The following is a 72,089-nucleotide window of genomic DNA, read 5'->3' as shown; positions in this document are numbered from 1 at the left end:
TTCATCTCGATTCCCCCACTCATGTCTAGCATAGGTTTTCCATTTCGAATTCTTATATGTTTCATGTGTTTAGTTCACCTTTATTCCATTAATAAAATGAGAAATTTCCTATACATCTTGATCATAGAATTTTTCATTCCCTCATTCTAAAAAAAATCAATTACCGAACTAAACACAAGGTACACCAATGACTTGAGACACCTTTGCAACCCTGTCATTCCCTGTTAACCGTTCAATCACATATCCATTTCTTCATCAACCACTTTGAGCCTCGTCTAACGTTTGACCTTTTTTATTCAACCCACATTCACTTAACCCTAGGATGGGAAGGTGTGTAATTGTATAATATTCAAAAAGCAAGTAAAAAAAAAGTAGAAAAACAACAATAAAACAATGTCTAAGGGCAAGTGTTCCAATGTCTTTGATATGAACACGTCTCAAATTGCGTCTCTCATTGAGTGCTTGGTACCGTGCCTGAGAAACATGAATGCTAAGTGAGTGATGGACCGCATGATCTGAGATTTCCCACATTGATTCAAAAAAAAATGAAAATAAACTTGCAAAATTCAAAAATTTCAAATTCACAATTACACATCTTGGGGATTCTCTCGGGTCTTGAGCCTTTTACCCCTTTCTTCCTTAAACCATCAACTTAACCACCTTACAACCCTTGAAAGACCTCTTTGAGGTGTACACACACTTGTGCAAAGTTCGGTTAGAGCTACGTTGGCCTGATTCCTAACGGATACGTAGACAACCTCACATCGAGGTGCGGCCACATTCATATTCATATCCATACATGATCAAGTCAAAGAATATCCAATGCTTACCCTTACCCATCTAGAGCTAGACTTGGGGGCTTGAACCCACATCACGTTAGCTTACCCAGCCTAGAGAGTCATCATATTTGACTCTTCACGCATATATTTCCATCACCATAACCTTTGCAGCCTCACCTTAGTATCACTTTCACACACTTCTTTCACACATACATATCCATATCATCTTTCCCTTAGGAACCCTTTATCATGAAATCTTGTTTTCCTACCGCGAATGCTTCATCATCTTTTAAGACAACATTCATAAGAAGAAACGTTGTATACTTGCTTAGCTTCTTGACCTGAACAATGTTCATTGTTTCGTGCATCGCATAATGTGCTGAGTAACATTTCTATATCAATGATTTGTAATAATACAAAGCATATCGTTCTTAGATCCTTGACCTAAGCAACATTCATAATCACTTCATCTATATACGTGCTTAGCTTCCAAACCTAAGTGACGTTCAAGATCGCTTCTTTACACCATATATGATGCTTAGCTCCATGACTTCAGTTCATTCATCTATCGTGTCACATGATGTAATTGTCTTTAGCCTCCTGGCCTAAGAACATGCATCATGCATACATTATTTTCAGGATAAGCAATTTAATCCATACAATTCATTTCGTCTTGCTCAAGGGGGAAGTTCAAAAATTCTTCCCTTTTTCGTTATTTTATTTTGGGGAAGTTCAAAAAAATTTTCAAAATTTTTATGGAGGGAAGTTCAAAAATAAAACTTCATTTTTCACGTCTTTCTTTTTCGGGAGAAAGTCGGTACCCTCCACTAGTATCATGACAAAAATGATGGAAAATTTTTGCTTTTGCATTTTCGGTTGCTTATGTCTGCACACACACACTCAAACTATACACACACAATCACAAGTCATACTCATGTCATGTCATGTCGTGTCAAGTCAAACTTGGTCAAGTCAGTTGGTCAAGTCAATCACAGTATATATGAGTCCCTTGGCAAATTTTATTTTCCAGGTCTTATCAACAGCCCATGTCCGGGGATAAGCGGACCATTTACAGCCCACGTCTGGGGACAAGCGGACTATCTACAGCCCACGTCCGGGGACAAGCGGACCATCTACAGCCCACGTCTGGGGACAAGCGAACCATCTACAGCCCACGTCCGGGGACAAGCGGACCATCTACACCCCACGTCCGGGGATAAACGGACCATCTACAGCCCATGTCCGCGGACAAGCGGACCATCTACAGCCCACGTTCGGGGACAAGCGAACCAACTACAGCCCACGTCCGGGGACAACCGGACCATCTAGAGCCCACGTTCGGGGACAATCGAACCACCATCATTTCACGATGCAAGGTTCTCGATACACAGAGACTTGCAATCTCATCATTTGTCGACTTTCCTCAAGCATGGAAAGTATTATCCGGTGGATTTCTTTAAGTATATAAAGCTGCCAAAATCATCAGTCGACTTTCCTCAAGCATGGAAAGCATTATCGGTGGATTCTTCAAGCATAGAAAAACGCCAAAATCATATGTCGACTTTCCTTAAGCATGGAAAGTGTCATCCGCTAGGTTTCTTCAGGCTTAGAAAGCTACCAAACTCATCTGTCGGCTTTCCTCCAGCATGGAAAGCATATCAACAAACGTCATCCGGTGGATTCCTTCAAGCATAGGAAAATACCAAACTCATTTGTCACCGATACACTGGTGTTAAATAAGCATTCTATCCATTTACTCTTTTATCTGTAGAACTAACTTTTTTCTGCAGGTATCGGCGTATAAAGAGTGGTTTAGGATCGCAGAACGTCTTAAATCATTCTCCATCCCTATCGACTAATTTGACTATCGTTTTCAAAACTAACATTTCTACAAACTCAATCAAAGTGGGGGCTTCTGTAGACACCTAAAAATGTCTCCCCAAAACCAAACCTGATGATGAACAACCTTTCACTGCCATTATTGGTCGGATTGAGTATTTAATCTTGGAGTGCTTAAATCCATATTTCCATTTCATAAAACCAACCCAATTCCTAGCCCATTTCCCCAAACCCATAACTTATTTTCCTCTTTTCGTGCCTTTAAACCCAAAATAATTCATTTCGTGTCCTTTAAAATCATTCATTTCGTGTCCTTTTTATAAAAACGTTTGATACAGTTTATTTTGGTCCATAATCTGGGTCCAATGATTTAATATTTGGATGGAGCTTTAAAGAGCTTTCCAACGATATATTATAAGCTCAAATCCGAGTTATAACGAATAAGTTATGGCCAAAATATTAAACTGAGCCCAAACCGAACCTAATCCCACCTTACCTACGACCCAATGATCATGTGGAGGGTCCAAATGATTTAATACAATTTCTAAACCAATTAGGATTAGTTGGAAGCTTCTATAAGCTTCTAAAAGATCCTAATTATCCTTTTTGAAAAGATAAGATTAAAGAGTTTGAAATTGAATAAAACTCCTTTTTTTAAAGTCCTAATTGTATTCGAATTGAAAGACGTTCAAAGATAGACAGATATTATTTTCGTGCCGCATAGTTTTTATCCAAATTTTATATGGTTGGATAGCCCTTGAAATTATCTTTCCAATGATATATTATAATATCAATTCCGAGCTATAACGGAAAAGATATGAAATTATCTTTCCAATGATATATTATAATACCAATGATGACATCTTTTGTGGACTCGGCCTCATGCCTACTCAACACATTCATTTTCCCTGTAGCTCCACCTTTCTGTTGATTATTCCCACTGTTGTTGTTGTTCTTTGCTCCGTTCTGCTGCACTCTCTTATTCCAAGTAAAGTTATTATTGTTTCCCTGAAAGTTCCTTTGGGTCCTTCTTGAATTGTTATTCTACTTATTCCCATTAGAAACTTTGGAGAAACACTCATACTCTCAATGCCCCAGCTTGTTACAAGCACGACAGGTAACCAAGTTACCCTCACTATCCTTTCCAGGGTGGTTAAATTTGTACCTCTTGTAAAAATAACGCCTCTCATTTTTGTTATTTCCTTGGTTATTGTTTTTGGCCCCTCCATTCAAGTTATGTCCTCCTTGACGATTGTTACCTTGGGAATTATTGTTGTTATGGAAGTTATTGTTGTTATGGTGGTACTTTTGCTTCTTGAAATTGTTTTGGTTACCTTGTTGGTTCCCAGAATTTTTCCCCCCCTTTTTTTCTTTTCTTTCACTTCTACTTCAGCCAATTCCTTCTTTTTCTTTAACTCCAAAGCATACAAGTGTGCAGCTCTCCCATACACCTCATCCAAAGTTTCAACACTTGTCCACACAACTTCAAGTGCAAATCAGTAGTCAAACCACTCTCAAACTTTCTAGCCTTTGCCTTCTCTGTAGCAACAGACTCTTCAGCAAAACGAGACAACTCAGTAAACTTTGTATAGTATTCAGTAACCAACATCTCCTCCATCTTGAGGTTTGAGAATTCCTCAGGCTTTTGCTTCTGTAAGAAGCTAGGGTAAAACTTATCTCTCACTTTCTCTTGGAACTTAGTCCAATTGAATCCAAGTAATGCTCTAATAGTTGCTTAATTTTGTTGACACCAAAGACCAGTTTCACCTCTCAAGTAATAAGTAGCACAACCCACCTTAGAATTCTCTGGCATCCAACTGCCCCAAACAATTTCTCAAATTCTCTTAACCAATTTTTCAGTATGGTAACGTAGGGTCAAGATCTCCTTGATAGGTTGGTGGTTTGCTTTGGGCCACCTTCTTGAAAAGTTCTCCCTGAGCATCCCCATTGTGGGTTGAATTCCTTGCCAACTGTTGGGCCACAACTGCTAATCGCCTCACAACCTCACTCAAATCACCCCCGTCATTACCAGAATTACTTCTCCCGACCATTATGCTTCTCCTGAATTAAGAACAAGGGTCTACATTAGAAATGGCTTTGGTTAGCTCTCAAGGCATGCACTCATCTATTACTCAACACCCTTGAAACATTCACTATAAAATTTGAAGCTAACAAATTGAGATAGCAAAAGCTAAAAATTCCCTAAATTTATAGCTTTGTCAATCAATATTGATTGCTAACTAACCATACATTTAATAAAGCATCACATAGATAAATAAAATAATTTCCCATAGATTCCCATAGCTTAGAAATAATTTATTGGAATGATTTTGCTTGAAATTTGGCTATTGGAATGGTGATGTGAAATGAATAATTTTGGAAAGTAAAGTGAATTATTTATAAATAATATAAATAAATTGATAAAGAAAATGGATTTTTATTAATTAAAATAAAATAGAATTACTGAAATAAAAATTGAGTTCTAAGAACTTATGTACTACATAAGCTCACTGACTGTGGTTATGCCACTTTTTACTTCAAAACTGAAAGAATAATAAAATGAAATTAAAACTATGAATCCCTAATGAAGGAATTTATAAAAATCTAATCTTTTCGATTGTTGTTTCTCTTGTACGCAGACTGTTTGTAGCTACAAGGGTCGAACTCAGGATCATCTGTCTCCTCCATGGGTTCAGGCGACTCTGGTTCAGGTTCTACTAGGGGTGAAAGTTTGGTTTTCGGTTTGGTTTATTGGCCAAACCGAAACAGTAGGGAATATTTCAAGTATCCCACAATTGAGCCCCACTGTGATTATACACTTAAGCATGATGGCGTCCAAAGGGAAGGAAGCTAGAGTAAAAGAGTCGCCAACAAGTTTTAGGAACTTGTAAACCGTTCACAGGGTGAATGTTACACCTCTTAACGATCTAAGAGATCGTTAACTCCAATAGGTATGGAACCATGACTGGAAGTTCGGGGATGAAGGTACAAATTCAACCTAAAAGAGATTGAACTTGCCCTAATAATAGGCCTCTACTTAATTCTTCTCATATTCATTTGTGCTTTTTGACTAACATGCAATCATTAGATTAACCCTAAACATGTTTATCTATGTTGGTTGAGTATTAATGAACAAACAAATCTATTATTGGCGATCACCTGAATTATAATCATATTAACCTAAACAAGATTATTAATTATCTTATTAAGCGTAATTACAAGTACGAATTCCCCCTTCAAATATGCGTAAAAGGCGTGATCAAGCAACGACAATAATAAACAACATCAAGCAACATGATAACAATAATCATCATAATAATATTCTCAATAAAGCATAATAATATTATTAGCAAGATCCCAGAAATGTTACTAACAAGATTAATAATAACCCTAGCAAGTCACTAAACAATAAAAATCAAAGCTTTAACCCTAAATGTTAGGAATATTTCAAGCATTACCCCAAACTTGAACCCCACTGTGATCATACACTTAAGCATAGTGGCGTCCAAAGGAAAGGAAGCTAGAACAAAAGAGTCGCCAACAAATTTGAGGAACTTGTAAACCGTTCACAGGGTGAAGTTTACACCCCTTAACGATCCAGGTGATCGTTAACTCCAATAGGTCTGGAACCAAGACTGGAAGTTCGAGGATGAAGGTATAAATCCAATCTAAAAGAGAAAGAATCTGCCCTAATAATAGGCCTCTACTTTATTCTGCTCATATTCATGTGCGCTTTCTAATTAACATGCAATCAATAAGTTTACCCTAAACCTGTTTATTTGTGTTGGTTGAATATTAATGCACAAATAAAAACTATTATTGGCGATCACTTGAATTATAATCAAATTAACCTAAACAAGATTATTAATTATCTTATTAAGCGTGATTACAAGTACCAAATTCCCTTTAAACATGCATAAAAGGCGTGATCAAACAATAACAATATATATAATCAAGCAACATGATATTAACAAATTATATATAAGTTATCCGTTAATTAACAAATAACATGAAATAATTCGTAAATTAACAAATTACATGAAATAATTCGTAAATTAACAAATTACATGAAATAATTCGTAAATTAACAAATTACATGAAATAATTCGTAAATTAACATATTACTTGAAATTCGGTGATTAACAAATTACGTTAAATATAATTCAACACACCAATAATCATAATCATAATCATAATTATCATAATCATGTTAAAACATAATATTAATAGCAAGATCCTAGGCATGATACTAACAAGATAATAACAAACCCTACCATGTCACTAAACATCAAAAATCAAAGCTTTTACCTTAACATGATACTAACATGTTATTAGGAAAGACAATAAGATGTATCATAAAAATCATAATTGATATTCTATTCTTTATCCTAAACATGATACTAGGAACTTATTGTTGTCATTCTAAACATCAAATTAAGGAAAAGTATCCTAACATGATATTCAGAATCAAAATAACAACCTAGACATGATTTCTATATCATAATAACAATAAATCAATTAAAGCACTTACTTGGATGCCTCGTATCTCTTTCTAATAACAAAATACACATGTTAGTAATTTCAAGGAAAATATAAAATAAAGAATAAATCAAATAATAAAATAGATATTTGGGACTGAACCCTCAGAAATTAAATCTTTCACGTCTAGAGCAAAGGCAAATTCAAACATGGCTAGGTATGTCTAGTGCTAATGTATGAGGAATTGTGTTTGTAAAAGGGTTGGCTAGAAAGAGGGAGAGAGAGAATAAACTTTAGCTTAGAGAGAGAAGAGAATTAGAGTGTTTTTGGTTGAGATTTGATGATTTGAAAAAGGGGAGATATGACCTCTATTTATAGAGAAAAAAGAGGGTCGAAGAATAAAAATAGAATCCAAATTTAAATCGAAATAAAACTCGATGGACAACAGTTTTTGAGGATTTTGTTTTTATCATATCTTTGATCAAAAAGTCCAAATAAGACATACAATTTGTAGTTGGAAAGCTCTTGAAGTCTACTTTCCAAGTTAATTGGAATCAGATTAAAATCTTTTTTAAATAAAAAGATATGGCCGAAATAGTGTCAATTTTGGATAGAATTTCATATGTCATTCATATCTTTTTCGTCATAGCTCGGAATTAATATTATAATATATAATTGGAAAGATAATTTGAAGATCTATCCAACCATATAATTTGGATAAAGTTTATGAGGTACGAAAATAATATCTAAATATATTCCACTCCGTACAAAACAAGGATTCTCAAAAGGAGTAATTTTATTCAATTTCAAATTCTTTGAAACATAATTATCAATCCTTACTCCATTAGGATTTAAGAGAACCTTCTAGAGTATTCTAGAAGACTATAATCAATCTTAATAGCTTTAGGAATGATAATTAATCATAGGCTCTGCTCTAGATCATTGGGCCGTATTTAAGAACCAAACCAGGCCCAGTTTAGTATTTTGGCCATAACATCCTCATTATTCATCGGAATTGGGCTCATACTATATCGTTGGAAAGGTTTTTTCAAGATCCATCCAAATACACTATATTGGACCCATATCATGGACCAAACTAAACTGGAATGCATGTTTTTTATAAATAGGGTAAGAAAAGAAATATTTTCAAAAACAGAAAGAATAGATACTTCAATAAAAACATCCTCATCACTAGACTTTTCACACTTTTGATTTGTTTGATAATCAAATGACGTGAAAGGTATTCATCACTGAGTTTGGTTTTGGGGAGACACATTTGGGTGTCTACAGAAGCCCCCATTTTTTACTGAGTTTGGAGAAATGCAAGTTTCGAAAATAAAAGTCAAAGTAGCGATAGGGACGGAGAATGATTCAAAACGTTCTACGATCCTAAATCATTCTTGTAACGCCGATACCTGCAAACTAGCGTTATATAATTTTTTTGATATGTTCACGCGTCTTTGAACAAAGAGCTTCTTTTTAATATGTCCACGCGTCTTTGAACAAAAGAGCTTTACTGATATGTCCACGCGTCTTTGAACAAAAGATCTTTGAATGATATGTCCACGCGTCTCTGAACAAAAGATCTTTGAATAATATGCCCATGCGTCTTTCAACAAAAGAGCTTTGATGATATGTCCACACGTCTCTGAACAAAGAGCTTTGAATAATGTGCCCACGCGTCTCTGAGCAAAAGAGCTTTTTTTTTTATATGTCCACGCGTCTCTGAACAAAGGAGCTTGAATAATGTGCCCATGCGTCTTTGAGAAAAAGAGCTTTGAATGATTGAGATCGTTCGGTTGGCTGCGAGCAGGAGCTTTGCTGAATGGTTGTATCCTGTAAAAATCAAAAGATTGCCAAAAGACTTTGCTAGTGCTTTTCTTAGGTTTGACCTAAGGCTTGATGTTTTTTTAGGGTTGACCTAAGGTGATTGACTGACTTGAGGTTGACTCAACGTCACTGACTGACTTGAGGTTGACTCAACGTGGCTGACTGCTTGAGGTTGACCCAAGGTGAATTGACACGTGTGACTCATGACTCGTGTGTGCATTGTATTGTGATCGTGCGAATCGAAAATGCAAAAAAAAAAAAAAAACAAAAATTTTCCGTCATTTTTGTGGAGGGTACCCACTGTCTCTCGAAAAAGAAATACGCGAAAAAAGAAAGAAGCGAAGTTTTTGAAGGTGCATGTTGAATGAGCTTAATCCGTTAACGTTGTCTCTCATAGTACAAGGATTGTAACATCTTAGACTATCCTAGTTGACTCGATAATGAAAGTATTTAGGTAACTTAGGCACGGAGGTTAAGTACTTCATACTTTGTGATGCAATGATGATTGATGTTGATATGATAAGGCATGCTTCAGAGTTGTGTTAAGATTTCATGACAAAGAGTTCCTAAGGGAAGTATATTTTTTCATGTGTCTGTGATGTATGTGATAGAGACACTAAAGTTAGGCCGCAAGGGCGTGTGGAAAAATATATTGAAAAAAGTCAAATGGTGGTGACTCTTAGGCTAATGATATAGGAATCAAGCCCCCAAGTTTAGCTCTAAATGAATAGGGATGAGCACAAGGTATCCCTTGATATGATCATGGTGTGAGTGTGTGAATGTGAATATGAATGCATTTTTATTATGGCCGCACCTCGATGTGAGGTTGCCTACATATCCGTTAGGAATCAGGCCGAACGTAGCTCTAGCCGAACCTCGCACAAGTGTGTGTATAGCTCAAAAAGGTATTTTTAAGGGTTGTAACGTGGTTAGGCTAAAGTTTGAAGAAGAAGGGGATAAAAGGCTCAAGACCCTAGATAAGCCCCCAAGGTGTGCAACCTTGCTTTTGAATCCTTGTATTTTCATGCTTGAGGTTTCTCACTCTTTTTTAGCTCTTTTTTTTGCTTTACTTATTTTATTTTTATAAGAGTGGGCAATCCCGATCATGCGGTCTATAACTCACTTGGCATTCATGTTTCTCAGGCACGGTACCAAGCACTCGATAAGAAACGGGTCCGAGACGTGTTCTTATCAAAGATATTTTCATATCAAAGACATTGAAACACTTGTCCTTTTGCACACTTTTAGTTATTTATTTTTGCTATTTTAATCTTTTGAAGTCACTAAATCTTTTTATGAAATTAATAATTGCATAAGTTTCACACCATCCCATCCCAAAGTTAGGTAGATATGGGTTGAAAAATGAAGGGTCTATCGTGAGACGAGGCTCAAAGTGGTTTACCAAAAAAGGATTGCATATTTTAAGGGTGAAAGGTGATATGATGTGGCTACAAGGGGTGCCTCAAATCATTGGTATACCTTGTGCTTAGTTCGACAATATTTTTTTTTTTTTTTTGTGCAATGCGATGCGATAATCATATGCAAGAAAAGAAATGCTCATTTTATTAAAAGGGGAAAAAGTGAAAAAAATCTACAAAGTAAATCTAAGAAAAAATAAGAGGTGCCTATGCTAGACTTATTGGGGAAAGGAAGAATAAAAAAGAAATAGAAAAAGAGGTTATGAAATCTTGTCGTTGAAGCTCGTCTCTTGTCTTGTGCTTATCATCACCTGGTCTTCTTACTAGCTAGAGGCAATGGGATCTTGTTATTATCAATTAGATATTGGATGACCTCTTTTAGCTTCCAACAGCTCTTAGTAGCATGACCCCCTACCTTGATGGTACTTGCAGTGTTCATCTGGATTCCAATTAGGTAACCTCTTCTTAGGTGCGGGATCTTGAATAGGTCCAATAGGAGTTATGAGACCTTTAGCATGAAGGCGATCGAATGCTGTGTCATAACTTATGCCAATAGGTGTAAAAGTTCTCTTTTGCTCTCGTTTGTTCATGGCAAGGACCTCATCTAAGCTAACATTGTTCGAGTAGGTAGTTTTGGAAGAAGAAGGATTGTCGTTCTTCTTTCCTTTCCAGCCACTGTTACTATTGTTACTATTCTTAGCCTTCTTGTTGCTCAGAGGAAAATGAAGGTGGTTTGAATCATTGAGGTCTTGAACGCGATCTTTGAGGGCGAAACATACTTAGGTGGTGTGACCATGACCTTTATGGTATTGGCAATAAGAATCTAGGTCCCAATTGGTAGACCGTTTCTCATGCGGAGGGTCTTGACTGGGACCAATGGGGTGAATGAGACCTTGATCGTGAAGACAGTCAAAAGCTTCATTGTAAGTCATTCCTATTGGTGTTTATTATTCAATGGTCCGTTTTTCCCGTGGCTTAGGATCATTGAGTTCTTCATTAAATCCTTGGTGAGAATATTGTTCGATAACCATCATCCGATTTGCTAGTCCTTCTACCATATTCAAGAGCATGACAATGACATCTTGCAGTTTTCGAACGTCCTCTTTTAGACCTGAAAATTTTTCCCTGGTATAATCTAAGAAAATACTTTCATCCTCCTCAATAATGGCCACTTCATCAAGAGAGTTTATATAAGCTATCTCGATCATGGGCTCACCTACAGGTGTGATAAGAAGTGAAGGATCGACGAATGTTTGATCTTCTGCGATGGTTAGAATCTCGGAAGTTTTATTGTCATCAATCAGATCTTGAATAGATTCTTTGAGTTTCTAACACTCCTCAGTGTCGTGACCCTTTCCTTGGTGATATTTGCAGTGTTTATTAGGATCCCACTTAGGTGGCCTGGCTTTTGGAACTGGGTCTTTGATAAGTCCTATGGGCATGACCAGTCCTTTGTGGTGTAGCTTTTCAAAAGCTATTTCATAACTCATACCAAGTGGATTGAACACTCTTTTCGACCTTTGGATTCGTGATTTAGAGGTGTTCGTAGCATGTAATTTGTTAATGGGAGAGGAAGAAGAAGGATGGTCGTTCTTCTTTCCTCTCGCACTATTATCTTTCAGAAGGTCATCTTCAATGTCAATGCCTATATTATACACTGCCTTGAAAGTATTCAAGTTGTGTTGGTTTTTTAAGTGCTTTGCATATTTTTCTTGAAGTTTCTTGATGAACATCCTTACAGACTCTTTTTCGGTGGGAACCTTAACCATATTAGCAGAAGTTTCCCTCCATTTGTTGAAGAAAGAAGTGAACCCTTCGTTTTCTTTTTATTTTAACATCTCAAGTTGTCTGTGGTCTGTTTCATCTTGGATGTTACACTTATATCTATATATGATAGCGTTTGTTATGGAATCCCAAGAAGAGGTTTTCTCTTTGTCAAGGGAAAAGAACCATTGTTGACAAACGATTTCAAGAGATAAAGAAAACAAGGAATGAAAGACTTTCCTATCAATCCCCTTAATGTTCATTATAGTCTCGAATGCCCTTAAGTGGAAGTAAAAATTATCTATTGGCTGGAACTTAGGGATGTCATTGGCATTGAACTTTTGCGGAAGAAGCTCCTTGTCCACTGAGACCCCTTGTGAGCTAATGCCCTTGAATCTATAGTCATTGGATATTTTGCTCAAGCTTTCTTGCATGAGCTCCATTTGTTGTTGTTTCACAAGGTCATTGATTTGGAGGGTTAAAGTCTTCAACACCTTAGTCACGTCTGTCATTTGCTTCTTAAGCTCATTGAATTCTTCTTGACTCGCCATTATCTTCTTAGCTTTTCTTTTTCGACCGACTGGTTTATTAAAAAGTTGAACTTGAATAAAGGTGTTATCCTTGATTAATCGCCCTTCTCTCCTTGACCAAGTAATGTGGAAAGGGAAATTAGGGATATTCACTGTTAATTATTTGACTCAAACTCCATTCAACATGTAATAGATGGAAGGAGGTTGGAAGAACGAATATTGTGATATGGGGAAAGCATGTAGAGAATGGAAAGATGATGTAGATTGAGAGATATGACAAAATTAGGAATAGAATGTACCCTCAACTCAAATGACAGAAAAAACCGACTCATGCATGAACCTAAAACATGGTCATGGTGACTATACACAAAGTGTGTGCTAAGAATAGTGAGTGTAGGTGACATGTTAAGACTCATGTCATGACCATGTGACTAGACTATGTGACTAAGTTAAGACCTCACGTATATGCATTAAACTAGAAAGACTGGTATTTTAGTCATAACTTTTGATCTGTGACTTTGATTGGGATGAAACCAACGCCAAATTAAAGATAAAACTCGGGGCTACAGATGCATAGGTTGTACGACTCGTAGTTCTTTCTATAACTCTGGATATGACCAAAACAAGTTGACGCTTGTGCAGTACACCGGAATAAATATCCGAGTTGACTCAAAGGGGCTATGACTCCATTTTAAGTTTATTTTTTAGTTCAAATTAATTAATCAATTAATTAAGAAAAGTTCCTTAGTCATTATCTAATTTATTAAGACTTATTTGCAAACACAAGTCAAACCAAACGATTAGTTTAGTCATATAATAAGTATGCACAAGTAGTCAAGTAGTCACAACATGATGCAATGAGCTTGCAACCTAACCATGGCTCTAGCTCTCTAAAGTTCGGGATATGGTTTAGTCAAAGGGGGTCCATGGTTATGAGTCCGGATGCACTGCGTGGAAGCCTTACCTTTGGAAGGGTTGGTGCGTGTGGATGGGACCCCGCGAGTTAAACTCGCTTCCATGGTTTGGTGAATTCAACATTCTTGGATGTACCCTTTGTTGCATAGAGCGTTCAATCAGGTAGATGGATCATGAATTCCCAGAGGGTTATGTCCATATGTAGAACACATATGGGTTTCAGAAAAAAGAGAAAAAACTCGATAAGGAAGTAGAATTGAGCCAACAGTGCTAGAACTGGTCAAAATTAGAACTCATATTTCTGGCTCGGTATTGGAAGAACGCAGCGCCAGCCTACAGGGACTATCGCCGTGATATAGCCCTGTCGCCTAGCGACAAAATTGTCGCTCGACGACAGGCTCTGTTTTCTAGACGCCAGTTCCTACATGCCTCAGCATCTTTCTGTGTTCGTAAAATTTTCTAGTTTTTCGCAGCATTATTTCGGTTCTAGTTGTGAAAGATATTCCTCAAATTTCCTACGTGTAAAAATCCTATGTTTTTAACTCATTACGGATGGTCTTTCCAATGAGATCTTTTTTATGTATATGACAATAATGTTAATAAAAATTACGCACATGAAATATTTAGAACTTTTCGAGTCTCATCCACTCATTCTAAATCATTGCCAAAATAAATTTTAGGAATTAAAATAGAAATCCTCCCAGTGGAGTCGCAAAAAACTGTAAGGAATATTTCAAGCATCACCCCAAATTTGAACCCCACTGTAATCATACACTTAAGCATGGTGGTGTCCAAAGGAAAGGAAGCTATAGGAAAAGATTCGCCAACAAGTTTTAGGAGCTTGTAAACCGTTCACAGGATGAAGGTTACACCCCTTAACGATCCAAAAGATCGTTAACTCCAATAGGTCTGGAACCAAGACTGGAAGTTTGGGGATGAAGGTACAAATTCAATCTAACAGTGAAAGAACTTGCCCTAATAATAGACCTCTATTTTATTCTACTGGTATTCATGTGCGCTTTCTGACTTACATGCAATCAATAGGTTTACCCTAAACCTGTTTATATGTGTTGGTTGAATATTAATGCACAAATAAAAACTATTATTGGCGATCACTTGAATTATAATCAAATTAACCTAAAAAAGATTATTAATTATCTTATTAAGTGTGATTACAATTACCAAATTCCCTTTATAGAAAAAAGAGGGTCGAAGAATAAGAAAAGAATCCGAATTCGAATCGAAATAAAACTCGATGGACAACAGTTTTTGCAAATTTTGTTTTTATCATATCTTTTGATCCATAAGTCAAAATAAGGAATATAATATGTAGTTGGAAATCTCTTGAAGTCTTAATTCCAAGTAAATTAGAATCAGATTAAAATATTTTTTAAATAAAAAGATATCGTCGAAATAGTGGAAGGATGTCAGTTTTAGATAGAGTTTCATATCTCATTCATATCTATTTCGTCATAGCTCGGAATTAATATTATAATATATCATTGGAAAGATAATTTCAAGATCTATCCAACCGTATAAAATTTGGATAAATATTACGAGTTACAAAAATAATATCTGAATATATTCCACTTCCTACAAAACAAGGATTCTCAAAAGGAGTAGTTTTATTCAATTTCAAACTCTTTGAAACATAATTATCAATCCTAACTCCATTAGGATTTAAGAGACCTTCTAGAGTAGTCTAGAAGACTATAATCAATCCTAATACCTTTAGGAATGATAATTAATAATAGGCCCTCCTCTAGATCATTGGGTCATATTTAAGAACCAAACTGGGCCCAGTTTAGTATTTTGGCCATAACTTCCTCATTATTCATCGAAATTGGGCTTATAATATATCGTTGGAAAGGTTTTTTTAAGCCCCATCCAACTACACTATTATTGGACCCATATCATGGAACAAACTAAATTGAAATGCACGTTTTTCATAAATAGGGTAAGAAAAGAAATATTTTCAAAAAAGAAAGAATAGATACTTTAATAAAAATATCCTCATCACTAGATTTTTCACACTTTCACTTTGTTCGATAATCAAATGACGTGAAAGATATTCATCACTGGTTTGGCTTTGGGGAGACACATTTGGGTGTGTACACTAACATGATACTAGCATGATATTAGAAAAGAAATAGGAAGCATTATAAACATAAATAATATCATAAATATTAGTTAACCCTAAACATGATACTCCCTCCGCTTTTAAATACTTGCTCCACTTTCCTTTTTCGGCCGTTTTTAAATACTTGCTCCATTTCCTTTTCTGGAAATCTTTTACAATATTTAATTCATTTCTCACACTCAGTGGACCCAACATAATACTCTCTCCTCCTATTCTTCCACTACTTTTTCTTTTTACATTTTTTTTTATTTTCTCAACTACCCTATTACCTCCATATTTTATTACATTCTCCAATTCTCCTAAAACTCCGCGCATGGAGAAATGGAGCAAGTATTTAAAAACAGAGGGAGTACTAGGAAGCAATAAAACATCCTAGCATGATACTAAGAATTAACAAAATAATTTAAGCATGATTTCCATATTAAAAGATCAATAATTAAAGTAATTAAATTACTTGCTTCGATGCCTCGTATCTCTTTCTAATAACAAAATACACGCGTTAGTAACTTCAAGGAAAATAATAAATCAAACAATTAAATTAAATAATTGAAATAGGGATTTGGGACAAAACTCTCATAAAGTATCAACCTTTCACGTCTAAGGCGAAGACAACTTCGAACTTTGCTAGGTGTGTCTAGAGCTAATGAATGTGGAATTTTGTAAAAAGGAAGGTTTAGAAAAACGAGAGAGAGAGAGAAGGAAAGCTTCTAGCTTTAAGAGAGAGAAAGAATAAGAGATGATGGTTGTTAATGATTAAAAACGAGGAGATACGACCCCTATTTATAGAAAAAATAGCTCGGGATACGATATAAAAGAGTTCGAGTCCCATTTGGAATAAAAGACCTCCTGTCATCAACGACAGGAGTTAGCGCTAGACGATAGGAGCAGCGCCGGGCAGGAGGTATTAGCGCCAGGAAACAGACCTGTCGTTTGGCGCTAGGACAGTTTTTTTGAGGATTTTGTTTTTATCATATATTTTGATCTAGAAGTCCAAATAAGTCATATAATATGTCGTTTGAAATATCTTGAAGTATACTTTCAAAACCAATTAAAATCAGATTAAAACCTTTTGTAGATAAAAAGATATGGCCAAAATATTAGAAGGGTGTCTGTTTTGGATAGAGTCTCGTATTCCTTTCATATCTTTTTTGTTACAGCTCGGAATTAATATTATAATATATCATTGGAAAGACAATTTCAAGATCTATTAAACCATATAAGATTTGGATAAAAATTATGAGGCGCAAAAATAAGATCTGACTGTCTTTGAGCATCTTTAAATTTGAATAGAATTAGGACTAAAAAAAGGAAAGTTTTATTCAATTTCAAATTCTTTGATTTTATCTTTTCAAAAAGGATAATTAAGATCTTTTAGGAAATCATAGAAGCTTCTAATTAATCCTAATTAGTTTAGGAATAGGATTAAACCTTTAGACCCTCCACATGATCATTGGGTCGTAGGTAAAATCCGGTTTGGGCCCAGTTTAGTATTTTGGCCATATATAACTTCCTCATTATTCATCATAATTGGACTTATAATATATCGTTGGAAAGGTATTTTCGAGACCGATCCAACTACACTATTATTGGACCCTTATCATGAACCAAACTAAACTGGATTAGCTATTTTAATAAATAGAGTAAGAAAAAGGAATATTTTCGTAAACAAAAAAAGAGATATTTTAATAAAAACAACAACATCACTAGACTTTTCACACTTGTCCCAGGACTTGGGGTGTAGATGGTCCGCTTGTCCCCGGACGTGGGCTGTAGATGGTCCGCTTGTCCCCGGACGTGGAATGTAGATGGTTCGCTTGTCCCTGAACGTGGGCTGTAAAAGGTTCGCTTGTCCCCGAACGTGGGATGTAATTGGTTCGCTTGTCCCCAAACGTGGGCTGTAGATGGTCCGCTTGTTCCCGGATGTAGGCTGTAGATGGTCTGCTTATCCCCGGATGTGGGCTATAGATGGTCTGCTTGTCCCCGAACGTGGTCCGTAGTTGAGACCTGCAAAATGAAATTTGCCAAGGGACTCGTATAGACTATGATTGACTTGACCAACTGACTTGACCAAGCTTTGACTTGACACGACATGACATGTGTATAGCTTGTGGTTGTGTGTGTATAGTTTGAGTGTGTGTGCACAGACAGAAGTAATCGAAAATGCAAAAGCAAAAAAAATTTCGTCATTTTTGTCATGAGATGAGTGGAGGGTACCGACTCTCTCCCGAGAAAGACGTGAAAAAAAGTTTTATTTTCGAACTTCCCTCGATGAGAAAATTTTAAAAACGTTTTTTAAATTTTCCTAAAAGAAAAGTTATGAGAAAGGGAAAGAGTTTTGAACTTCTTCGTTAAGCTAGACGAAATGAATCGCATGGATTAAATTGTTTGTCTTGAAAATAATTTATGCATGATGCATGTTCTTAGGCCAGGAGGCTAAGGACAATTACAACATGTGACACGATAGATGAATGAACTTAGGTCATGGAGCTAAGCATCATATATGGTGTAAAGAAACGATCTTGAACGTCACTTAGGTCTTGAAGCTAAGAATTGATTATTGCATAATGAACGTTGCTTAGGTCAAGGAGCAAAGAATGATATGCTTTGTATGATTACAAATCATTGATATATAAATGTTGCTCAGCACATTATGCGATGTATGAAACAATGAACATTGCTCAGGTCAGGAAACTAAGCAAGTATACAACGTTTCTTCTAATGAATGTTGTCTTGAAAGATGATGAAGCATGCGCGGTAGGGAAACAAGATTTCATGATAAAAGGTTCCTAAGGGAAAGTTGATATGGCTATGTATGTGTGAAAGACGTGTGTGAAAGTGATACTATGTGAGGTTGCAATGGCTATGGTGAGGGAAATAGATGTGTTAAGAGTTGAGATGGTGACTCTTTAAGATAGGTAGGTTAAACGATGTGGGTTCAAGCTCCCAAGTCTAGCTCTAGATGGATAGGGTCATATGATTAACTATTGGATATTCTTTGACTCGATCATGCAAATGAATGTGGCCGCACCTCAATGTGAGGTTGCCTACGTATCCGTTAGGAATCAGGCCGAACGTAGCTCTAACTGAACTTTGCACAAGTGTGTGTACACCTCAAAGAGGTCTTTCAAGGGTTGTAATATAGTTAAGTTGATGGTATAAAGAAGAAAAGGGTACAAGGCTCAAGACCCAAGAGAATCCCTAAGATGTGTAATTGTGAATTTGAAAATTTTGAATTTTGCAAGTTTATTTTCATTTTTTTTTTCGTTTTGAATTTCTTTTTTTTTTATTCTTTTGAATCAATGTAGGAAATCTCAGATCATGCGGTCTATCACTCACTTAACATTCATGTTTCTCAGGCACGGTACCAAGCACTCGATGAGAGACGCAATTTGAGACGTGTTCATATCAAAGACATTGGAACACTTGCCTTTACACATTGTTTTATTGTTGCTTCGCTGATTTTTTTTACTTGCTTTTTGAATGTTATACAATTGCACATCTTCCAATCCCAGGGTTAAGCGAATGTGGGTTGAAGAAATGAAGGCCAAACGTTAGACGAGGCTCAAAGTGGTTGATGAAGAAATGGAATATGATTGAACGGGTAACAGGGAATGAAAAGGTTGCAAAGGATCCTCAAATCATTGATGTACCTTGTGTTTAGTTCGGTAATTGATATTTTTTTAAGGATGAGTGAATGAAAAATGCAATGATCAAGATGTAAAGGAAATTACTCATTTTATTAATGGAATAAAGGTGAACGAAACACATGAAACATACAAAAATTTGAAATGGAAAACCTATGCTAGACATGAATAGGGGAATGGAGTTGAATTATAAAAAAAAAGAAATCATGAAATCTTGCACAAAGGATCTGTTATGTGCCTTGTGTTCATTACTTCTTGCCGCCTTGAGGGACAAGAAGTTTGTTTGCATCCACCAAGTCTTGAATGACGTTCTTCAAATTCCAACATTGCTCTGTAGTGTGGCCCCTTCCTTGATGGTACTTGCAATGGGCATGAGATTCCATTTGGCGCTCCTTTCTTCAGATTTTGGCTCTGAAAATGGCCCAATAGGTGTGATCTAGCCTTGACCGTAAAGGCAATCAAAGGCCGCATCATAAATCATTCCTAAAGAAGTGTAAGTTCTTTTCTTCTTGGGCAATGGAGCATTAAGAGCTAACACTTCATTGAGATCAACTTGGCTTATATTGTTGGTAGTATTTTCGTGCTTTTAAGACAAAGAAGAAGGATGGTCGTTCTTCTTGTTTTTCCAAGTGTTATTATTGTTACAACCGGCAGTCTTTGTTAGATCATCCTCGATATTGATGCCAATGTCATATACAACTTTAAAAGTGTTCAAAGGAAGAAATGTGAGATATTGCTTGTACTTGTGAGTCAAATTTTGGATGAAGAGGCGAATCATCTTTTTTTCTTTGGGAGGATCTACCAAAAGTGTAGTTGTTTCCCTCCACCTGTTCAGATTAGCAGTGAAGCCTTCATTCTCTTTCTGTTTGAGAATGGAGAGTATACGTTCAGAAGTTTTACTTTGAATGTTACACTTGTAACGGTTCATGAAACTGTCGGTGACATTTTGCCAAGTCGCAGTACGCTTGGCATCTAGGGAATAAAACCATTGTTGGAAAGCATGTTCTAAGGAAAAAAGGAACACCGTAGGGAAGAGTGTTATGTTCAATCCCTTAAGAGCCATGGTTGCAGAGAACGCCTTCAAATGGAATATTGGATTGTCAATAGGCTTGAACTTCGGAATATCAGCAGTGAAGAACTTTGCAGGAAGTCTGGTCTTCACATCCAAAGGAGTGGGAGGCCGTTCCACATAGGTGAAATCCTCAGAAATATTGCTCATTTGCTCTTTGATCTTGTCCATTGCAGCCGCAGTAACATTGTTTTGCTCTACTGTTGACTCTGGTTGTGAGTGCTTGTAACATGTTAGTCATTGTTTTAATGGACTTGTTAATGTTCTCAATATCTTCCTTAGTGGCCATTGGGACAAACTGAAAGTAGTTTGAAGGTGATGAGTGACGTGGAAATGGAAAAGTTCTCTTTAAACGCCTCTTAGGTCTAAGAGGTTGATGTAGTAATGACTCGAACTGTACCAGTCTACCCCTGCTCCTTGACTAAGTGTTGTGAAATAAAACAACCGCACTTAATTGTGTGACACATTGCTCAAGATAGGAAAAAAAAAGTCATTTGAAAATAGGTGAGAATAACTCCGATCCACTCATCTTTTATTATGGCGGAAATGGGGGTGGATGAACCTAGTATACGATCATAAACGACATTGTATATGACTCGAGTCAAAAAAATAAAGAAAGTGTGTGGACTATACTTGACTCGTGAGTGATTAAGTGATGTTATAAGACTCGTGGTATGATCGTATGGCTAGACATGTGAACAATAATAAAAATGACTGACGCGAGGACCAAATTAACACGGAAGACTAAAAAAAAAGCTGACTGGACTTATTTCCTAGGCGCCGTGACACGACAAACTGTACCGTGTCATGGTATAAGCTATCGTGACGCTGTGATCTTTTTTTTTTATTTACTGGAAATCCACCGTGCCACGGTGAACTTTCCCGTGGCACGTTAGATGGTGACGTGGCACGGGATTTTTTTTTTTTTTGCGGGAAATCCATCGTGCCACGGTGGAAACTGCCGTGACACGGTGAACTTTCCCGTGGCACGGTGGATGCTGATGTGGCACGTGAATTTTTTTTTTGGTTCTAATTACTAAGTCAGTATGGTCCATTGACAATCGCTAGTCATAAACTAATCCACCATAGACAAAGAAAGATCGTTAAGGTTAGGATCAAAACGACCACATAAAACACATAGGCATAATGATGCAAAGAATAGTTCTCAACCTCAGGTCAAGTTCTATGTTCGACTATGGTCAGGTTTATTTGGTGTCAAAAAGGGTACCATGGTTAAGAGTTTGGACGCATTTTCAAGGCAGCCTCCCTTGAGGGTGTATGCCAACGGGCGGCTCTGTGAGTTCGTGATGAAATCGAACTCGACTCCATGGTTTGGGTGGATTTAATAACTCGGATGAACCCTTATTGCCATGTGCATTTTTGGGTTGATAGAGCTTAAATCCCCTGGGGCTAAGACGCATGTAGAACACACACGTTTTTTCAAAAAAATCGAAGGAAGTTGACTGTGACAAGCGAAAACAAGCCACCGGACTGATTTTAGGATTGTCGTGACACGACAGAGAGCACCGTTCCACGGTGATGCACACCGTTAGAAGGTCTATTGCATTGTGACACGGCAGATTCTTCCGTGGCACGACAGTCAGAAAATCTGACTGGTGCCATGTTTTCCTTCGTACGCAATCAAGTTATTCAATTTTTCCTACAGGACAGACCTAAACGCGACGTTAAAACATCTATGCTTATGGAAAAATGCCAAATTAATCACAGGAATATTTTTCAAGAATCTTTCAAGTCTCATCCACTCATCTTAATTAAATACCGATCACTCAAATCGATAAATAACCAAGAATCCTTCCCAGTGGAGTCGCGAAATTGTAGGCGTCGCTCGAAGTGCGCCTGGGTAAAAGCATGCGGTGAATATGCTTGGCACTCATAGGAAGTGGGAATTGACATAATACGATTAGGGACAAGGAAAGTAGGGAGCCACCAACAAGTTTTTAAGGAACTTGTATACCGTTCACGGATCACAAAAGGCAACCACGATTAAGGGACAACGATAGGTAACAACGATTGACCCATGAAGGTTACACCCCATTCATAATCCATGAGATTACTAACTCCATATGATTCGGAACCACGAAAGGAGGATCGGGGATGATGGTACGAAGTAAGTTATGGAGTCACATTCGCCCGTATTGGCCTCTACTCGATTCTTATAGTGAAAAGTGATTCCTGCGATCTCAAAGGCATGTAAATAAAATATTCAATTTGCTCCAAACTATTATTAGGCTAAATTGGTTAAATGTTAATGCAACATATAATTCTAAAATATTCGTGTTCACTTTAATTAACAACAAGATTAAAAAGGAACCTAAACTAGTTGTCCAAATTATCTTATTAGACGTGATTTTCAATTACATATTCCCTTTAAACATGCATTATGGTGATCAACAAATAATAATAGAATAAACATTAATATTGGAAGTAATTTAACAATAAATTGTTAGTCAAATAAAATATAAATAAACCTAATCATGATACTAGCAATATTAAAATAAAATAAGAGTAATTAAATTAATTTATTACTCACATTCTGCGCGTTCCTTTAAATTGCTAAATCATGAATAAACTGTTTAAATTCAATAAAAATAAAAATCAAATAAAAATTAAAATAAATTAAATAAAAAGTAGAGTTGATTTGGTCCAAACCCTCAATTATTTGTACCTTTCATGCCTTGGTTTAAGGATGAAACCTCGGGTCAAGTATGGACTCCTTGGAGTGCTTAGGAATATAGGTTTGAGGCTTAGAAAATGAGAGAAAGAGAAAAGAATGATTTTCGATTTAAAAGAGAGAAAGAGAGAAGGATTTGATGCCCTGAACTGTAGAAAGGGGGGTCCTATTTATAGGGAAAATGAGCAGAGGGAACAGACGGAACCGTAAGAAGATAAAAACCCTAAACAATAACACCGCGACACGGCAAAGAACACCGCGACACAGCAAAGAACACCGCGACACGGTGCCAGGAACCGTCAGACGGGGGAAGGCACCGACTGACGGGGGAAAATCCCGTGACGCAGTGGACAACTGGAGTGACGCGGGAAATATTTGACCTATGGGAAGTGAAAACGCGTGAAGGGTTTACGCGGAAAAGACACGAGAAAATTCCATGACACGGCACACGTACCGTGAGACGGAAGTGTCCACTGTGGCACGGTATAGTACACCGTGTCACGGTATGGGAAAACGCGGAATTTACACAGAAAAAGCACCGTGACACGGTGGGAAATACCGTGTCACGGCAGCAGGTACCGTGTCACAGCAACAGGTACCGGGCCACGATGGAATTTGACGCAAAAAAGCTTCAAAAATGGCATTGTGACACGATGTATAGTACTGTGTCATGGCACCAGGCACCGTCAGACGACCGTCAGATGGGACACACTCCCGTGACACGGTGCTTTTACGTTGTGCGCTGTGATTCCATTTTTTTACCAGTTTTTAAAATCATCATAACTTTTTATCGGTAACTCGGAATAAAGCATATAATATATCATTGGAAACTTATCAAGTCTAATTTCCAACCCAATTATAATCAGGTCAAAATGATTTGTATATTTTAAGATATGGTCGTTTTAATAGAAGGGTGGCAGTTTTGGGCTGAGTTTAGTGTTTTGCTCATATCTTTTTCATTATAGCTCAGAATTGGGCTTACGATATATGGTTGGAAAGCTTATTTCAAGGCCTATTCAACCAAATAATAATTGAATCAAAATTACACGAAAAGTGGACACGAAAAGTGGATAACAAGCTATGGTTTAGGGAAATAAGCTAGGAAATGGATTAGTTCATGAAATATATTGGATAGAACATGTATTTAAGCACTCCAAAGATTAAATACTCAACCTGACCAACAATGGCAGTGAAAGGTGTTCATCATCGGGTTTGGTTTTGGGGAGACATTTTTAGGTGTCTACAGAAGCCCCCACTTTGACTGAGTTTGTAGAAACGTCAGTTTCGAAAACGATAGTCAAAGTAGTATATAGGGACAGAGAATGATTTAAGACGTTCTGCGATCCTAAATCACTCTGTATACGCCGATACCTGCAGAAAAATATTAGTTCCAAAGATAAAAGAGTAAGGGAATAGAATGCTTATCTGACACCAGCGTATCGGTGACAAATGAGTTTGGTAGTTTTCTATGCTTGAAGAAATCTACCAGATGATACTTTCCATGCTTGAGGAAAGCCGACATATGAATTTGGCGGTTTTCTATGCTTGAAGAAATCCACCGGATAATACTTTCCATGCTTGAGGAAAGTCGACAGATGATGTGATTGCAAGTCTCTATGTATGAAGAACCTTGCTCCGTGAAATGATGGTGGTTCGATTGTCCCCGAACGTAGGCTGTAGTTGGTTCCCTTGTCCCCGAACGTGGGCTGTAGATGGTCCGCTTGTCCCCGGACGTGGGCTGTAGATGGCCCGCTTTTCCCTGGATGTGGGTTGTAGATGGTTCGCTTGTCCCTGAACGTGGGCTGTAAAAGGTTCGCTTGTCCCTTAACGTGGGATGTAATTGGTTAGCTTGTCCCCGAACGTGGGCTGTAGATGGTCCGCTTGTCCCCGGACTTGGGCTGTAGGTGGTCCGCTTGTCCCCGGATGTGGGCTATAGATGGTTCGCTTGTCCTCGGACGTGGGCTGTAATTGAGACTTGCAAAATGAAATTTTCCAAGGGACTCGTATAGACTATGATTGACTTGACCAACTGACTTGACCAAGCTTTGACTTTACACGACATGACATGTGTATAGCTTGTGGTTGTGTGTGTATAGTTTGAGTTGTGTGTGCACATACACAAGCAATCGAAAATGCAAAAGCAAAAACAATTCTGACATTTTTGTCATGAGATGAGTGGAGGGTACCGACTCTCTCCTAAGAAAGACGTGAAAAAAAGTTTTATTTTCGAACTTCCCTCGATGAGAAAATTTTAAAATCGCATAGATTAAATTGCTTGTCTTGAAAATAATTTATGCATGATGCATGTTCTTAGGCCAGGAGGCTAAGGACAATTACATCATGTGACACGATAGATGAATGAACTTAGGTCATGGAGCTAAGCATCATATATGGTGTAAAGAAATGATCTTGAATGTCACTTAGGTCTTGAAGCTAAGAAGTGATTATTGCTTAATGAACATTGCTTAGGTCAAGGAGCTAAGAACGATATGCTTTGTATGATTACAAATCATTGATATATAAATGTTGCTTAGCACATTATGCGATGCATAAAACAATGAACATTGCTCAGGTCAGGAAACTAAGTAAGTATACAACGTTTCTTCTAATGAATGTTGTCTTGAAAGATGATGAAGCATGCGCGGTAGGGAAACAAGATTTCATGATAAAAGGTTCCTAAGGGAAAGCTGATATGGCTATGTATGTGTGAAAGACGTGTGTGAAAGTGATACTAGGTGAGGTTGCAATGGCTATGGTGAGGGAAATAGATGTGAGAAGAGTCGAGATGGTGACTCTTTAGGATAGGTACGCTAAACAATGTGGGTTCAATCCCCCAAGTCTAGCTCTAGATGGATAGGGTTATAGGATTAAGCATTGGATATTCTTTGACTCGATCATGCAAATGAATGTGGCCGCACCTCAATGTGAGGTTGCCTACGTATCCGTTAGGAATCAGGCCGAACGTAGCTCTAACTGAACTTTGCACAAGTGTGTGTACACCTCAAAGAGGTATTTCAACGATTGTAATATGGTTAAGTTGATGGTTTAAAGAAGAAAAGGGTACAAGGCTCAAGACCCAAGAGAATCCCCAAGATGTGTACTTGTGAATTTGAAAAATTTCAATTTTGCAAGTTTATTTTCTTTTTTTATTATTATTTTGAATTAATGTAGGCAATCTCAGATCATGCGGTCCATCAGTCACTTAGCATTCATGTTTCTCAGGCACGGTACCAAGCACTCAATGAGAGACGCAATATGAGACGTGTTCATATCAAAAACATTGGAACACTTGCGTTTAGACATTGTTTTATTGTTGATTTGCTGCCTTTTTTACTTGCTTTTTGAATGTTATACAATTACACATCTTCCAATCCCAGGGTTAAGTGAATGTGGGTTGAAGAAATGAAGGCCAAATGTTAGAAGAGGCTCAAAGTGGTTGATGAATAAAACGGAATGTGATTGAACGGGTAACAGGGAATGACAGGGTTGCAAAGGTACCTCAAATCATTGATGTACCTTGTGTTTAGTTCGGTAATTGATTAATTTTTTTTATAAGGATGAGTGAATGAAAAATGCTATTATCAAGATGTAAAGGAAATTGCTCATTTTATTAATAGAATAAAGGTGAACGAAACACATGAAACATACAAAATTTGAAATGGAAAACCTATGCTAGACATGAATAGAGGAATGGAGATGAATAATAATAATAAAAAGAAATCTTGAAATCTTGCACAAAGGATCTGTTATGTGCCTTGTGTTCATTACTTCTTGCTGCCTGGAGGGATAGGAAGTTTGTTTGCATCCACCAAGTCTTGAATGACGTCCTTCAAATTCCAACATTGCTCTGTAGTGTGGCCCCCTTCCTTGATGGTACTTGCAATGGGCATTGGGATTCCATTTGGCGCTCCTTTCTTCAGGTTTTGGCTCTGGAAATGGCCCAATAGGTGTGATCAAGCCTTGACCGTAAAGGCGATCAAAGGCCGTATCATAATTTATTCCGAAAGAAGTGTAAGTTCTTTTTTCTTGGGCAATGGAGCATCAAGAGCTAACACTTCATTGAGATCAACTTGGCTTATATTGTTGGTAGTATTTTCGTGCTTAGAAGACAAAGAAGAAGGATGGTTGTTCTTCTTGTTTTTCCAAGTCTTATTATTGTTACTACCGGCAGTCTTTATTAGATCATCCTCGATATTGATGCCAATGTCATATACAGTTTCAAAAGTGTTCAAAGGAAGAAATTTGAGATGTTGCTTGTACTTGTGAGTCAAATATTGGATGAAGAGGTAAATCATCTCTTTTTTCTATGGGAAGATCTACCAAGAGTGCAGCTATTTCCCTCCACCTTTCAGATAAGCAGTGAAGCCTTCATTCTCTTTCTGCTTGAGAATGGAGAGTTCACGTTCAGAAGTTTTACTTTGAATGTTACACTTGCAATAGTTCATGAAACTATCGGTGACATCTTGCCAAGTCGCAGTACGCTTGGCATCTAGGGAATAAAACCATTGTCGGCAAGCATGTTCTAAGGAAAGAGGGAACATCGTAGGGAAGAGTGTTACGCCCAATCCCTTAAGAGCCATGGTTGCAGAGAACGCCTTCATATAGAATATTAGATTGTCAGTAGGCTTGAACTTTGGAATATCAACAGTGAAGAACTTTGCAGGGAGTCTATTCTTCACATCCAAAGGAGTAGGAGGTCATTCCACATAGGTGAAATCCTCAGAAATCTTGCTCACTTGCTCTTTGATCTTGTCCATTGCAGCCGCAGTAACATTGTTTTACTCTACTGTGTTGACTCTGGTAGTGAGTGCTTGTAACATGTTAGACATTGTGTTAATGGACTTGTTAATGTTCTCAATATCTTCCTTAGTGGCTATTGGGACAAACTGAAAGTAGTTTGAAGGTGATGAGTGACGTGGAGATGGCAAAGTTCTCTTTAAACGCATCTTAGGTCTAAGAGGTTGATGTAGTAATGACTCGAACCGTACCAATCTACCCCTGCTCCTTGACCAAGTGTTGTGAAATAAAACAACCGCACTTAATTGTTTGACACATTGCTCAAGATAGGAAAAAAAAAGTCATTTGAAAATAGGTGAGAATAACTCCGTTCCACTCATCTTTTATTTTGACGGAAATAGGGGTGCATGAACCTAGTATACGATCATAAACGACATGGTGTATGACTCGAGTCAAAAAAATAAAGAAAGTGTGTGGACTATACTTGACTCGTGAGTGATTAAGTGATGTTATAAGACTCGTGGTATGATCGTATGGCTAGACATGTGAACAATTATAAAAATGACTGACGTGAGGACCAAATTAACACGGAAGACTAAAAAAAAGTTGGCTGGACTTATTTCCTAGTCACCGTGACATGACAAATTGTACTGTGTCACGGTACAAGCTGCCGTGACGCGATGATTTTTTTATTTTTTTAACTGGATATCCACCGTGCCATAGTGGAAATTGCCGTGACACAGTGAACTTTCCCGTGGCACGGTGGATGGTAACGTGGCACGGGAATTTTTTTTTTGCGGGAAATCCACCGTGCCACGGTGGTAACTGCCGTGACACGGTGAACTTTTCCGTGGCACGGTGGATGCTGACGTGGCACGTGATTTTTTTTTTTGGCGCTAATTATTAAGTGAGTATGGTCCATTGACAATCGTTAGTCATAAACTAATCCACCATAGACAAAGAAAGATCGTTAAGGTTAGGATCAAAACGACCACATAAAACACATAGGCATAATGATGCAAAGAATAGTTCTCAACCTCAGGTCAAGTTCTATGTTCGACTATGGTCAGGTTTATTTGGTGTCAAAAAGGGTACCATGGTTAAGAGTTTGGACGCGTTATCAAGGCGGCCTCCCTTGAGGGTGTATGCCAACGGGCGGCTCTGTGAGTTCGTGATGAAATCGAACTCGACTCCATGGTTTGGGTGGATTTAATAACTCGGATGAACCCTTATTGCCATGTGCATTTTTGGGTTGATAGAGCTTAAATCCCCCGGGGCTAAGACGCATGTAGAACACACACGTTTTTTCAAAAAAATCGAAGGAAGTTGACTGTGAGAAGAGAAAACAAGCCACCGGACTGATTTTAGGATTGTCGTGACACGGCAGAGAGCACCGTTCCACGGTGATGCACACCGTTAGACGGTCTATTGCACTGTGACACGGAAGATTCTGTCGTGGCACGACAGTCAGAAAATCTGACTGGTGCCCTGTTTTCCTTCGTACGCAATCAAGTTATTCAATTTTTCCTACGGGACAGACCTAAACGCGACGTTAAAACGTCTATGCTTATGCAAAAATGCCAAATTAATCACAGGAATATTTTTCAAGAATGTTTCAAGTCTAATCCACTCATCTTAATTAAATACCGATCACTCAAATCGATAAATAACCAAGAATCCTTCCCAGCGGAGTCGCCAAATTGTAGGCGTCGCTCGAAATGCGCCTACGTAAAAGCATGTGGTGAATATGCTTGGAACTCATAGGAAGTGGGAATTGACATAATACAATTAGGGACAAGGAAAGTAGGGAGCCGCCAACAAGTTTTACTTTGAATGTTACACTTGTAACAATTCATGAAACTATCCGTGAACGGTGTAACCCTCCACATGATCATTGGGTATTAGGTAAAATCCGGTTTGGGCCTAGTTTAGTATTTTGGCCATAACTTCCTCATTATTCATCGGATTTGGGCAATATATAGTTGGAAAGTTATTTTCGAGCCCGATCCAAATATTTTTCATAAATAGAGTAAGAAAAAAAGGAATATTTTTGAAAATAGAAAAAGAGATATTTTAATAAAAACAACCACATCACTAGACCTTTCACATTTTCACCTCGTTCGATAATCAAATAACGTGAAAGGCATTCATCACTAGAGTTTTTATGGCCGAATTTGACCATTAAAACCTTCGTTTTGGCCAAATTTCGTGAATTTTGTTGCGAAAACCTTCGTACTAACCATGAAAATCTTTGCTTAACCTTCGTTTTGGTAAAAGAAAAGAGGCAAAGAAGAGTAGAGGCAAGGAGAAAGACAACAAAGAGGAAAAGAAAAGAGGAGATCGAAGCTTCTACAGAAAGAGGAGATTGAAGCTTCTACAAAAAGAGGAAAGGAGAGAGAAAGGGTGGAAAGACCAAAAGACCGAAAGAGGCTAGAGAAATATTAGGTTTTTTTTTTCTTTATATGCTATGTACTATTAAGAGTTGGGCTAGGGTTTTTTAGAGTTGGGCCAAAAATTCGGTTTGGTTTCGGTTTTTCATTTTCTGAAACCGAAACCAATCCATATAATTTCGGTTTCTTGATTTGCAAACCGAAACTGAACCACTTTTGAAAAAATCGAACCATATTTGTTATTCGGTTTGGTTTTCGTTTTGGTTTGATTTTAAACCAAATTTGTCTCACCCCTAGGTTCTACTTACACGAACTCTCCCTCTTCCTCCTCATCAGAAGAAATTTCTATAATGATTGGAGTTGGAAGTGGATTTGGATTAGGAATCTCCATGAGGGAACTATCTTCCTCCCCTTAATCTCCATTTTCTGCTTGGCCACCCTTTGAAGAAGAAGAAGAACTCCCTGATTGGTGACTAGGAGAAGGGGGATTTTTCCCTATTGGTTGTCAAAATAATAGTCAGGGTATGAAAGATGGAAATGTCAATAATAAGCTTTCTTGACCCTAACAAGATAAGAGGTTAAAAATCGGTAGTCCGGGTAACATTGTCCATAATAATCTCTATATTTGTGGTAGTTTGGGATGTTCCCTGGTAAATAGAAATCTAGAAATTTTTGCTTTGACAGCATAATAAGGAGGCTCCTCTGGTAGGCAGTGGACAATCATAGCTGAAATACGATCAGGATTATCATAAACCATGTCCCTTTGGACATTGCTCATGTAGGAACAATAATAGCGAATCTTTTGAACATAATCGTAGGGATGTTAATTGTTTTTCTTAGTGAGAATGCCCAATTGAGTGTATCTTCTAGAAAGAATCGACATCTGGTAAAGAAAAGACTTAGAAAAGAATTCCTTTTCCCAAAGAAAACAAAATAATACAGTTCTTGCATGAATTAGGTTTAATGTTCAATCAAACAATTTTTTTTTCTTATTTCTAATCACATAAACACATGCTCTCAAGCAATTTATTCACATGATTAAACATTCACAACCTAAATATTAATGCACACAAGAACATGATTATTTTTAACTTATATGCCCAATTTCTTTCCTACCGATTCTCACCAATATGCTGTAAAAGAATTAAACACATAATACTTACCATAATCCTTGCTTTCCTGCAAAATGAACAAACGAAAAAAATATTTTTGACTCCTTTTAATTCAAATTTTCAAAAATAAAAAAGGAAGAAGACCAAAAATTTTCAGCCCTCCCCCCCTAAAAAAAATTTCGAACACTTATTACAATAAAAAAAAAATTTAGGACCTATATAAAAAAACCGAACCCCCTTTAATAAAAAAAATTCGGATTTTTAATTCAATCAAATAAAATATTTGATCTTCTCAAAATAAAATAAAATAACTATCTTAAAAAAATAACTAATATATAAGTACTTGGCCAAGTTTAAAATTTAAATATTTTAAAACATGTTTTTGGCTTTAGTTGTAATAAAATCTCAACCAAAGCTATGATACCACTTTGTAACACCCTAAATATCCCTTTCTTTTAAAATACATGTTTGCCCTGTTTAAAACTATAAATAGGAAAATCTAAGATATTACCACCACCGTAAAAATGGCTAAGGCAACTATCAAAGACACACATCAAAAGACTCTCCTTTAAAAATATTTTTAAACGACTAAACTTAAAAAGTAAACTCACGAAAGTAAAGTCAAACCGAAGTAAACTAAAGTCAAACCTACAACTTGGAACCATTGTAGGCCCTTAACCAAAACCAATTCAATTTAAAAACTTTTATGTTAGTCTTGCAATAGAAATATCATAATATAAATAAAACAATAACACATCTTAAACTTATGGAAACTAGCATGATTCGCTTTTCACTCATGCCCATCATGAATAAACTTCATCACCTGAAAAGCTTCTCTCTACTTGTTTCCACTACTCTCCATTAAAAAATGGACCATCATTGGGCAAAGGTAAAGACAAATCCAACAAGAACACTAGCAGGAAAGTTGAGTACATAAGCGTATTTAAACAAACTAATATGCATTTACCTATCAACACACAACTTACCTTATTGCACCTATTTTTCAAGCACACAACATTCAACAAAACTTCTCAACTAAGTAACTAAATAATTTATGTAGTTTTGATTACGCATCGAACGGGTTTCCACCCTAACCTGTCCCAATAAAGAGGTACTAACACGGGAGCTAACTGTGCTAGTATAAAAGAACCACTCGTAAGTGGCGGAATTCCTGCGCGTAATAATAAAAGGAATGTACAACATCTTGTACTCCAATCGAAGTTATACTTAAATATAAAACCCCATAACTCACCTCATATGTTCATACTCAAGGTATATACGTTCCAAGAGTTTTGGTGCGTAATCTCTTTCACTTTACGTTCTTTACAATTTATTAAACTTGGTGATGACTCTCAAATCATAACAACATCAAACATCTTAATTATTCAAACAATTAAGAAATTTAATTTAATTCTTGAATAATTAGTGACCACATAATATTTAATGTTGAACCCTTTTTAATTCTACCTCAGTGTCAAAGACAACTTAAACGCTTAATGCGGCAAAAATCCTATCCCTCGATGTTAAAAACACCTTAAGTGCACTAAGGCACCAACATACAATTTATTCCTTGTGTACCTAGACACTTACATAGCTCCTTTCTCATGCTTATAACATCAATAAAAATTATATGAACCATAATAAAATTCCCTTTTAATATTCCAATCCAAATTAAACATTTTGTTTAATTAAACATGTTTTCAATCATGCCATAAATAAAAGTGTGGTTCATATTCGACATTCAAAACTATAATTTTCCAACCAATAATCCATCACAAATAAATCATGCTTCATAGTTGAATCACCAATAACAACCAAATCACAATTTCCATTCTAAATCTAGCATGATACTACTTGTAATCAATTAATCACATCTAGCATGCTACAACATCATAAAAAATTACTACGTACGCGAACGTACCTTGAATACGATCTTAATATCGCCACGACTAATAGAAATTACTCACTTCGAAGTCTCCTACAACTTAAAATAATAAAAGAGTATTAAAATCCACTCTACACAAATTTCCAACAATATATAATATTATTAAATCAATCATAATTTAATTAAAATAAGCTGAAATTATATTTAAAAAAATCTATCCCAATTAATGGATAATTAAAATTTCTTAAAGAAACTTGATTTTTAATATACTACTAAAAATTCCAGCATTATATATTAATGAAAACTTGTTGTAATTAGGCTTTAAAACACTTAAATTAAAGGTTTAAACCACCCTAAATCATAATCCTTTAATAATTAATAATTTATGAATTTAGGGTTTCAAAATTGGGGCTTTTTGAATAGAATTATAACTTGAAAATTAAATTACATACAACTTATAATCAAACATAATAATCTTAATCACAAAATCCATATTTAATAATTATATTTAAGTTTTAATAAAAATTAAAAAGAAAGATTAAGTTTTTTTTTCCGGAAAAACCGCAAGGCAGCCGCCACCACGACAGGGCTGGGCTGCGGCTGCTGCCGCTTGCGCTGATGGATGTGGTGGCTGCCAGTGGTGCGTGGTGGTGGATCCAGTCAGCCATGATAAAAGGGGAAGGGGAAAAAGAAAGAAAAAGAAAAGAAAATAAAGGAGAAGGGAGAGAAATTTACCTTAGGTTTTCTATACTCTGGACAAAGTATAATTTGCCATAGTGTTGAATATTTATACCCTTTCTCTATAAACCCTTCTTCCTAAACTTTCCCTTTTAAATCATTCCTAATCCCTTTCCTAATAAAACTTTACTAATATAAAACTTTCCTAAATTAAACCCCAACTTAAAAAAATAATTAATTAAATAAACTTTCCTTTTATAAAATATTTCCAACTTATTTAAAATAAATAATTAAAATACCATAAATAAAACATTTTAAATTATTTAAATACTTCACAAAAAACTTATTTTAAATAAAATGCGTATAAAAATATGGGGTATTACAAACAAAACCCAACCCCCTCCCTTTTCCCCCATGTTGCTTCATGACCAGCCACCACAAATTTCCCCTAAAAATTAATTTTCCCCCAAAAATCGGAAAATGGGTCTACTTTCATCCGCGCCGAGACCGTTACCTTCGCCGGGGAAGCCATACTCCTGTTTTCCGGCGAAATCAAAGCTTTCCATTTATGACAAAGAGGAAAAGGGAGAGGGATCGGGGTAGTAAGAACGAAGGGGAAGCGACTTCTCTTTTCCGGTTAAGGGTTCGGGGCAACAAGAACAAAGGGGAAAACGGGTCGCGACAACAAGAACGAAGGGGAAAAGGGGTCGGGGCAGCAAGAACGAAGGGGAAAGGGAGAGGAATGGGGTTGCCGGCGTCGGTCTCCGGCAGGGGAGATGAGGGGAGGTGGTTAACGGGAAGGGTTAGTTTTTTTTTATTTTTTAATTAATTATTATTTTTTTAAAAAAATAAACTTAACGAAACCCTAACGGATTCCGTTAAGTAGTAGCGATTTTTAACAAAATGGCATTTGATAGGTAGTAAAATAAAACTAAAAATTTATTAGGTAGAAAAAGTGAAATACATGTGTTTTACAGGTAACAAAATTCAAAATTTCGTAATAGTTATTGAACTTAAATTATTTTTATTGAATCGAAAGTATTTTTACAAAACCAAAATTATTTTTAATGATTAAAACTTATTTTTATTGATTAAAACTTACTTTTATTGATTCTCTATAAATTTTTTTAAACTAAATTAAATATACTACCTTCGCTTCGGATTACTCGCAACTGTTTCCTTAAATGGCTGCTTCACATTACTCGCAATAAATTATTTTCTTTCCTTTTTTAATATGTTTTTGTCTACAAAATGATAATTTTAGCCTTACTTTTTTTTCTAAACATCCTAATTAAATTATAAATCTATTCCTATTACATTAATCCCTAAGGTTAATTAATTTTACTTTACAACCACATCCATCCTAATTCATTCCCCTCCTCATTTACATTCAACATCTTCCTCCATAGTTTTCTCTCTCTTCCTTCATAATCTACCACCTTCAATGGCAACCACCACCATCACCACCGCCACTACCACCGAACACCACCACCACCATCTTTAATGGAAACCACCACCTACATCGCCGCCTCATATTCTCTCTCTTCCTTTGCCTTTTGTTTCCTCATAGGCGATGAAACCCAAATTCGAAGGTTTTATTGTTAAATTTAACCATCAAAATTCTAGATCTAGAGTTTTGAAGCGTTTTGATGGTTAAATTTAACAAATTCAACCTTTAATTGATGATAGAGAAGGATTGTGGGTTTAATTTCGGTTTCAAATTGTGGGTTTGATTTTGATTGTGGGTTTGGTTTCGGTTTGTGGGTTTGATTTAGGATTTGGGTTCGATTGCTAATTCTTGGTTTTAGTGGGGTTTTGGGCATCGTGGGTTGGATTGGAAATTTTTGGTTTCGGTTGCTACGGGATACGATGGTTTTGGGGTATAGATTGGAGGGTTCGTGGGTGGTGTTGGATGCGTCGGTGTTGGGTGGTAGTGCTGGGTACGTGGTTGTGTTGGGTGGTGGTGTAGGGTTCAGTGCTGGGTGGTCGGTGCTATGGAGGGTTCGTGGGTGGTGGTGGGTGGTTTCGGTGATGCTGGGTGGTGGTGGTAGTTAGCTTTGGGTGCTGCAGGGTGGTGTGGGACTGGACTGTGGGTGGTGGGGTATTTACTTGAATTTTGCTTTTTTTAAAACTTAAAATAGGAAAATCTAAGACATTACTTGTAGGGAATATTTCAAGCCATCCCACACTTGAGCCTCACTGTGATTACACACTTAAGCATGGTGGCGTCTAAAGGGAAGGAAACTAGAGTAAAAGAGTCTCCAACAAGTTTTAGGAACTTGCAAACCATTCATAGGGTGAAGGTTACACCCCTTAACGATCCAGGAGATCGTTAACTCCAATAGGTCTAGAACTATGACTGGAAGTTTGGGGATGAAGGTACAAATCCAACCTAAAAGAGATTGAACGTGCCCTTAAAATAGGCCTCTACTTTATTCTTCTCATATTCATGTACGCTTTTTACTAACATTCAATCATTAGATTAACCCTAAACCTGTTTAATCTATGTTGGTTGAATATTAATGCAAAACAAATCTATTATTGGCGATCACTTGAATTATAATCAAATTAACCTAAACAAAATTATTAATTATCTTATTAAGCATGATTAAAAGTACAAATTCCCTTTAAACATGCATAAAAGGCGTGATCAAGCAATAACAACATAATAACAATAATAATTATAAATCATGACAATAATCATAATAACAATCTCAATTATGTTAAAGCATAATATTAATAGCAAGATCCTAGGCATGATACTAACAAGATTAATAACAAATCCTAGCATGTCACTAAGCAATGAAGATCAAAGCTTTAACCCTAACATGAAACTAATTTAAAATGATATTAGGAAAGAATAGGAAGCATCATAGAAACATACATTATATTAGAAATATTAATTAACCGTAAGCATGGTACTAAGAAGCAATAAAACATCCTAACATGATACTAGGAATCAAAATATTATTCTAAGCGTGATTTCTATATCAAAAGAATAATTAGACAATTAAAGCACTTACTTCGATGCCTCGTACCTCTTTCTAATAACAAAATACACGCGTTAGTAACTTCAAGGGAAAAAAATAAACAAACAATTAAATCAAATAATTGAAATAGGGATTTGGGACCAAAGCCTTAGAAATATCAAACCTTTCATGTCTAGGGCGAAGGCAACTTCGAACTTGGCTAGGTGTGTCTAGAACTAATGTATGAGAAATTTTTTGAGAGGGAAGGTTTAGAAAAAGAAGAGAGAGAAAGAAAACTTCTAGCTTTTAGAGAGAGAGAGAGAGAGAATAGAGAATTCTAGGTGTTAATGATTTGAAAACAGGGAGATAAGACCCCTATTTGTAGAAAAAATAACACGGGATCGAAGAAAATCATATTCGGAATAAAATACCACATGCGCAAACGACAGGAGCCAGCGCCAGACGACAAGCTCGTCACCAAACGATGAAGGCCAGCGCCAAGCAACGAAGGTCAGTGCCTAGCGACGACTTTGTCGTCTTGCGCTGGTCCAAAAGTTAACGTATTTTTCCACGTGTAATTACCCTACAAACCGGTTACAAGTAATTATGCGTCCGAGCAGTTTTTGAAATCAGATTTAATATATTTTTTTCTAAATAAAACATCTTTAATATATAATTATCAACCCTAACTTTATTAGAATTAAAAAAAAACCTTCTAGATATTCCTAGAAGACTAAAATCAATCCTAATTATTTTAGGAATAATAATTAATAGGTCCTCCTCTAGATCATTAGGTCACCTTTAAAATCATTGAGCCTAATCTAATTTCATCAGAATTGGACTTATAATATATCATTGGAAAGCTCTTTTTGAGCCTAATCCAACTACATTATTATTGGACCCTTATTATGGACCAAACCAAATTAGACTGGTTATTTTTCATAAATAATGTAGGAAAAAAATATTTTCAAAAACATAAAGAGAAATATTTTAATAAAACAACCTCAACACTAGATTTTCCACACCCTCACTTCGTTCAATAATCAAATGACGTGAAAGGTATTCATCACTGGGTTTGGTTTTGGGGAGACACAATTGGGTCTCTACAGAAGCCCACACTTTGACTGAGTTTGGAGAAACGTATGTTTCGAAAACAAAAATTTGTCGTCTCGCACTGGTCCATAAGTCAACGTGTTTTCCCATGTGTAATTACCATACAAACCGATTACAGGTAATTATGCGTCCGAGCAGTTTTTGAAATCAGATTTAATATATTTTATTCTAAATAAAACATCTTTAAAATATAATTATCAATCATAACTTTATTAGAATTAAAAAGAACCTTCTAGATATTCCTAGAAGACTAAAATCAATCCTAATCATTTTAGGAATAATAATTAATAGGTCCTCCTCTAGATCATTGAGCCACCTTTTAAAATCATTGAGCCTAATCTAATTTCATCGAAATTGGGCTTATAATATATCATTGGAAAGCTCTTTTTGAGCCCAATCCAACTACACTATTATTGGACCCTTATTATGGACCAAACAAAATTAGACTGGCTATTTTTCATAAATAATGTAGGAAAAAAATATTTTTAAAAACAAAAAGAGAAATATTTTAATAAAACAACCTCAACACTAGATTTTCCACACCCTCACTTCGTTCAATAATCAAATGACGTGAAAGGTATTCATCACTGGATTTGGTTTTGGGGAGACACAATTGGGTCTCTACAGAAGCCCCCACTCTGACTGAGTTTGGAGAAACGTATGTTTCGAAAACAAAAGTTTGTCGTCTCGCACTGGTGCATAAGTCAATGTGTTTTTCCATGTGTAATTACCTTACAAATCGATTACAGGTAATTATGCGTCCGAGCAGTTTTTGAAATTAGATTTAATATATTGTATTCTAAATAAAACATCTTTAAAATATAATTATCAATCATAACTTTATTAGAATTAAAAAGAACCTTCTTGATATTCCTAGAAGACTAAAATCAATCCTAATCATTTTAGAAATAATAATTAATAGGTCCTCCTCTAGATCATTGGGCCACGTTTAAAATCATTGGGCCTAATCTAATTTCATCGGAATTGGGCTTATAATATATCATTGGAAAACTCTTTTTGAGCCCAATCCAACTACACTATTATTGGACCCTTATTATGGACCAAACCAAATTACAGTTGCTATTTTTCATAAATAATGTAGGAAAAAAATATTTTCAAAAACAGAAAGAGAAATATTTTAATAAAAATAACCTCATCACTAGACTTTCCACACCCTTACTTCGTTCAATAATCAAATGACGTGAAAGATATTCATCACTGGATTTGGTTTTGGGGAGACACAATTGGGTCTCTACAAAAGCCCCCACTTTGACTGAGTTTAGAGAAACTAATGTTTCGAAAACAAAAGTTTGTCATCTCACACTGGTCCAAAAGTCAACGTGTTTTTCCATGTGTAATAACCTTACAAACTGGTTACAGGTAATTATGCGTCCGAGCAGTTTTTGAAATCAAATTTAATATATTTTTTTCTAAATAAAACATCTTTAATATATAATTATCAACCCTAACTTTATTAGAATTAAAAAAAACCTTCTAGATATTCCTAGAAGACAAAAATCAATCCTAATTATTTAAGGATTAATAATTAATAGGTCCTCCTCTAGATCATTGGGCCACGTTTAAAATTATTGAGCCTAATCTAATTTCATCATAATTGGGCTTATAATATATCATTGGAAAGCTCTTTTTGAGCCCAATCCAACAACACTATTATTGGACCCTTATTATGGACCAAACCAAATTAGACTGGCTATTTTTCATAAATAATGTAGGAAAAAAATATTTTCAAAAACAGAAAGAGAAATATTTTAATAAAAACAACCTCATCACTAGACTTTCCACACCCTCACTTCGTTCAATAATCAAATGACGTGAAAGGTATTCATCACTGGATTTGGTTTTGGGGAGACACAATTAGGTCTCTACAAAAGCCCCCACTTTGACTGAGTTTGGAGAAACTTATGTTTCGAAAACAAAAGTTTGTCATCTCGCACTGGTCCAAAAGTCAACGTGTTTTTTCATGTGTAATAACCTTACAAACTGGTTACAGGTAATTATGCGTCCGAGCAGTTTTTGAAATCAGATTTAATATATTTTATTCTAAATAAAACATCTTTAAAATATAATTATCAATCATAACTTTATTAGAATTAAAAAGAACCTTCTAGATATTCGTAGAAGAATAAAATCAATCCCAATCATTTTAGGAATAATAATTAATAGGTCCTCCTCTAGATCATTGGGCCACGTTTAAAATCATTGGGCCTAATCTAATTTCATCGGAATTGGGCTTATAATATATCATTGGAAAGCTCTTTTTGAGCCCAATCCAACTACACTATTATTGGACCCTTATTATGGACCAAACTAAATTACACTGGCTATTTCATAAATAATGTAGGAAAAAAATAATTTCAAAAACAGAAAGAGAAATATTTTAATAAAAACAACCTCATCACTAGACTTTCCACACCCTCACTTCGTTCAATAATCAAATGACGTGAAAGGTATTCATCACTGGATTTGGTTTTGGGGAGACACAATTGGGTCTCTACAGAAGCCCCCACTTTGACTGAGTTTTGAGAAACTTATGTTTCAAAAATAAAAGTCAAAGTAGCGATAGGGACGAAGAATGATTCAGAACGTTATGCGATCCTAAATCATTCTTTTAACGCCTATACTTGCAAACTAGCGTTAGTTAAAACAGATAAGAGAGTTAAGAAATGTGTATCTTGCATCGTCGAGCACATGTCTCTGTAGTAACCGATTTATTACGATCTTCCTCAAGCTAAGGGATACCGCCTGAAGGCTGCTACACTTGTAACTGCCTCTAATTTCCGCTGTGATAATCTTCCGCAAGATAGGAAACACTATCGAAGATTGCTTCGCTTGAAATGACCTTCTATCGCCTTGTGACAATCTTCTGCAAGCTAGGGAACACGATCGAAGATAAATTCTCTTGAAATCACCTCCTACTTTTGACAACCTTCCACATCCTAGGGAACGCCATCGAAGATAACTTTGCTTGAAGTCATCTTCTATTTTCTAACAACTTTCCACATCTTCAGGAACGCCGTCAAAGATAACTTCCCTTGAAGTCATCTTCTGTTGTTTGTGACAACTCTCCACAAGCTAGGGAACGTCGTCGAAGATAACTCCTCTTGAAGCCATCTTCAGTTTTGCTGACAAATTTCCACATCTTAGGGAACGCTATCAAAGAAAACTTTTCTTGAAGTCATCCTCAGTCGTTGCGATAATATTCCAAAGAAAATTACTAAAGACCAACGCTTGTCAATCCTTAAAACTCACTTGAACTTTGCTGCCGTGATATTTGCTGAAATTTCCGCGATGCCAGTACGTCGGCGTATTTTGCTTCTTGTGAAACATTACGTTGGTGCTTTTTACTTTTTGTGAACCATTATGTCGGTGCCTTTGTGATGAGCCAATGTTTAGGCGCTTTAAGCTAAGTGAGACAATCTTATATCAGGTTCGATCACTTATTCTTATTGTAATAAACCCGATCACTTAATCATGTCAAATTACTTATAGGGGCATACTGGCGGACCAAGGAAGCCAAAATTACTTTATAAGATCCACATGTTCTGTCGCCGCACCAGCGCACGTTGGAAAGCATTGTCGCCGCAATTTTGCTTTGTCAGCGCCTGGCGACCAATTCGTCGTCTGGAGCCGGAGTCGGGTTTTTGAAAAAAAACCCCTTTATTCCCCATTTGCCGTGGCTGTTGATGCTACTATTCGTTTTCGCTCGAAACTTCAATTTGGTCGTTCTTGCTCGTTGTAGGCGTCGCTCGAAGTGCGCCTACGTTAAAGCATGTGGTGAATATGCTTGGCACTCATAGGAAGTGGGAATTGACATATACAATTAGGAACAAGGAAAGTAGGGAGCCGCCAACAAGTTTTTAAGGAACTTGTAAACCGTTCACGGATCATAAAAGGAAACCACGATTAAGGGACAACGATAGCAACAACGATAGACCCGTGAAGGTTACACCCCATTCATAATCCATTAGATTACTAACTCCATATGGTTCGGAACCACAAAAGGAGGATCGGGGATGATGGTACGAAGTGAGTCATGGAGTCACATTCGCCCGTATTGGCCTCTACTCGATTCTTTAGTGAAAAGCGATTCCTACAATCTCAAAGGCATACAAAGAGAGATTCAATTTGCTCCAAACTATTATTAAGCTAAATTGATTTAATATTAATGCAACACATAATTCTAAAATATCGTGATCACTTGATTAAACAACAAGATTAAAAAGGATCATATACCGGTTGTCCAAATTATCTTATTAGGCGTGAATTTCAATTACATATTCCCTTTAAACATGCAATATATATAGTGATCAATAATTAATAGAATAAACATTAATACTGGAAGAAATTTAACAATAATAACGTTAATAAAATCAAATAATAATAATATAATCATGATGCTAGCAATAAGAAATAAAAATAAGAGTAATTAAGTGATTAATTACTCACTTTCCGCGTTTCCTTGAATTTCTACATCATGAATAAATTGTTAGTAACTTCAATAAAAATAAAAATCAAATGAAAATTAAATTAAATTGAGGTAGATTTTATTTGGTCCAAACCCTCATTCAATTATACCTTTCACGCCTTGGTTTAAGTATAGAACTTTGGGTATTGCATGAACTCCTTAGAGTGCTTAAGGGAAGTATTATGGAAGAATAGGGAGGCTAGTGTTTAGGCTAAAGAGGGAGAAGAGAATTATTTGATGACCAAGCTTGTTGAATTGGAAAAGGAGTGATATGACCTCTATTTATAGAAAAAAAAGAGGGTCGAAGAATCAAGAAAAGATGGAGTTCGAATCGGATTAAAACCCTTGCGATAGACAGCAGTTTTTACGGTTTTTGTATTTATCATATCTTTTGATCCAGAAATTGGAATAAGATAAATAAGATATCTATGCAAAGCTCCTGAAGTCTAATTTCTAAAACAATTAGAATCGGATTAAAATATTTTATATAATAAAAGATATAGCCGAAATAGTGAGACGGTGTCAGTTTTGGATATAGTTTGACATTTTATTCATATCTTTTCCGTTATAGCTCGAAATTGATATTATAATATATCATTGGAAAGATAACTTCAAGGGATATCCATCCATATAAAATTTGGAGAAAAACTATGAGGCACGAAAATAATATCTGTCTATCTTTGAACGTCTTTCAATTCGGATAGTAATAGGACTTTCAAAAAAAGGAGTTTTATTCAATTTCAAACTTTTTAATCTTATCTTTTCAAAACGGATAATTAGGATCTTTTAGAAACTTATAGAAGATTCCAATTAATCCTAATTGGTTTAGGAATTGGATTAAATCATTTGGACCCTCCACATGATCATTGGGTCGTAAGTAAGGTGGGCTTAGGTTCGGTTTGGGCTCAGTTTAATATTTTGGCCATAACTTATTCGTTATAACTCGGATTTGGGCCTATAATATATCGTTGGAAAGCTCTTTTCAATACCCATCCAAATATTCAATCATGGGACCCAAATTATGGACCAAAATAAACTGGATTAAACGTTTTATAAATAGGACACGAAATGAATGATTTTAAAGGACACGAAATGAATTATTTTGGGTTTAAAGGCACGAAAAGAGGAAAATAAGTTATGATTTGTGGAAATTGGCTAGGAATTGGGTTGGTTTATGAAATGAAAATATGGATTTAAGCACTCCAAGAATAAATACTCAACCCGACCAATAATGGCGGTGAAAGGTTGTTCACCATCGGGTTTGGTTTTGGGGAGACATTTTTAGGTGTCTACAGAAGCCCCCACTTTGACTGAGTTTGTAGAAATGTCAGTTTTAAAAACGATAGTCAAAGTAGTAGATAGGGACGAAGAATGATTTAAGACGTTCTGCGATCCTAAATCACTCTGTATACGCCGATACCTGCAAAAGTATGTTAATTCCACAGATAAAAGAGTAAAGGGATAGAATGCGTATCTGACACTAGTGTGTCAATGAAAAATGAGTTTGGTAGCTTCCTATGCTTGAAGGAATCCACCGGATGACGTTTGTTGAAATGCTTTCCATGCTTGAGGAAAGCCGACTGATGAGTTTGGTAGTTTTCTATGCTTGAAGAAATCTACTAGATGATACTTTCCATTCTTGAGGAAAGTCGACAGATGATGAGATTGCAGGTCTCTATGTATCAAGAACCTTGCGCCGTGAAATGATGGTGGTTTGGTTGTCCCCGAACGTGGGCTGTAGTTGGTTCGCTTGTCCCCGAACGTGGGCTGCAGATGGTCCGCTTGTCCCCGGACGTGGGCTGGTTGTAAATGGTCCGCTTGTCCCCGGACGTGGGCTGTAGATGGTCCGCTTGTCCCCGGATGTGGGCTGTAATTGAGACCTGCAAAATAAAATTTGCCAAGGGACTCGTATAGACTAGGATTGACTTGACCAAGTTTGACATGACATGTGTATGACTTGTGATTGTGTGTGTATAGTTTGAGTGTTTGTGTGTGCAGACACAAGCAACCGAAAATGCAAAAAAAATTCTGTCAATTTTGTCATGAGATGAGTGGAGGGTACCGACTTTCTCCCGAAAAAGAAAGACGTGAAAAATGAAGATTTGTTTTCGAACTACCCTCGATGAGAAAATTTTGAAAAAGTTTTTTGAACTTCCTTACCAGGAAAAACATGAAAAAGGGAGGAAGTTTTGAAAATAGTTTATGCATCATGCATGTTCTTAGGCCAGGAGGCTAAGGACAATTACGTCATGTGACACGATAGATGAATGAACTTAAGTCATGGAGCTAAGCATCATATATGGTGTAAAGATACGAACTTGAACGTCACTTAGGTCTGGAAGCTAAGCACGTATATAGATGAAGTGATTATGAACGTTATTTAGGTCAAGGATATAAGAACGATATGTGTGGGGAATATTTCAAGCGTTAATCCCCTAGCTTGAACCCCACTGTGATCATACACTTTAAGTACGGTGGCGTCAAAAGGGAAAGAAGATAGAGCAAAAGAGTCGCCAACAAGTTTTAGGAACTTGTAAACCGTTCGCAGGGTGAAGGTTACACCCCTTAACGATCCAAGAGATCGTCAACTCCATAAGGTCTTGAACCAAATAGGGTTCGGGGATGAAGGTACAAATCCAACCTAAAAGAGATTGAACCGTCCCTAATAATAGGCCTCTACTTTATTCTGATCGTATTCATGTGCGCTTTCTGACTAACATGCAACCAATAGGATTACCCTAAACCCGTTTAATCTATGTTGGTTGAATATTAATGCACAAACAAATCTATTATTGGCAATCACTTGAATTATAATCATATTAACCCTAACAAGATTATTAAATTATCTTATTAAGCGTGATTACAAGTACAAATTCCTCTTTAAACACGCGTAAAAGGCGTGATCAAGCAATAACAATAAAAATCATCAAGCAACATAATAAATCATCATAAATAATCATAATAATTATAACAATAATTATAACAATTATATCATGAATCATAAAAATAATCATAATAGTGTTAAAGCATAATAATAGCAAGATCCTAGGTATGATACTAAGAAGATTAATAACAAACCCTAACATGTCACTAAACAATAAAAATCAAAGCTTTAACCTTAACATGATACTAACAATCATAAATATTAGGAGGAACATAGGAAGAATCATACTTTTAATCATACTTAATATTAAAATTACCCTAGACATGATACTAGTAATATCATAATAACAACCTAAGCTTGAACTCTATATCATAACATCAATAAAAACCATCAAAATACTAACTTTGATGCCTCGTACCTCTTTCTAATAACAAAATACACGCGTTAGTAACTTCAAGGAAAATAATAATCAAAACAATTAAATTAAATGATTGAAAGAGAGATTTGGGACCAAACCCTCAGAAATTAAAACCTTTCACGTCTAGGACGAAGGCAACTTCGAATATGGCTAGGTGTATCTAGATCTAATGAATGCGGAATTTTGTATTTGAGAGAAGCTAGTTTAGAAAAGAGAAAGAGTAATGGTAGATTGTAGATGATTGTGGATGAATGTGGATGAATGAAAACGGAGTTTTTACGACGTTATTTATAAAGAGAATCAGCCAAAAAGATAAAATATCAAAACAGAGTTCTGGCGCAGATAAAATTGAATTAGCGCCAACGCTGGCTATTGGCGCCAGACGCCAACACTAGTGCCAGGCGCCAATGCTAGCGCCAGGCGCTGCAGCTGGCGTTTGGCGCTGATTCAGAAATTCACGCGTTTTCTTAAAATCAGATAAAAATTGCCGTACAGGAGGATAAAATCGTATTTTCCTCAAAAATGCTATTTGATTCTAATTAAAACTCTGAAAAGTCAACAAAAGTCAATTTATCAATGCTAATTAAATTAGGAATGAAAAGAACCTTCTAGAAGAATCTAGAAGACTAAAACAATTCCTAATTGCATTAGGAATGATAAATCTCTATTAGGCCCTCCTCTAGATCATTGGGCCGCATATAAGGCTCAAACCGGGCCAAGTTCAGTAAATTGGCCATAACTTCCTCAATATTCATCGGAATTGGGCTTATAATATATCGTTGGAAAGCTCTTATCAAGCCCTATCCAACTACACTACTATTGGATCCATATCATGGACCAAACAAACTGGATTGGATTTTTTCTTAAAATAAGTTTTCAAAAACAGAGAGAAGAGAAAAGAAATTAAAACTATCCGCAACACTAAACTTTCCACACTTTCACTTCATTCGATTATGATTCGACGCGAAAGGTACTCATCACTGGGTTTGGTTTTGGGGAGACACAAATGGGTGTCTACAGAAGCCCCCACTTTGACCGAGTTTGGAGAAACGTAAGTTTTGAAAACAAAAGTCAAAGTATCGATAGGGACGGAGAATGATTCAGAATGTTCTGCGATCCTAAAGAACTATATCTAACGCTAGTTTGCAAGTATCGGCGTTACAAGAATGATTTAGGATCGCTGAACGTTCTGAATCATTCTCCGTCCCTATTGATACTTTGACTTTTGTTTTCGAAACTTGCGTTTCTCCAAACTCAGTCAAAGTGGGGGCTTTTGTAGACACCCATTTGTGTCTCCCCAAAACCAAACCCGGTGATGAGTAAATTTCACGTCGAATCATAATCGAATGAAGTGAAAGTGTGGAAAGTTTAGTGTTGCGGATAATTTTAATTTCTTTTCTCTTCTCTCTATTTTTTTGAAAACCTATTTTAAGAAAACAGAAAATCCAATTTGGTTGGTCCATGATATGGGTCCAATAGTAGTTTAGTTAGATAGGGCTTGAAAAGATCTTTCCAATGATATATTATAAGCCTAATTCCGATGACTATTGAGGAAGTTATGGCCAAATTACTAAACTGGGCCCGGTTTGAGCCTTATATGCGGCCCAATGATCTAGAGGAGGGCCTAACATCGATTTATCATTCCTAATGCAATTAGGAATGGTTTTAGTCTTCTAGATTCTTCTAGAAGGTTCTTTTCATTCCTTATTCAATTAGCATTGATAAATTGACTTTCGTTGACTTTTTAGAGTTTTAATCAGAATCAAAGAACATTTTTGAGGAAAATACGATTTTATCCTCCTGTACAACAATTTCTATCTGATTTTAGAAAAAGCGTCAAAAAAGGGATTAGCGCCTAACGCCAGACATTAGCGCCTGGCGCCAATGGTCGGCGTTGGCGCTAATCAAGTTTTATGCGCGTCAGAACTCTATTTCGATTATTTTTATCTTTTTGGCTTATTTTCTCTATAAATAACTTGCTAAAAACCCACTTTTCATTCATCAATTCTCATCAAATCTAACCAATTCTCTCTTTAACCAACTCTCATCAAGATTTTCTTGATTATTCTCTCTCTCTCTTTTCTAAACTAGCCTTTTCTCAAATACAAAATTCCGCATTCGCAAGACTTACATACACCTAGCCATATTCGAAGTTGCCTTCGCCCTAGACGTGAAAGGTTTAATTTCTGAGGGTTTGGTCCCAAATCTTTATTTCAATTATTTAATTTAATTGTTTGTTGTTTATTATTTTCCTTGAAGTTACTAACGCGTGCATTTTGTTATTAGAAAGAGGTACGAGGCATCAAAGTAAGTTCTTTAATGGTTTTCATTGATGTTATGATATAGAAATCATGTTTAGGTTGTTATTATGATATTCCTAGTATCATGTCTAGGGTAAATTTAATACTAAGTATGATTGTTATGATGCCTTTTATTTTCTTCATAATATTTATGATTGTTAGTATCATGTTAGGGTTAAAGCTTTGATTCTTATATATTTAGTGACATGCTAGGATTTGTTATTAATCTTGTTAGTATCATGCCTAGGATCTTGCTATGCTTTAATATTAACATGAATATTATTATGATTATAATTGTTATGATGTATGATTCTTATTATCATGATTATAATTATTATTATGATGATTATTTATTATGTTTCTTGATATGTATTGTTATTGCTTGATCACACCTTTTATGCATGTTTAAAGGGAATTTGTACTTGTAATCACGCTTAATGAGATAATTAATAATCTTGTTTAGGGTTAATATGATTATAATTCAAGTGATCGCCAATAATAGTTTTGTTATGCATTAAATTCAACCAACATAGATAAACAGGTTTAGGGTAATCCTATTGATTGCATGTTAGTCAGAAAGCGCACATGAATACGATTAGAATAAAGTAGAGGCCTATTATTAGGGCAGGTTCAATCTCTTTTAGGTTGGATTTGTACCTTCATCCCCGAACTACCACACATGGTTCAAGACCTATTGGAATTGACGATCTCTTGGATCGTTAAGGGGTGTAACCTTCACCTCGTGAAAGGTTTACAAGTTCCTAAAAAAACTTGTTGGCGACTCTTTTGCTCTATCTTCTTTCCCTTTGGACGCCACCGTACTTTAGTGTATGATCACAATGGGGTTCAAGCTAGGGGATTAACGCTTGAAATATTCCCTACAATGACCAAGCTTGTTGATGATTGGAAAAGGGGTGATATGACCTCTATTTATAGAGAAAAAAAGAGGGTAGAAGAATCAACAAAAGATCGAGTTCGAATCGGATTAAAACTCTTGCCATAGACAACAGTTTTTGCGGTTTTTGTTTTTATCATATCTTTTGATCCAGAAATCGGAATAAAATAAGTAAGATATCTTTGGAAATCTCTTGAAGTCTAATTTCTAACACAATTAGACTCGGATTAAAATGTTTTATAGAATAAAAGATATAGCCAAAATAATGAGACAGTGTCAGTTTTGGATATAGTTTGACATTTTATTCATATCTTTTCCGTTATAGCTCGGAATTGATATTATAATATATCATTTGAAAGATAATTTCAAGGGATATCCAAACATATAAAATTTGGATAAAAAATATGAGGCAAGAAAATAATATCTGTCTATCTTTGAACGTCTTTCAATTCGGATAGAAATAGGACTTTAAAAAAAGGAGTTTTATTCAATTTCAAACTCTTTAATCTTATCTTTTAAAAATGGATAATTAGGATCTATTAGAAACTTATAGAAGCTTCCAATTAATCCTAATTGGTTTAGTAAATCATTTGGACCCTCCACATGATCATTGGGTCGTAGGTAAGGTGGGCTTAGGTTCGGTTTGGGCTCAGTTTAATATTTTGGCCATAACTTATTTTTTTTTACTCGGATTTGGGCCTATAATATATCATTGGAAAGCTCTTTTCAATCCCCATCCAAATATTCAATCATTGGTCAGGAATTGAATGATTTTTCAGGACAAGAAATGAATTATTTTGGGTATAAAGGCACGAAAAGATGAAAATAAGTTATGGTTTGGGGAAATTGGCTAGGAATTGGGTTGGTTTATGAAATGGAAACATGGATTTAAGCACTCCAAGATTAAATACTTAACCCGACCAATAATAGAGGTGAAAGGTTGTTCACCGTCGGGTTTGGTTTTGGGGAGAAATTTTTAGATGTCTACAGAAGCCCCCACTTTGACTGAGTTTGTAGAAACGACAGTTTCAAAAATATTAGTCAAAGTAGTCGATAGGGATGGAGAATGATTTAAGACGTTCTGCGATCCTAAATCACTCTGTAAACGCCGATACCTGCAAAAATATGTTAATTCCACAGATAAAAGAGTAAAGGGATATAATGCGTATCTGACACCAGTGTGTCGGTGACAAATGAGTTTGGTAGCTTCCTATGCTTGAAGGAATCCACTGGATGACGTTTGTTGAAATTTTTTCCATGCTTGAGGAAAGCCGACTGATGAGTTTGGTAGTTTTATATGCTTGAAGAAATCTAACAGATGATATTTTCCATTCTTGAGGAAAGTCGACAGATGATGAGATTGCAAGTCTCTGTGTATCGAGAACCTTGCGCCGTGAAATGATGGTGGTTCGATTGTCATCGAACGCGGGCTGTTGTTGGTTTGCTTGTCCCTGAACGTGGGATGCAAAAGGTCCGCTTGTCCTCGGACGTTGGCTGGTTGTAAATTGTCCGCTTGTCCCCGGACGTGGGCTGTAGATGGTCCGCTTGTTCCCGGATGTGGGTTGTAATTGAGACTTGCAAAATAAAATTAGCCAAGGGACTCGTATAGACTATAATTAACTTAATCAAGTTTGACATGACATGTGTATGACTTGTGATTGTGTGTGTTTAGTTTGAGTGTGTGTGTGTGTGCAGACACAAGCAACCGAAAATGCAAAAGCAAAAAAAATTCCGTCATTTTTGTCATGAGACGAGTGGATGGTACCGACTTTCTCCCGAAAAAGAAAGACTTGTAAAATGAAGATTTGTTTTTGAACTTCCCTCGATAAGAAAATTTTGAAAACGTTTTTTGAACTTCCTTACAAGGAAAAACATGAAAAAGGGAAGAAGTTTTGAACTTCCTCGTTGAGCAAGACAAAATGAATCGTATGGATTGAATTGCTTGTCTTGAAAATAGTTTATGCATGATGCATTTTCTTAGGCCATGAGGCGAAGGACAATTACGTCATGTGACACGATAGATGAACGAACTTAAGTCATGGAGCTAAGCATCATATATGGTGTAAAGAAACGATCTTGAACGTCACTTAGGTTTGGAAGCTAACCACGTATATAGATGAAGTGATTATGAACGTTGCTTAGGTCAAGGAGCTAAGAACGATATGCTTTGTATTATTACAAATCATTGATATAGAAATGTTACTCCGCACATTATGCGATGCATGAAACAATGAATATTGCTCAGGTCAAGAAGCTAAGCAAGTATACAACGTTTCTTTTGATGAATGTTTTCTTGAAAGATGATGAAGCATGCGGAGTAGGGAAACAACATTTCATGATAAAGGGTTCCTAAGGGAAATATGATATGGATATGTATGTGTGAAAGAAGTGTGTGAAAGTGATACTAAGGTGAGACTGCAAAGGTTATGGTGATGGAAATATATGCGTGAAGAGTCAAAGATGATGACTCTTTAGGTTGGTTAAGATAATGTGATGTGGGTTCAAACCCCCAAGTCTAGCTCTAAATGGGTAGGGATATAGAGATAAGCATTAGATATTCTTTGACTCGATCATGCATAGATATGAATGTGAATGGGGTCGTACCTCGATGTGAGGTTGCCTACGTATCCGTTAAGAATCAGGCCGAACGTAGCTCTAACCGAACTTTACACAAGTGTATGTACACCTCAAAGAGGTCTTTCAAGGGTTGTAATGTGGTTAAGCTGAAGGTTTAAGGAAGAAAGGGTAAAAGGCTCAAGACCCGAGAGAAGCCCCCAAGATATGAAATTGTGTATTAGACTTTGCAAGTTTTATTTTTCATATATCCTTTTTGTTTTGATTTTTTTTGAATCAATTTAGGCAATCTCATATCATGCGGTCCATCACTCACTTAGCATTCATGTTTCTCAGGCACGGTACCAAGCACTCGATGAAAGACGCAATTTGAGACGTGTTCATATCAAAGTCATTGGAACACTTGCCTTTAGACGTTTTATTGTTGCTTTGCTGATTTTTTTTACTTGCTTTTTTAATGTTATACAATTACACATCTTCCAATCCCAGGGTTAAGTGAATGTGGGTTGAAGAAATGAAGGCCAAAAGTTAGACGAGGCTCAAAGTGGTTGATGAAGAAATGGAATGTGATTGAATGGTTAATGGGGAATGAATGGGTTGCAAAGGTACCTCAAATCATTGGTATACCTTGTATTCGGTTCGGCAATTGATTTTTTTTTTTGCTAACCACATGATCGAATGTAAGAAAGAGATGCTCATATATGAAGAAGGTAAGAAATGTGACACATAAACACATGGATAAGGAGAACCTATGCTAGACTTTTTAAAGGAAGGGTTTGAAACAAAAGAAGAAATAAAACATGAAATTTTGGTGAGAAGCTTGCATTGTGCTTTATCTTCATGGCTGTTTATGAGTAACTTCTTTCCGCCTGGTGAGGAAAAAATTTTCTTGTTGTTGATGCTTTGATTGGAAGGAAAGAAGGAAGGAGTGACGTTCCCCTTATTCTTCTAACTATTGCCTAGTTATTTTAGACTCAAGTACTGTGTAAGGAAGAACTCATTTAATGCATTCACTCAATACTCAGATTGAAAAGGAAGAGTGTATGAAACGATTTTGAAAACTGAAAGGAAATACTCCACTCATTCCTATTACGACGGAAAACGATGCATGCATAGTCCTAGTATACGATCATAAACAATATAGTGCATTACTCGAAAACAAAGTGTGTGCAATGACTCAACATGTGTGATTAGGTGAGTATATTAAGACTCATGATATGATCGCATGGCTAGACATGAGGACGTTGTGATAAACAAAGGACCCAATGACCAAATAGCACAGAAGACTAAAAGACAAACTAACTTGATTAATTTTGTCCAATTTTAATGTTTATGCCATTTACTAGGTGAAAACGGTCCATTGAAAATCGTTAGAAATAAATAAGATCAACAACAATCAAAGACAAAGAACACATGTTAAGGTTAACACAAAAATCGATCACAAGAAACTAGGAAGAGGACTAGGAATCTAGAAGAGTTATGACTCATGGGTATAAAATAAATAAATAAATAAAAATATATATATATAATCCTATGTTATACGAGTTGACACGGATTAAAGGACTTGGCTAAGACTAGCTTGACACGAAAAGATATAAATAAAAATTAAAAAAACAAAAGAAAATTGACGCTAAAAAAACACCTAAATTAGACAGGCTGTAGTATATTGGTTATAAATTTTGATACTTGAATCTAATTAGAACGAAACCCTCTCCAAATGAAAGATAAAACTCTGGGCTACATATCCATAGGTTGCTTGACGCATAACTCTTTCTAGAACTCCGGCTATGACCAAAACAAGTTGACTTTTGTGCAGTATACGGGAATAAAAATCCGGGTGACTCAAAAATTAAAAAAAAAAAAAAATCTATGGCTCAACTCTAATAAAAAAAAAGGGTTTGATAAGAGAAAAAAAAATAATTAAAAAAAGGTCAAAAAAAAATTCACACATAAGCATATCGTCACGCATGATGCAAGGAAATTCGCAACCTAAAGTCAAGTTCTATGTTCGACAATGGTCAAGCTTTTGGGTGTCAAAGGGTACCATGGTTAAGAGTTTGGACGCGTTAGCAAGGAAGCCTCCCTTGAGGGTGTATCCCAACGGGCGGCTCTGCAAGTTCGTGATGAAATCGAAATCGACTCCATGGTTTGGGTGGATTTAAAAACTCGGATGAACACTTATTGCCATGAGCGTTTTTGGGTTGATAGAGCTTAAATCCCCCGGCCTAGCCACATACGTAGAACACGTACTATTGTGGCAAAATAGGTAAGCTAAAATGCATATGCATATGTGACAATGCCAATTAAATCGTAGGAATACAATTCAAGAATCTTTCAAGTCTCATCCACCAATCTCAATTAAATACCGATCGCTCAAATCGATAAATAACCAAGAATCCACCCCAGTGGAGTCACCAAATTGTAGGTGTCACTCGAAGTGCGCCTACGTTAAAGCATGTGGTGAATATACTTGGCCTCATAGGAAGTGGGAATTGACATATACGATTAGGGACAAGGAAAGTAGGGAGCCGCCAACAAGTTTTTAAGGAACTTGTAAACCGTTCACGGATCATAAAAGGCAAACACGATTAAGGGACAACGATAACAACAACGATTGACCCGTGAAGGTTACACCCCATTCGTAATTTATGAGATTACTAACTCCATATGGTTCGGAACCACGAAAGGAGGATCGGGGATGATGGTACGAAGTGAGTCATGGAGTCACATTCGACCGTATTGGCCTCTACTCGATTCTTATAGTGAAAAGCGATTCCTGCGATCTCAAAGGCATACAAACAGAGATTCAATTTGCTCCAAACTATTATTAAGCTAAATTGGTTTAATATTAATGCAACACATAATTCTAAAATATCGTGATCACTTGATTAAACAACAAGATTAAAAAGGATCATAAATTGGTTGTCCAAATTATCTTATTAGGCGTGATTTTCAATTACATATTCCCTTTAAACATGCAATATATATAGTGATCAGTAATTAATAGAATAAACATTAATTCTGGAAGCAGTTTAACATTAATAACGTTAGTAAAATCAAATAATAATAATAACCTAATTATGATGCTAGCAATAAGAAATAAAAATAAGAGTAATTAAGTGATTAATTACTCACTTTCCGCGTTTCCTTGAATTGCTACATCATGAATAAATTGTAAGTAACTTCAATAAAAATATAAATCAAATGATAATTAAATTAAATTAAGGTAGATTTGATTTGGTCCAAACCCTCATTCAATTATACCCTTCACGCCTTGGTTTAAGTATAGAACTTTGGGTATTGTATGAACTCTTTGGAGTGCTTAAGGGAAGTATTATGGAAGAATAGGAAGGCTAGTGTTTAAGCTAAAGAGGGAAAAGAGAATTATTTGATGACCAAGCTTTTTGATGATTGGAAAAGGGGTGATATGACCTCTATTTATAGAGAAAAAAAGAGGGTCGAAGAATCAAGAAAAGATCGAGTTCAAATCGGATTAAAACTCTTGCGATAAACAGCAGTTTTTGCGGTTTTGTTTTTATCATATCTTTTGATCCAGAAATCGGAATAAGATAAATAAGATATCTTTGAAAAGATATTGAAGTATACGTTCTAAAAAAATTAGAATCGGATTAAAATATTTTATAGAATAAAAGATATAGCCAAAAAAGTGAGACGGTGTCAGTTTTGGATATAGTTTGATATTTTATTCATATCTTTTTCGTTATAGCTTGAAATTGATATTATAATATATCATTGGAAATATAATTTAAAGGGATATAAAAAAATATAAAATTTGGATAAAAAATATAAGGCACGAAAATAATATCTGTCTATCTTTGAACGTCTTTCAATTCGGATAGAAATATGACTTTCAAAAAAAGGAGTTTTATTCAATTTTAAACTCTTTAATCTTATCTTTTCAAAACGGATAATTAGGATCTTTTAGAAACTTATAGAAGCTTCCAATTAATCCTAATTGGTTAGTAAATCATTTGGACCCTCCACATGATCATTGGGTCGTAGGTAAGGTGGGCTTTGGTTTGGTTTGGGCTCAGTTTAATATTTTGGCCATAACTTATTTGTTATAACTCGGATTTGGGCCTATAATATATCGTTGGAAAGCTCTTTTCAATCCCCATCCAAATATTCAATCATTGGACCCATATTATGGACCAAAATAAACTGGATTAAATGTTTTATAATAAGGACATGAAATGAATGATTTTAAAGGACACGAAATGAATTATTTTGGGTTTAAAGGCACGAAAAGATGAAAATAAGTTATGGTTTGGGGAAATTGGCTAGGAATTGGGTTGTTTTATGAAATGGAAACATGGATTTAAGCACTCCAAGATTAAATACTCAACCCGATGAATAATGGCGGTGGAAGGTTGTTCACCATCGGGTTTGGTTTTGGGGACACATTTTTAGGTGTCTACATAAGCCCCCACTTTGAATGAGTTCGTAGAAACGTCAGTTTCGAAAACGATAGTCAAAGTAGTTGATAGGGACGGAGAATGATATAAGACGTTCTACGATCCTAAATCACTTTGTATACGCCGATACCTGCAAAAATATGTTAATTCTACAGATAAAAGAGTAAAGGGATAGAGTACGTATCTGACACCAGTGTGTCAGTGAAAAATGAGTTTGGTAGCTTCTTATGATTGAAGGAATCTACTAGATGACGTTTGTTGAAATGCTTTCCATGCTTGAGGAAAGCCGACTGATGAATTTGGTAGTTTTCTATGCTTCAAGAAATCTACCAGATGATACTATCCATTCTTGAGGAAAGTCGACAGCTGATGAGATTGCAAGTCTCTGTGTATCGAGAACCTTGCGCCGTAAAATGATGGTGGTTCGATTTTCCCAGAACGTGGGCTGTAGTTGGTTCGCTTGTCCCCGAACGTGGGCTGCAAATGGTCCGCTTGTCCCCGGACGTGGGCTGGTTGTAAATGGTCCGCTTGTCCCCGGACGTGGGCTGGTTGTAAATGGTCCGCTTGTCCCCGCTTCCTATGATTGACTTGACCAAGCTTGACATGACATGTGTATGACTTGTGATTGTGTGTGTCTAGTTTGAGTGTGTGTGTGTGCAGACATAAGCAACCGAAAATGAAAAAGCAAAAAAAATTCCGTCATTTTTGTCATGAGACGAGTGGAGGGTACCGACTTTCTCCCGAAAAAAGAAAGACGTGAAAAATGAAGATTTGTTTTCGAACTTCCCTCGATGAGAAAATTTTGAAAAAGCTTTTTGAACTTCCTTACAAGGAAAAACATGAAAAAGGGAAGAAGTTTTGAACTTCCTCGTTGAGCAAGACAAAATGAATCGTATGGATTGAATTGCTTGTCTTGAAAACAGTTTATGCATGATGCATGTTCTCAGGCCAGGAGGCTAAGGACAATTACGTCATGTGACACGATAGATGAATGAACTTAAGTCATGGAGCTAAGCATCATATATGGTGTAAAGAAACGATCTTGAACGTCACTTAGGTTTAGAAGCTAACCACGTATATAGATGAAGTGATTATAAACGTTGCGTAGGTCAAGGAGCTAAGAACGATATGCTTTGTATTATTACAAATCATTGATATAGAAATGTTACTCAGCACATTATGCGATGCATGAAACAATGAATATTGCTCAGGTCAAGAAGCTAAGCAAGTATACAACGTTTCTTCTGATGAATGTTGTCTTGAAAGATGATGAAGCATGCGCAGTACGGAAACAAGATTTCATGATAAAGGGTTCCTAAGGGAAAGATGATATGGATATGTATTTGTGAAAGAAGTGCGTTAAAGTGATACTAAGGTGAGGCTGCAAAGGTTTTGGTGATGGAAATTTATGTGTGAAGAGTCAAAGAAGATGACTCTTTAGGCTGGGTAAGCTAATGTGATGTGGGTTCAATCCCCAGAGTTTAGCTCTAAATGGGTAGGGATATAGAGATAAGCATTGGATATTCTTTGACTCGATCATGCATAGATATGAATGTGAATGTGGCCGCACCTCGATATGAGGTTGCCTACATATCCGTTAGGAATCAGGCAGAACGTAGCTCTAACCGAACATTACACAAGCGTATGTACACCTAAAAGAGGTCTTTCAAGGGTTGTAATGTGGTTAAGCTGAAGGTTTATGGAAGAAAGGGGTAAAAGGCTCAAGACCCGAGAGAAGCCCCCAAGATATGCAATTGTGTATTAGACTTTACAAGTTTTATTTTTCATATATCTTTATTTTTTGAATCAACGTAGGCAATCTCATATCATGCGGTCCATCACTCACTTAGAATTCATGTTTCTCAGGCACGGTACCAAGCACTCGAAGAGAGACGCAATTTAAAACGTGTTCATATCAAAGACATTGGAACACTTGCCTTTAGACATTGTTTTATTGTTTTATTGTTGCTTTTTTTTTTACTTGATTTTTGAATGTTATACAATTACACATCTTCCTATCCCAGGGTTAAGTGAATGTGGGTTGAAGAAATGAAGGCCAAACGTTAGACGAGCCTCAAAGTGGTTGATGAAGAAATGGAATGTGATTGAATGGTTAATGGGGAATGAATGGGTTGCAAAGGTACCTCAAATCATTGGTATACCTTGTGTTCGGCTCGGCAATTGATTTTTTTTTTTTTTCTTTTTGCTAATCACATGATCGAATGTAAGAAAGAGATGCTCATTTATGAAGAAGGTAAGAAATGTGACACATAGACACATGGATAAGGAGAACCTATGCTAGACTTTTTAGGGGAAAGGTTTGAAACAAAAGAAGAAAAAAAACATGAAATCTTGGTGAGAAGCTTGCATTGTTCTTTATCTTCATGGCTGTTTATGAGTAATTTCTTGTCGCCTGGTAAGGAAAAAAGTTTCTTGTTGTTGATGCTTTGATTGGAAGGAAAGAAGGAAGGAGTCACATTCCCCTTATTCTTCCAACTATTAACTAGTTATTTTTGACTCATGTACTGTGTAAGGAAGAACTCATTTAATTCATTCACTCAATACTCGGATTGAAAAGGAAGAGTGTATGAAACAATTTTGAAAACTAAAAGGAAATACTCTATTCATTCCTATTACGACGGAAAACGATGCATGCATGGTCCTAGTATACGATCATAAACAATATAGTGCATTACTCGAAGACAAAGTGTGTGCAATGACTCAACATGTGTGATTAGGTGAGCATATTAGGACTCATGGTATGATCGCATGGCTAGACATAAGGACGTTGTGAAAAACAAAGGACCCAATGACCAAATAGCACGGAAGACTAAAAGACAAACTTACTTGATTAATTTTGTCCAATTTTAATGTTTATGATATTTACTAGGTGAAAACAGTCTATTGGCAATCGTTAGTCATAAATAAGATCAACCACAATCAAAGACAAAGAACACATGTTAAGGTTAACACAAAAATCGATCACAAGAAACTAGGAAGAGGACTAGGAATCTAGAAGAGTTATGTCTCATGGGTATAAAATTAATAAATAAATAAAAATAAAAATCTATAATCCAATTTTATACGAGTTGACACGGATTAAAGGACTTGGCTATACTAGCTTGACACGAAAAGATATAAATAAAAATTAAAAAAATAAAAGAAAATTGACGCTAAAAACACCTAAATTAGACAGGCTGTAGTATATTGGTTATAACTTTTGATCTGTGAATCTGATTAGGACGAAATCAGCTCCAAATGAAAGAAAAACTCGGGGCTACAGATCCATAGGTTGTACAACACATAACTCTTTCTAGAACTCCGGCTATGACCCAAACAAGTTGACTTTTGTGCAGTATACGGGAATAAAAATCCGGGTGACTCAAAAATTTAAAAAAAAAAAATCTATGGCTCGACTCTAATAATAAAAAAAAGGGTTTGATAAGAGAAAAAACAAATAATTAAAAAAAGGTCAATTAAAAAAATGCACACATAAGCATATCGTCACGCCTGATGCAATGAAGTTCGCAACCTAAAGTCCAGTTCTATGTTCGACTATGGTCAAGCTTTTGGGTGTCAAAGGGTACCATGGTTAAGAGTTTGGACGCGTTAGCAAGGCAGCCTCCCTTGAGGGGTGTATGCCAACGGGCGGCTCCACAAGTTCGTGATGAAATCGAACTCGACTCCATGGTTTGGGTGGATTTAAAAACTCGGATAAACCCTTATTGCCATGAGCGTTTTTGGGTGGATAGAGCTTAAATCCCCCAGGCTAGCCACATACGTAGAACACGTACTATTGTGGCAAAATAGGTAAGCTAAAATGCATATGCATATGTGATAATGTCAATTAAATCGCAGGAATACAATTCAATAATCTTTCGAGTCTCATCCACTCATCTCAATTAAATACCGATCCCTCAAATCGATAAATAACCAAGAATCCTCCCCAGTGGAGTCGCCAAATTGTAGGCGTCGCTTGAAGTGCGCCTACGTTAAAGCATGTGGTGAATATGCTTGGCACTCATAGGAAGTGGGAATTGACATATACGATGAGGGACAAGGAAAGTAGGGAGCCGCCAACAAGTGTTTAAGGAACTTGTAAACCGTTCATGGATCATAAAAGGCAACCACGATTAAGGGACAACGATAGCAACAACGATTGACCCGTGAAGGTTACACCCCATTCATAATCTATGAGATTACTAACTCCATATGGTTTAGAACCACGAAAGGAGGATCGAGGATGATGGTACGAAGTGAGTCATGGAGTCACATTCGCCCGTATTGGCCTCTACTCGATTCTTATAGTGAAAAGCGATTCCAGCGATCTCAAAGGCATACAAACAGAGATTCAATTTGCTCCAAACTATTATTAAGCTAAATCGGAATAATATTAATGCAACACATAATTCTAAAATATCGTGATCACTTGATTGAACAACAAGATTAAAAAGGATCCTAAACTGGTTGTCCAAATTATCTTATTAGGCGTGATTTTCAATTACATATTCCCTTTAAACATGCAATATAGTGATCAATAATTAATAGAATAAACATTAATACTGGAATCAATTTCACAATAATAACGTTAGTCAAATAAAATAATAATAATAATAACCAAATCATGATGCTAGCAATAAGAAATAAAAATAAGAGAAATTAAGTGATTAATTACTCACTTTCCGCGTTATCTTGAATTGCTACATCATGAATAAATTGTTAGTAACTTCAATAAAAATATAAGTCAAATGAAAATTAAATTAAATTAAGGTAGATTTGATTTTGTCAAACCCTCATTCAATTATACCTTTCACGCCTTGATTTAAGTATAGAAATTTGGGTATTGTATGAACTCATTGGAGTGCTTAAGGGAAGTATTATGGAAGAATAGGGAGGCTAGTGTTTAGGTTAAAGAGGGAGAAGAGAATTATTTGATGATCAAGATTGTTGATGATTGGAAAAGGGGTGATAAGACCTCTATTTATAGAAAAAAAAGAGGGTCGAAAATCAAGAAAAGATCGAGTTCGAATCGGTTTAAAACTCTTGCGATAGACAGCAGTTTTTGCGGTTTTTGTTTTTATCATATCATTTGATCCAGAAATCGGAATAAGATAAATAAGATATCTTTGGAAAGCTCTTAAAGTCTACTTTTATAAAAAATTGGAATAGGATTAAAATATTTTATCAAATAAAATATATAGCCGAAATAGTGAGACGGTGTCAGTTTTGGATAGAGTTTCACATTTTATTCATATCTTTTCCGTTATAGCTCGGAATTGATATTATAATATATCATTGGAAAGATAATTTCAAGGGATATCCAAAAATATAAAATTTGGGTAAAAAATATGAGGCACAAAAATAATATCTGTCTATGTTTGAACGTCTTTCAATTCGGATAGAAATAGGACTTTCAAAAAAAGGAGTTTTATTCAAATTCAAACTCTTTAATCTTATCTTTTCAAAACGGTTAATTAGGATCTTTTATAAACTTATAGAATTTTCCACTTAATCCTAATTTGTTTAGTAAATCATTTGGACCCTCCACATGATCATTGGGTCGTAGGTAATGTGGGCTTAGGTTCGGTTTGGGCTCAGTTTAATATTTTGGTCATAACTTATTCGTTATAACTCGGATTTGGGCCTATAATATATCGCTGAAAAGCTCTTTTCAATCCCCATCCAAATACTCAATAATTGGACCTATATTATGGACCAAAATAAACTGGATTAAATGTTTTATAAAAAGGACACGAAATGAATGATTTTAAAGGACACAAAATGAATTATTTTGGGTTTAAAGGCACGAAAAGAGGAAAATAAGTTATGGTTTGGGTAAATTGGCTAGGAATTGGTTTGGTTTATGAAATGGAAACATGGATTTAAGCACTCCAAGATTAAATACTCAACCCGACCAATGATGGCGGTGAAAGGTTGTTCATCATCTGGTTTGGTTTTGGGGAGACATTTTTAGGTGTCTACACTCGTTTGTCCACCAAATTCGCTCAAATTTTTTGAAATCAAAGCTTGTCTCATCTATTTTCCGGATCCATGTAAGTTTTTCTCAAACTTAACTCAATTTTTGCTGAATTCGGATATGTTCTCGTGTGGGTATTCGAAAAAATCGAACCCAATTATGCTTAATTCTCTTTGTTAATCGATTTTTATGCCTTGAAATTGCTGGATTATGTTTATATATCATGTTTAGAGCATTTTGAAAAACTTGTTTTACTTAATTTGGTGAATAAATGAGCGATTTGCCATTGTTGAACCCCCTGAATTTGTGAGAATAATGTGGCATGTTCTTCGTGTTTTTGCTAGCCATTTTTTTCAAAATATGTCACAGTATTTTATCATAATATTGCAAGAATTTGTTTGACTGCTGAAATTTGCTATTTATGCTTGGATTGAAATTGTACTCTGTTTTAGTACTACGTGCTTTTTTTTTGCGAACATAGTATCATGCGGCTAGGCGAACCTTAGATATTATAGAACCTTAATATTCTGGTATTTTTCATAATATAGCATGGCTAGACAATGAGGCTCGGGTTCTCGTTCTCGTTCTAGGCAGGCTCGTCGGGAGGACGATCCCGTAGGCACCTCCTCTTCTCTAGGGAGGTTTCCAGAGTGGGATGAGAACACTCTGTACATCGCGTAAGAGTTCCACATTTTACAGCACGTTCGTCGAGGGATTCTCGGCGGGAGGGTCCGTAGCCATGGTTTTGGCAACACGGCCATCAGCTCTTTGTATGATACATACTTCCGCGACCACGTCGGTCTGCGCCTTCTAAGGGAGTCATGTGGCTTGACTCCTTTGATGCGAGCAACTCAGGCTATGTACTCTTTTGGACAGAGCCACTATGTAGTCCGAGCATTGGTGGAGTTCTTTAGGGACACCACCAACACCTTTCACTTTCCTTAGGGTAAGATGATCGTTACCTCTACTAACTTCAGTCTCATTACGGGATTGGAGTTTACATCAGTTCCGCTTCCTTCTGATAGCGAGATCACGGTCTTTTCTCCAAAGGTGCTGGAGCTATAGGGCCTAATCACTATTCGGGCTCGTCTTGAGGCTGATCCGACGCAGCTTAGCAATAGATGCATTCGCCGGAGTTCGCTTGCGGCAACATTTCAAGATCCTGCGACCACCCAAGAGCAACGGGTGCGCATTTTTGCACTTATCCTGTTGTTAGGGACCTTTTATCCTTACAGAGGTAGTCGAGTGCTACTCTACTACCTGCCTGCTGTTCACGATTTTGCTTTAGTCGGGTCGTATGATTGGGCCAGCTTAGCCTATGCGGACTTCCTAGTTGGACTGCGACTTTCTAGTCATCTGTAGACACCCATTTGTGTCTCCCCAAAATCAAACCAAGTGATGAGTACACTTCATGTTGAATCATAATCGAATGAAGTGAAAGTGTGGAAAGTCTAGTGTTGAGGTTAGTTTTTATTTCTTTTCTTTCTCTCTGTTTTTGAAAACCTATTTTAAGAAAACATCCAATCCAGTTTGGTTTGGTCCATGCCATGGGTCCAATAATGGTGTAGTTGGGTCGGGTTCGAAAAGAGCTTTCCAACGATATATTACAAGCCCAATTCCGATGAATAATGAGGAAGTTATGGCCAAATTACTAAACTGGGCCCGGTTTGATATTTATGTGCGGCTCAATGATCTAGAGGAGGGCCTATTATTGATTTATCATTCCTAATGTGTTTAGGATTGATTATAGTCTTCTTTTGAATCCTAATTTAATTAGCATTGATAAATTGACTTTAATTGACTTTTAAGAGTTTTATTTAGAATAAAAAAAAGTGTTTTTAAGGAAATTACAGTTTTTCCCTCTCGTACGCTTAAATTTTATCAAAATAATAAAACGCGTGGAAACTTAATTGCAGCGCCATACAACAGCTCTGTCGCCTGGCGACAGACCTGGTGTCTGGTGACACGCGCAGCGTTTGGCGATGCAGTCGTGTTTTATTCTTTTCGAAACTCTGATTCGATTTTTATTATATCCGGCTGATTTTCTCTATAAATAGCCTCCTAAAATCTCCGTTTTCAATGACCAAATCTCATCAAGAAATTCTTGATTATTCTCTCTCCCTTATTCTAAACTAGCTTTTTCCCATACAAAATTCCGCATTCACAAGATCTAGACACACCTAGCCAAGTTCGAAGTTGCCTTCGCCCTAGACGTGAAAGGTTTTAATTTCTGAGGGTTTGGTCCCAAATCTCTCTTTCAATTATTAATTTAATTGTTTGATTATTACTTTCCTTGAAGTTACTAACGCGTGTATTTTCTTATTAGAAAGAGGTATGAGGCATCCAAGTAAGTGCTTTAATTGTTTTCATTGTTATGATATAGAAATCATGTCTGGGGTGTTTTGATCTTCCTAGTATCATGTTTAGGGAAAAGGTTATAATATCAAATATGATTATTATAATTCCTGCGATGCTTCTTATTCTCTTTCCTAATATTCATGTTAGTATCATGTTAGGGCTAAGGTTTTGATATTTATTGTTTAGTGACATGCTAGGGTTTGTTATTAATCTTGTTAGTATCAAGCCTAGGATCTTGCTATTATTATGCTTTAACATGATTATGATTATTATTTTTATGATTTATTATTATAATTATGATTATTATTATGTTGCTTGATTTTTATTGTTATTGCTTGATCACGCCTTTTATGCATGTTTAAATCGAATTTGTACTTCTAATCACGCTTAATAAGATATTAATAATCTTGTTTAGGGTTAATTTGATTATAATTCAAGTGATCGCCAATAATAGGTTTATTTGTGCATTAATATTCAACCAACATAGATTAAACAGGTTTAGGGTAAACCTATTGATTGCATGTTAGTCAAAAAGCGCACATGAATACGAGAAGAACAAAGTAGAGGCTTATTATTAGGGCAGGTTCAATCTCTTTTAGGTTGATTTGTACCTTCATCCCCGAACTTCCAGTCATGGTTCCAGACCTATTGGAGTTAACGATCTCCTAGATCGTTAAGGGGTGTAACCTTCACCCTGTGAACGCTTTACAAGTTCCTAAAACTTGTTGGCAACTCTTTTGCTCTAGATTTCTTCCCAATGGACGCCACCATGCTTAAGTGTATGATCACAGTGGAGTTCAAGTTTAGGGTAATGCTGAAATATTCCCTACGTCGTCATATCTCCTTCGAGGGAGATATCGCACTTTCTAGTTTTTGGAGAGTCGTAGAGGTACGCTTTATTCCTTCTAAAGTTAGCTATAGACCTATTCTAGCATCTGTTGACATTTCTTTGTTTTCGTAGATCTAGTTCTATGAGTACTTTCCACCTCTTGCGCCGGCGAGACCTTCACCTTGCGATTTCCCTGTTGCTGCCACTTGGGGAGGTCGTCACAGTGCAGATGTCACTTCTAGGCGCATTCGAGAGTTAATCCTCTTGGTATGTTCTTCAGATACTTGCTCTTTATACCTTTAGATTTTATCTTATGAGTATGCATTTTGTAGGAGCCGGCCGTGGAGTTTCGACCATGGGCTGATTTTGACGTTTCTGCGCTTGCTACGTAATACACCGCTCAGCGTCGCTATTTTAAGGGGACGTATGATGTTGTGGTGTATCTTGGCGAGAGAGTGGCTATTCACCATTCCTCAGAGGCCTTTGTTGTTCCTGCTCGCCCTCCTCGGCATATATTCGATAAGGCGAGGTTGAGGACTTTGGCGAGTAAGGTGTAAGAGAGCATGCCTTGGTGGGCGCACGCTCGTTCGGAGTTATGCTATTCAGAGGCAGTACTACCGCTTTTGGCTCCACCACCTGTTTTGCGAGAGGAAGGAGAGGAGTTATTCTTTATCTTGCGCATTCGTCTCTAGTATAACCCCCAAGTAGATACTAATTACCCAGTTTATCTTGTCAGATGCGCACGCGGAGTTCGTCGCTCCACTTGTATCCATCACCTATCAGGGGATGTATGGCCCTCTTGAGGAGATGATTCCTTTAGCTCCTTCGGATCATCGCTTTATTGAGCAATCGATACCACGACGTCAGACTTGGGTGAATCATTTATTTGCCTTTTTACTTGCACATATATTTTTGATCGCTACTGACTTGTCTTTTGATAGTTCTCTCGCGAGGTGGTAACGATGATGGCGAGAGGTTTAGACGCCTTTTTTTACCAGCTGGTGAGATGGAGGGATCGAGCTTCTTGTCGTCGTGATGACACTGCAGAGGTATTTCTCTTATCCTTATCTTATGATTTGATTTACTCATTTAGCATCTGACATGGCTTACTTTTGCAGGGACAAGCTATTCCTCCTCATACCCGGACGAGACCTGAGGCTAGGAGAGAGAAGTCTGGCTCGAGGCATTGTCGTACCTCTTCCAGGGGTGAGGGTTGTCGATCGGAGATGGCTCTACCTGAGAGACCGGAGGGTTCAGGCTCTTCGTCTAAGGGTGCACATGTTAGGCCGGCAGGCCAAGGAGGCATGTCGTCCACTCCTTTAGGGAGTGGTGGGACGTACAAGGTTCGCTCGTTGTCGCAACAATCGTCGCACCCGCAGCTTCAGCCGTTGGCTATTGAGCTCCAGAGTGAGCTAGGATGGGCTGGTCCTACTCTGTCAATCCCGACTGTTGGCGATCTTGGGGCCGGTGAGGGGCATACTCCACGATCTACCTTATTTTTTTACACTTTGGGAGTGCCTCCCCATTTGCGTCCTCCGGCACCATAGCTGTACTTGTGTTTATTTTATTTGACTTATAGGATTTTGCTAATTTGTATTATATGACTTTTACATTAGACCTATTGTATATACAACTTTATTATGCTTCTTTTATCTTTTTATTTTTTATATTTTATTTTATGTGCGTGTGAGTGTGTGCAAAAAATTGTGACTAATTTTTGCGCAAAAAATTTTCCGTCATTTTTATTATTAATGGAGGGTATCCGACTTTCTTCCCCAAAAAGAAAAAAGAAAAAAGAAAATTTTGACTAACATAAGCCTAATATTAATTAATCGAAAAAATGTTTGAAAGAAGTTAAAAACATAAAGTCAATGCACACAAATCGAGTCGTAATCGAAGAAAACATATGGTTTTCATAGTGCGAACAAGCTGTCGTTGAACCGACTTTCTGTCGCCAAACGCCGTCGTCGCCAGACACTGATTTCGTTGCCAAGCGACAAGCCTCGTCGCCATACGCTGTCCTTTTCGTCTGGCGACAGACTCTTTTTCTCCGAATCCTTTCGGAAAACAAACTATGCCAGTTTGTCCATAAATAGCCCCCAAATCTGCCGAATTTTGTATATTTTGAACAGATTAAAATAATAGTTATAACTTTAATTCTCTTTAAGCAATCATGTCTAAGAGTTTTAGTGATTTTACTCGTGAGTGGTGCCGTTCTTTGACTGCTAGGGATAGGAAAGAGCTTGAATTCTTTCATATGTGAAGTATTTATGGTATTAAGGGGGTAGATATAGATATAAATTTTATTCATACTGCCTTAGAATATTGGGATCCAGACACACATTGCTTTAGACTAGGCTATGATGAAATTAGTCCTTTACAGGAAGAATTTGGTGCCATTCTAGGCTTTCCCTCCATGGATCTTGCGGTAATTCCTAATATTAGTGAATATTATTATAAAGATTTTGAGCGTTTCTTTAATCTGAAAGACAGAGATTTAACAAATATTGTAGATGGTATTGTAGTTAATCTGAAAGAATTTGCACGCCACTATTTTGATAGACCATATTCTGAGTCTTTTCATGTTTATAAAAGAAGAGCTTTTCTCTTTTGCATGTTTAGCCAATATCTCCTCACTAGTGGTAATATTCGTGAGGGTCAAGCAATTTTAGTGTCTGTGATGGAACAAATTGAATCAGGGAGGAATCTAATACCATTAATTATCGAAGAGGCTATGCTTAGTTTGGAGGAATAAAAGAAAAATCCAAAAGAACCTTTTCGAGGCTCTCCAATTTTATTACAGGTAGAAAAATAATATTTTTAATTACAGAAATAAAAAAAACACATATTTTTGTATAGTAATACTAATTATTTGCATTGAATTATTTTTGCAAATGTGGCTTATGGAGAGACTAGAATTAATTAGTCCTCCTGACAACATTGACAAATATACTCCAAACTGCTTTGTAAGGCGAAAGAAGTGCTTTTCCAAAAGGATGGGATGCCGGGAGTGGAGTAAAATATTCGCCTCTCGTGATTTTTCTATCAAATGGATCATCCCCTGGTGGAAAATCGAGAAGATGGTTGGTGCCAAGCAACCCTTCTGTTGTCTTCCAAGCTTATCCAAGTTAAATTTTTATTATCCATGCAAGGTAAAAAGACAGTATGGCCTTGCTCAAACCATTCTTTCTGGAGATCTTCGTCGTCCTTATGAATTCCTTGTTTCACAAGAAGTAGAAAGATTTAATGCTTATTGGAGTGATAGAACTTTATGGGAAGTGGTTACCCAAAAGGTTCAACCTTCTTAGTCTAAGGATGTGAAGCATTGGCTACTTGATAAGCCTAAAAAGGACAAGAAGAAAGATCAAAGTAGAACTAATGTGAAGAATCGTCTGGGAGACAAGATAGCTCCTGTTAAGGAACGCTTAGGTGAAAGAGTTGAGTTCAGAACACCTAAGATGCCTAAAAAGAAAGACACTATCAAAGGCAAAGAGAAAAGGAAAGCTAACTCTATAGAAAAAAAAATTTGGGTAGAGAAGAAACATGGTGTACTGGCTAAAGAAGAAACTATTTACACCAAAATTGAATGCAAATCCTCTAAAGGATGCCTACTAGCAAAACTAATTGACGATGAAGAAGACGCTGACAAGAATTGGAAGAGAGCAAAGAAGGAGAAGAAATATTAAAGCATTGCTTAACTTTCAATTTATTAGACAAATTTAATTTTTAAGTCAACTTATTTTCTTTTAAGCTTTTATTTAAATTCCATCAATAATGTAATTTTACTTTATTTTATTAATGTAATTTTCCGCTTTTTAAATTAAATCAACATTTACATTACACTCTTTATTAAAGAAATGAAAACACTTAATTATTTTTCTGAAAATATTCGAGTACGAAAGTCGAAAATTTCTGAAATACACCGAAATTTGCCAAGTTTAATGCGGAAAAATTAGTGTCGAAATTTAAGTCCGTCGCTAGACGCTGGTCTCCGTCGCCTGGCGCTATCCTTGTCGCCAAACGCTGCTGCTCGTCGCCCGACACTGGCTTTGTCGCCAGGCGTTGCTGTTGTCGGCTGACGCTGAGTTCTGTCGTCAAGCGACAACTTTTCTAGGATGCGTTTGCAAGTTTTCGATCCAATTTCTTTAAGTTGATTTGCTGGAATGCGAGGTTTATAAAAATTAAAGTAGTCGCACCCTAAAAGGGTTGCCTACGTATCCTTTCACAAGGAATCAAGCCAAATGTAGCTCTCTTGAGTGTCCTACTCATGTAATTATGGGTAGTACTTCTTAAGTTGGTCAAGATTTGTCATGTTCGAGAACTCATTGTCATCCATATCAGTTAATTTTGCAGCACATCCTGATAGGATAGTCTTGACAATGTACGTCCCAGACCAATTAGGTCTAAACTTGCCTCTTAGGTTTAAAACATTTTTCCTTATTGCTTTTATCACCAAGTCTCCAACTTTTATATTCCTTGTCTTGACTTTCTTGTTGAAGTTCCTAGCCATGTGAGTTTGATAACATTGAGTATGATGTAGAGCCTCTAGTGGTTTTTCATCAAGTAGAATTAGCTCTTCATATCTCGCTCTAGTTCATTCTACTTCATCGAGTTTACTTTCTAACGCGATGCGTAGAGAAGGTATTTCTAGCTCTACAGGTTGTACGACATCCATCCCATAGACTAAGGAAAATGGTGTATTCCCTGTTGATGACCGCATTGACGTGTGATAACCCCACAGAGCAAAGTGGAGTTTGTTAGGCCAATCTTTGTAAATTTTTTTCATTTTATCGATGATTGTCTTTAAATTTTTATTAGCTGCCTGAACATCACTATTTGCCTGAGATCTATACAGAGAAGAATGATTGTGTTTAATGTCATACCTTCATAACAATTCTTCACATTCTGCTTGAAAGTGAGTTCCATTGTCACTTATCATTTCATGTGGGACTCCTTATCAACAAATGATGTTTTTTTCGATAAAGAGTGCTACATGCTTTGCAGTGAGTTTGACATATGATTTTGCTTCAACCCATTTAGTGAAGTAATCAATTGCTACTAATATATATTCATGACCTCCTGTTCCTAGAGGAGTTATTCTTCCAATGATGTCTATTTCCCATGTTGAGAATGGCCATGCTGATGTGTAGGTGTAGAGGAGAGACGGAGGAACATGTTACAAGTTGGAATATATTTGGCATTTGGGGCATCTTTTGACATATTGATAACAGTCCCTATTCATGGTAGTCCAATAATATCCTTCGCGCATTATCTTTTGGACTAGAATTTTGCCATTTACGTGTGTTCCACATATCCCTTCGTGAACTATTCTCATAGCCCTTTGGGCTTCCTATTTGCCTACACAAAGAAGAGCTCGACCCTTAGGTACCCTTTTGTGTAACTCGTCGTTAGTGAGCACATATTGGGAAGCAAAAAGTCTTAAGGCTCGTTTTGATCTTTTGTCAGCATGGGGCAGATATTCTCCCTTTGTGACATAATTGAGGATGTCTTCATACCAAGTTTCTTCCTCTTTGGTTACTTCATCATCCTCTATTGCTTGGATATAAGCCGGTTTGTGCCTCTTTTTTATTTTTAAGGGCATTTGCTCAATTTCCGTAGAAATCCTAACCATTGAGGCTAGTCTTGTTAAGGCATTAGCAAATTGATTTTCCTCTCTAGGTAGATATGTATATTCTAGCTTTTCTAGTTGGTTTGTGAGAGTTTCCAAGTAGGTTTTGTAAGGGGCCAAGCTTTCACTCCTTAATTTCCATCTCTTGGAAATTTGATTGATGATCAATGAAGAATCTCCGAAAATTCGAAGTTTCTTTACCACGTATGCTTGTATTTAGCAGCGTTGTTGGTAACGTCGAAATCTATCTTTATGGAGATTGGAATATGTTCTTATTTAGGAGATACCAATAGTACTCCTACACCACATCCCTTTTGGTTTGAGGCTCCGTCAAAGTAGAGAGTCCAAGTATCATCTTTTGTGACCATCAAGTCTTCGTCTGGAAAATCATTCTCACGTAAAGGCGTGGAATCTTCTATTGGAAAATCCGCTAAGAAATCTTAAACCAAGGATCCTTTAATAGCCTTTTGAGGCATGAACTTACATCGAATTGGGCTAGGTTAACTATCCGTCTTGATATCCGCCCATTTAGTTTAGATTTCTCGAAAAGATACTTGAGTTGATTCATTCGAGATACAACAAAGATCGTATGAACGAGCATGTAATGTCTTAAATTGGTTGTGGCCCACACCAATGCGAGGCAAAATTTCTCAAGTGGTGTATAGCGTATTTCATACTCGAGCATCTTTTTGCTTAGAGAGTAGATGGCATTCTCCTTTCCTTCTACTTCTTGTGCAAGCATAGCCCCCATTGTCTCTTTGGTGATTGTTAAGTACAACCTAAGAGGGATTCCTGGGAGTGATGGTGCTAATACAAGAGGGTTAGCGAGTTAGGCTTTGATCTTCTCAAAGGCTTTTTGATACTCATCATCCCATATTACCGGTACATTATTTTTGAGCTTCTTAAATATTGGTTCACATATTGTTGTTAATTTAGATATGAACCTACTTATGTATTGCAACCGGCCAATGAATTACTGAATTTGCTTTTCGATTTTGGGCGGTGGCATTGACATGTTTGCTTTGATCTTGGTTGGGTCTATCTCTATTCCTCTAGAGCTAATGACATATCCCAAGAGTTTTCCTGAGGTGACTCCAAAAGCACACTTGGATGGGTTCAACCTCATGATGTATTTTCTTAACCTTTCAAAGAATTTTCTTAGAGCTACAAAATGCCCTGGTCAATCCTTTGATTTCACAATCATGTCATCTACGTAGACTTCGACTTCCTTGTGCATCATGTCATGGAGTAAAGAAGTTGTTTCTCGTTGGTAAGTGGCACCCACGTTTTTCAACCCGAATGGCATCACCGTGTAGTAGT

Source organism: Chenopodium quinoa, unplaced genomic scaffold (assembly GCF_001683475.1).
Source record: "Chenopodium quinoa cultivar QQ74 unplaced genomic scaffold, ASM168347v1, whole genome shotgun sequence".
NCBI classification, from domain to species: domain Eukaryota; kingdom Viridiplantae; phylum Streptophyta; class Magnoliopsida; order Caryophyllales; family Amaranthaceae; genus Chenopodium; species Chenopodium quinoa.
The sequence above is the reverse complement of the archived record's forward strand: the minus strand, read 5'-3'. Positions refer to the sequence as shown.